This window comes from Sturnus vulgaris, chromosome 5, assembly GCF_052056855.1.
Source record: "Sturnus vulgaris isolate bStuVul1 chromosome 5, bStuVul1.hap1, whole genome shotgun sequence".
Lineage (NCBI taxonomy): Eukaryota > Metazoa > Chordata > Aves > Passeriformes > Sturnidae > Sturnus > Sturnus vulgaris.
The window spans coordinates 43,234,534-43,306,622 of NC_142247.1; the positions used below are offsets into that span (position 1 = coordinate 43,234,534).

The 72,089-nt window shown below is 38.8% G+C and overlaps 2 protein-coding genes across 4 annotated transcripts; one reads left to right on the forward strand and one right to left on the reverse strand.

Annotated features, from left to right (window-relative positions):
• Positions 1-19,579: 19,579 nt before the first annotated feature.
• Positions 19,580-39,290, reverse strand: RPAP3 (RNA polymerase II associated protein 3). Of its 2 annotated transcripts, none has more exons than XM_088165596.1 (17): positions 39,210-39,290; positions 37,208-37,366; positions 36,491-36,631; positions 35,960-36,082; positions 34,665-34,792; positions 33,977-34,098; positions 33,570-33,640; positions 31,769-31,900; positions 30,723-30,850; positions 28,937-29,058; positions 27,463-27,533; positions 27,191-27,307; positions 24,617-24,825; positions 23,298-23,493; positions 22,584-22,681; positions 21,146-21,246; positions 19,580-20,069 (listed from the first exon to the last, which is right to left on the reverse strand). In XM_088165596.1, exons 2-17 carry the CDS (start codon positions 37,361-37,363, stop codon positions 19,978-19,980), a joined length of 2,007 nt encoding a protein of 668 aa, XP_088021722.1. In that variant the 5' UTR covers positions 37,364-37,366; positions 39,210-39,290; the 3' UTR covers positions 19,580-19,977. The 2 variants fall into 2 exon arrangements, with proteins under 2 accessions (XP_088021722.1, XP_014726593.1); XM_014871107.2 differs by having other exon boundaries at positions 39,100-39,215.
• A 6-nt stretch (positions 39,291-39,296) lies between these two features.
• Positions 39,297-47,282, forward strand: ATP23 (ATP23 metallopeptidase and ATP synthase assembly factor homolog). 2 transcript variants are annotated; one of them, XM_014871106.2, is made up of 6 exons: positions 39,297-39,582; positions 41,167-41,212; positions 41,320-41,401; positions 41,689-41,826; positions 44,175-44,258; positions 45,197-47,282. In XM_014871106.2, exons 1-6 carry the CDS (start codon positions 39,396-39,398, stop codon positions 45,398-45,400), a joined length of 741 nt encoding a protein of 246 aa, XP_014726592.1. In that variant the 5' UTR covers positions 39,297-39,395; the 3' UTR covers positions 45,401-47,282. The 2 variants fall into 2 exon arrangements, with proteins under 2 accessions (XP_014726592.1, XP_088021723.1); XM_088165597.1 differs by having other exon boundaries at positions 39,442-39,582; positions 41,114-41,212.
• The last annotated feature ends 24,807 nt before the right edge of the window (positions 47,283-72,089 follow it).

The window sequence follows — 72,089 nt, forward strand, 5'->3', positions numbered from 1 at the left end:
CACATCCAAATATATTTTGTGTTGGCACAGTAATACATTACTTGAGAGCAAAGCTGCTCCCACTGAGACCATTAAAAATTGGGAGTTGTGGGGAAAAACTCAGGAATGACATTCACTCCTTCAATAGTATGCTAAAGAAATTGTAATATGAGGATTGAAAAAATAACTTTCAAAAAGTCAAAGAAATGGCTATGGAATTGCTTAGGTATTTTTGGACAATGTTGCAGATTCTCCATCTAAAAAAATACTGATCTTGCAGATAGTTTAAGGAAATAAGATTTCAGTTTTAACAGCATGATATTTCAGAATAATTTCTGTAAGGTTCCCTTCACAATTTATTTTTGCAAAAATTAATTTTGACTATACAGAGAAGATGTCTCTGATATGTTTTGGGAGTTGTTTATTGCTGCTCATGAAGTGATGTGATGGCATCACATATAACAGAAATGCAAAAACACCTCAAACACATAGTTTATGTTTTGGTGAAGGGTAATAGGTGAAAAACAGATCTGGTGACAAATATGAGCCTACTCTCTTATTTTGTGGTCTGGTTTCTTTTTATACCATTTAATCTGTGTCTGCTCATCCAAATTATGTTATTTTCATTAAGCAGAACTGTTCTGTCAGAAAGCAGAGGGTTCTTAGCCTGTCTCACAATCCTCAGACCTAAAATAACTGAGGATAGCATGAGGACACCGGGATGCTCTTCTAAAAATACCCTTATGAATGACTTTCCTTCAGTGAAATTTTTTAATAATTACTATATTACAGCACTAAGCATGTGGAGATGTCTTAGTGAGAAATTAGCTCTTGTGAAGAAGACTTGAACAATATTCAGTTTCAGGTCTCGTTGAGGTGTAATGAATTATCTGACTGGAGAAGAGCTCCAGCCAGTGAGGGAAGTATGTAAAGATGACCTTATCTTTTTTTTTCTTTTTTTTACTCAATTGTTCTGAAGTGAGGGGAGTCACACATCACAAGAAATCTCTAGACTACTCCCTGTTTCTTCTGAGGAAATTCAGTTTCCATTTCTCATCTGATCACTGAACTACGGAACCATCCTGAGAATCAGGGCAGAGAAGGAGGTTCCTCATCTCTTTTGTTAACTGCATCTCATTTCAAACAGAATATTTGAAGCTTTATTAAATGAAAGGAGGAGAGAACAGTTAGGCAACAAGTAGGATATTGACCTGCAAATTGTGAGAAATTACTTTCAATCCCTAACTTCCAGGCCAGAGGAAAGTTTTTAGTTTCTTCTCTACACTCCACCCATAGAAGATTGTGTGTTTGTCTTAGGCATGCCTGTGGGAAAACTGCTGTAGGCCTCCAAGTCTGAATGAGGCTCATGGCGAGGAAACAAAACCTTCAAATGGAGGAGAAGGGGTGAGAACAGAAAAATTTTCTCGGTCTTCTCTTTGGTTCCTGAGGATCCCTACCAACACTTAGCAAGGCACTGAACAACAAACCCTGATTGAAAAAATACTGTATTTTTTTTTGATGCTAGCAGAGAACCCCATAAAGTACGGTCTTTTTCTGGGTTGGTTCATGGCATTTGCATGTCGTTTAATTGAAACAGAATGTGTGTGTCTTTCCAGTACTATTTTCTAAAAGAGGGATTGAAGACAAAACTTTTTGCTGTACTGCTTGTTTTATGGACAGGCAGTTAGGGTTACCAGATCTGTGCCTGCAGTGTGTCATTTTTGTGCCACACTCAGTTTCCAAAAGATTAAAGAGACCACCAAGAAGGAACAGAGATATGTAAACACACTTTGGCTTTTGCAGTGCCCCCAAGAAAGCTACAGAAAGGAGCCAAACACGTCAAGGGTGGTAATGGATTGCTTGTAACAACTTCCACTTGTCAAGAGCACTCCAAACTATGCTCTTGCCTGAGCATAGCTGCTACTAGGGACCATCTACTGAATCAGGAGCAGCTATTCAGAAACACCCCAACCAGCCCCATCCCAGCTCAACACATCTATGTCCATGTCCACACCCACACCCACACCCACACCCACATTGGTGTGGCACTATGCAGTCAGATAGATTTCATGTGCCCATGCCAGCTGGCTGTTCTTGCCAGTGAAGATGATGGTGTGGGATGCAGAGCCAGTGTTACACATTTTTGATGTTTGCCTGGTCTCTGCTAACACAGGGTCTGCTGTCCTGCCCTGCAGATTTGTGTGGGCAAGGACACCAAGACTTGGTGATGGGAGCTAACCCCATCTGAAGAGACACAGTGATGGCTCTTAGTGTGGAGACAAGCTCAACAGTTTAGACTAAAGGCACACTCTCCCATGATATATGTCAGCTCAAGCATTACAGTGCTGTGCATGGTGTGAACTAAGAAAGGTGTTTAAAAGATAGGCCTTGCACTAGTCCTGATGCTTTTAAGATTGAATGCAATCAAATATGCTTTAAATTTTATACCTTACTTAATTTCTCATCTTATATTCTCATACAATAAACTCAATTATCTCAATGGTAATTTTCAGCCTAAATGATTCTGAAATTCTATGCTCCCTGACAAGTAAATCTGTATGTTAAATATCAAAATATGGTGAAAAAAGTGTTGTATGGAAACACTACAGAATTCTGTGAAGCTCACCAAACTTGCCAAGACACTTTAAAAATCATCAATAAGCACTTTGGGGAGATGGAAATAAGAGACACTTAAGAGTTCATTAACCTAACCTAATCAAAACTAATATCTGGAAATTAAGCTGTATTCCAGCTAGAGCTTAAGTATTGGTACAACTTAGGAACCCATTTCAGTAATGAACTGGAATTTAGAAACCACAACCAAAGAGCAGGTAGTTCTCCCTCTCCTGCACATCACATCCAGATGCTGTCATCTGCTCTGTCTGAATGTAATTATTGGTCTTGATACAGAGACAGGAAAGCAAAATCAAGTTTCCTGTATATGAGATGTCTCATGGGGTGATAGAAAAAACAAGAGCAGTCCTGAGGCACACAGCTGCAGCCTCAGTGACTGAGAGTTACTGGAATAACATGCAGTCGTGGGAGGAAACCATGAGAACCATCTCCAGCCAGGTGTGGTGACGGGCATGGTTATGTAATGGTGCACAGCACAGAGACAGACACTCAAGCCTACAGACAGACTTGCTGAGAGAAATTTGGCAGCTGTCTCTGACTCCCTGGGTCAGAGTGCTGTACTTGCACAGCTTCAGGAGTCAAGGTAGCACTTCTGGAAAGTACTCATGTACCTGGTGACTGGCGTCTCTAAAAATGTCTTCAAATTCCCCTTAAGTGCAAAAAATCAGATAAAATTAATCTTGAACTCATATTGTTTATCAGATGTAAACAGAGATTAGAAAAACAATTTTTGTGGCAGTAAGTGAAAGTCCTTTGCTTATTTTTCATACTCACGTGAAGACTAAATTTCACACACAATCCCATATGCATTTTTAGAGGTGTGACAAGTAATGGTAGGAAAGGGGAGAAAGAGACTGGATGTTTGTGCTACTGGTGCAGTTTAGAACCATTCTCCTCTCTTCACAATGGGTTACAACCAATGGATGCACACATGCATTTTAACTAGGAGGGATGTATTCTTGCCTCAGTATATTTGTATGTGATTTTTTTAAATTGCGAACTGCAGTGTATGCAGTTAATCTTAATCAAGAAGATGAAGTAATTTTAGTATCCATTCTAGAAATGCTACATTAATCACAAATTTTTATTTACATTACAAAAAGAAATTGTCTGAGACCCGACTTCAGGCAGTCAGAATTTTATATATTTGTTGCCAACAGTCTAATAAAAAGAACAAAATTGATTATCTTTTTTTGATGTTGTTCCACACCAGTTTATTTCCTCAAAGCAGTAACTGGTTCATATACTTAATACTTTATATTTAAATGAATATTTTTTGTTCCACTTACATTTGAAATCAAATATTTGAAGACTTGACCTATTATGGGCAAAATGACTGCTTCAGATGTCTCTATTAAAATATTAATGAAAATATAACATCTTCTTATAACTATGACTTTTGTCTGAACTTTTTATTTTAATTAAAAACAGTAAATCTGTCCGAAAAATCTTATTGTATAACTAGAATTGTCATAAAATGGGAATATTTCATACCTCAATATTGTTTTCCAGAAATTCAGCTTTAAAATAGGAAATAATATAGTTTTAAAAGACATAATCATAAAGAATTCGTGTTAGTCCTCTTCTTAAGAGTTCATTAGTAGTAGTTTTGTGTACTAAATCACCCATGGATCTTATTTGAATCATTTTCCATAACGTTTGTTGTTTGGGGTTGAATTGTTCCCTTTTCTTTCTGTGGAATTTTTCCCATTGTTATGCTAAGTATTTGTGGCTACACCTCAGTAGCAATAGTTTTCTCTTGCAGGGGGGTGGGGGAATAGGGGGATACCGGAAAAGGAAAGGTGGGACAGGGGCCTGGGGCGGGCTCTCGCTCGGCTTGTGGACTGAGAGGAGGACGGCCCGTGCTCCGATCCAGCATCTTCCCCGCCATCCCAGCACTGGGAGCCACGCTCCCTGCCTCCGAACACCGCTCTGCTGCTCTCCCGCTTCATCCTACTACCTCCGGGCACTCTGCCGAGCACCACGACCGACACCGTGAGGGGGGAGCGGCTCCTCCATCCCTCTCAGCCCTGGGCCGCTGCCGCCATCACCCAGCCCCTTCAGCTGCGCGGGCCCTGCCCTGCCCACAGCACCGGGAACTGAGCGCAGGGAGAGGGCCTTGGCCAAACGGGACTGGAACTGAGCTATACTGTTCTGTTTTGTTGTCAGTTTTTATAGCTGTTGTTGTTTTTCTGCTATTTTGCTTTGTTAGATATCAGTAAAGAACTGTTATTCCTATCCCCATATCTCCTGCCTGAAAGCCTCTGATTTGAAACTATAATAATTAGAAGGGAGGGGGTTGCACTCTGCATCTCAGGAAAGGGACTCTTGCCTTTCCTTAGCACAATACCTGTCTTTCAAACCAAGACATTTGTCTATCCAAGAGTCCAATGAATTGAGGCAAAGTGGAAAAAGTCCAGTGGGTCCACAGTAGCCATATTCATTGAGGTTTTAGATAATATTTTCAACAAAACTTGAAGTAAACCATTCATTTTAAACAACTTCTACAATGTTTGAGAGGAAAGGTGCTAGGAGGGATTAAACATCATAGTTGCTTCTCCTGCTACCTTATTTTGTTGCTATTGTGTATTGATCATCTCTGACTCTTGAGATTTTTCAAAGCCAGAGCAGTAGATGTGGAGCAATACTTTCCAGAAACTTGATATAGAATTATACAATCATAGAATTATTATTGTTGGAAAAGAACTCCAAGATGATCAAGCCCAACCTTTGACAGACCACCACCCATAGCACTAAGTGCCATGCCCAGTCATACCTTGCATACCTCCAGGGATAGTCACTTCACCACTTCTGTGGGCAGCCTTTTCCAATGAAAAAATTCTTCCTGATGAGTTCAAGCGAGTTATATCTACTTTTGAGGCACATCCCACTTTTGAGGCACATCCATTTATTGCAGCCTTACCATTCATACTACATCTTCTGAGTTTGGCTACAAGGAATTTTGCATTCTCCACATAAGGAAGTCTGGCTTCAAGGAGAGAAATGGAAATTTCATCTTCCCTCCATTAATTTCTTCTGTTTCTTTTTGTCTTTAGTGTAGATCTCTTACTCTAGGTGAGTGTTGTAGCCTTGTAGTCTGATATAAAAGGGACTGGCAACATAGATTTTTACTATAATTTTTGAATGAAAGAGACTGTGATTCTCTGCTGTTGCTGTAAATCCAGGGAGGTTTAAGTACACTTATGATAGTAAAGACATCTGCTCACTGCTATATTTGAGCTATATTGAGGCTCTCCCACGCATTGAACATGGCTTTGATGCTGAGGTATTTTCTCTCTCTGATAATTTATGTCTATGCATAGATTCCTACTGTGCCTCCAAATGCATTGGACAACCCATACTCTCTGTCTCCAGCACGTTTCAGTTTTTCATCAACCCTCTTCTTTCACTTTTGTCGGCAATAGATGGGGAAATCTGCCCCGGGAATGTAGACTTTGTGCCACAGTGTAAGTAAGTAGAGACCTCAGTGATTTCTCTAAGAAAATTATTTAACAGATTTTCCAGCAGAGGACCGCCACATCTAGTAATTTGGGATCTGACCATTCAGATTGGAGGCCTGCCTGGAACCTACTGCATGTTCCTGAATCTGGGCTTTATTTCCACAGTAGGAAGGAGTGAGATGAGAGGCAAAGATTGTGATACACACCCAAGTCAAAAGGCCAATATGCACACCAAAACTGACTGCTACAAGTACAACTAATATTAAGGCAAGTTAATGCTCTGCAGATAACACTATGTTTCATTTTCCTCAGTTTTAGCATGAGACTTTACACAAGGTATATAGCCCACCTGATGGATATTGCTCCTGTAGCAATCAATCCAGTATTTATGCAGTTATAAACTAGTTATGAAACTTGTTCCCAGCAGCTGAAGAGAAATCAAATTTTGTATCTTTGTATTCTACCATATCCTTCCACATTTCTTTCAAAGCAGACAATTATCCAATGATCTAATCAGATCATTCAAAGTTGAATTTTCAGAGGCATTTAGGACCCACTGCCCAGGATATTCTAGGGCACTGGCTTGTGCTGTAAGGATGAGAAAAGTATTCAAACCAGGATTTTTCCCTCTGATATTCATCAACTGTAATCTTAGGGAGTGTAGGGGCATCAAGTTTCCCCTTGAGGTATGGTTGAACTAAAGGATTAAGCCCTTTTGGTAGGGAAGATGTACCCCAAACTGGCTTCAGTGTCTGCTAAGGGTTGTGCAGCTCTGTCCTCTCTGGGCTTTGGTGGTTAGCACTGTGGTGGTTGGTTCCACTGTGAGGAACTTAAGCTGATTGTGAAAATTCAGTAGTGAAATTGATGTGCTGAAGACATTTTACCTCATAGGTTGGAAGAGAAGATCTGCTACAGTAATTTGGGTCCCAAATCCTTTCTGTGCTGTTGAACCTCCAAAAAGCTCTCTTCCCATCATAATTTTACGCAGAGAAGCCAACAAGCCTGAAGACTGTTTATATTTCTACTACTGCTGAGCATATAGATATATCATACCCTTCAACATGCTGCTGGACTTGCTGAATGTAAATTGCAATAATTTCAATAATTAAAACCACAGAATTATTAAAAAACTTCAGAGACTCCAGCAGGAATATTGTAATTTTAATGCCTCAGGATAAAAAGCCCTCTTAAATAAGAACGTGAAATAGCAAGAGTTGTGCTAATTTATGCAAGATGTACAAGTCAAGAGTGTAGAACAGTCTGAAAAGGAAAAAGCTGGAGTTTATTTTTACCTTAATTTGCATTCAAAGTCTGGGCTTTTGGGCACATTGTACTGTGCTCAGCCTGTTTTATTGGTTTTATTGCTTTTTTCACTATGCCAGTTTTTCTGTTGGTGCTTTTTCTTTTTTTTTCTTCTAAGATTAGTTTTTATTTGAAATTTTTATTTATTCTATTTATTTTTTATATATTTCTTGAAAAAGATTTAGAAGAAAGTTACAGACTACCTATGTAATTATGAGGCTGGCAGTCAGGTTGCTCTGACTGGACATTCCTCTCTGTATGTTTATTTTCTACACCAGCTTTAATGTTGGCTTTTCCAGCACAGTGTAACCAAATAGAAATTCATAGTGTACGTGGTGTGATCACACACACTTAATCTTATCTTACTCTCTTAACTTCCTTTTGGTGGAAGCTTTTCTATAAACCTATTCATTGCTTTGCTATTCTTCCATTAATGTTCACACATAAAAGAGCATTATGAGAAAAAATTAGTGTTGCTTTAACCTTGTTTTTCTTTGTGTCATGAACAAGACTGTAGTGTGAAGTCCAAAGAAGCACCAAAGAATCATGAAAGATTCATATTTGTCATGTTTTCACATGCTGTCTTTAACTGAGGGGAATTAATGCTAAAGCCAGAAGGAAAATATGTGTGTTGCATATGTTATTGGAAACTCTCAGCTGGTGAGGGGAATGGGTGACACAGCTCTATGTGAAACCCTGAAAGCAGACTTTTCATTCAATGTTTCACGAAGTTGCCTTTGCACAGGAAGAATTGCTATGACTTCAACAAGTAGCGGGGTGTAGAAAAGGTTAGACACTGGTCTGACAGCCAAAGAGAGGGTCCTGATCCTTTTTTATCCCCCATCATCCCTGCCTTCCATTCTTGCTGCTGCATGGCACAAGAGATGTTCTCTCACAGAAGAGCAAGCACAGCCTGAGAAATGCTGTTTATGGCTTTCTTCCAGGATGTTCCATGGACAATGTGCAAGAAGTGCAGAAATTTAGGAAAGGCATTTTTCAGCCCCATGCAGCTTCATTCATGCAGCTTTCCATCAACCTTTGCCTATTTTACATAACTTCATTCTTTTGGCATGTCTGGTCTAAATGAAGTGCATAATAGCCCAAGCCAGTTGAAGAAAACTCCTTCATGCAATAGAACTGCATTTGCTTCATTTGCCTTGAATGAAAAGCAGGGACTTCTGCAAATCAAACATCCATTGTTTTTGTCTCTGCTACACAATGACTCACAACAATAATTTCATTTGGTATTATATTAAGATTTTAATTTCTCCAAATGGAGGTCCATTTCTATTCTTTCTTTCCCATTACTTTTATGCTAACACTGTAAAGAGTTCAACAAGGAATCTTTCATTGAAAAAGCATAAAAAATAAGGAAATACTGTGATATTTCTTCACAGTGCTCTCTTTTGACTATTATGTTGCAGAACATAAAAGCACCGAAGTGCTATTTTTTTTTTGTATCTGCCTGAAAAAGAAGGGATGGAGGTACAGATGGATCTCATTTTCTGTTATTGCAGAGGCATTAAATCAACCTATTTCTCCCATTTTGGCTTTTCGCAAAAAGGACTGATCCTTCCTCTCCATTTACAGTGCCTTTCCTGTGCAGCTGCATTAACCTCCCGTGCACGTCGAATTACACTAGCTCCACATCTTCATGCTGAGCTGGGTCTTCCCTGAAACATTTTTCCTTTACTCTGTCCTCAGACATTTTCTCTTAAACGTGGTGAATATTTAGGGGAGTTTGGAGGACCATGTCACAAGTCAGAGCAGGCACAGCTTCAGGAGGTCCCCAGGAAGCCCCTCTCCTCCTGGCACATTCTCCTCCGTGTTTCTCCTAGCAAGGTACTCGCCCGTGGCTGCCGTGTCTGAGCACCGCTGCTGTTGCTGCTTCCAGGCTTGATTTTAATTGCACAGCTCCAGCAACTCTCCAAAGGGCTACTCAATGGACCTGCTGTCAACCTGACTGACATGAGGAGATGTGCTGCGTTTGGCTAAGCTGGAAGTGGTTTTTTCCATGTCATTTAAGGCACTTTCACAAGGCTCATGGCTTGTTCATTAGGAGAGCATTATGGCTCATAGGCACAGTTAATTAGTACTTATGAATAAAAGAAAAGTAGGAAGTAAAATTAGAGCAGTAAGAACAACAATAACAAAATTTTAAAAACCCCAATGAAGGTATATTGGAGCAAGGTACTAAAAAATTAATAAAAAACATATTGATGTTGTACATTTTACAGTGATTTTTAATTCCCAGTCTAACATAAAGCAAATACACTTTGGCATGTGGTGCAGCTGAATTGGCACACACACATAAGGGTGTGCATGTCTGTCTGTCAGACAGGTGATTCTCTGATGCCAAACAGCCAGGAAACAAAGGTGTACTTCAATAGAGAGAACAGGGCGACTGTGCACGGCTGTCACTGATGCTATCAAGAAACTTATAAAACCCAGCTAAGGAAGGACCACTAGTTTCATTTTACTTTGCTCCCTGTGGCTGCAACTCAGCTAGGTGTTTTTGAACAACTGTATTATCAAAAGCTTAAAATCATGAATTGTGCTGCAGAGAGGCTGCCCTCTTGATGGCTAAATGCAGGCACCAAAAATCTTCCTGGAAAAAAGCTACTGTTTCAAACAAACCATCCGTGTTTGGAAATTAAATAGATTCCAAGCATGGCTGCTAGAAGGTAAGAAATTTGGTGAAGCATGTAATTAAAAATTATACTATCATATGAAAAATACACAAATGGACTGAATAAAATAATTATCACTTTGGGCATTACTGGCAATTCGAACCTTTTGAGTGCTTTACTTTGCCATTCTACTTCTGTTCTTTTAAGAAGAAGCATTGCTTCCCTATGTTCAAACATCATCAGTAGGCTCAGTACAGAAAACGTATCCTATTTATCCATAAATCAACACACTTTACATTGAGAGAATGAATCAGTGACCAGAAGAAATCTGTATCAGCTAGTGTGGCATCTTGAGGATTCTGGGATAAATCAGGGCAGAAAGAACAAGGAGCTGTGGCAAACTTTGCTCTTTCTGTCAGAGCAGAAAGCTGTGGCTCTCTACTGACTTTTTTATTGCCTTTGAATAGAGCCAGTGAGTCATTTCAGGGAAGAAAACGTTCCCTTGAGCCAACAGTTGGCCACTCCTGTCTCTTTCTATCTGTTTATCCTGGCATTCACACCCTCCCTACACGCCCAACCCTCTTGTGCTACTCTTTAATACCGATAGCTATGTCCCAAGACATGTTACTCCTGGAAGATCAATTTCCAGTTTGTGCCCTACTTATCAGCTTCCCCTGATACTGGATTTTAGGCAATTCTGTGAAGTTTCAAAATTTACTGTCACAATATGTCTTGCTGGTAGGCTGTTGAGCAAGGAGGGGACTCAAGATTTTCATTTTTAGCATTAGATAGAAGAGGAAAAAGCAACCATGATCCTATATGACAAGTCACATGATCCAGGACTGGGTGAGAGGAAACAAACGCCAGGACGGGACTGAAATAATTGAAGAACCAAAGGTTTTCTTTGATGCCAGAAATAATTCAGTGAAGAAGAAGGCCATGTGGCCTCTTTCCCTCATAGCATTTCCTTTCTCCCAAGATGGGTCAGATTCAGAGCTTGTCAAATAAATTACACAAATCAAATATAGTTCATAGCTTTCCCTTCACAAAATTCACTTCATAAATAGTCCATGAATTTTATTGAATCATTCATGCCAGCTATATAATCAGGAAGGAAAACCGGTATTGTATGTAAATTTCATCAAATACAGTCTTCAGTGAGTAGTTCTCAGCTGTAACATGAGCCCAAAAGGTGCTCTAAGGTTTTTCCTTCTAATTCTCAGTTTCCATTTGGCTCCTGCCAGAATCCTCTCCCACTGAGAAGTTCAGTGTACCTCCCTTTGCCCTGAGTCTCCTGCAGACCCAGAGCTGCCTTCTCCATGAGAAGAAAACATTTTTACCTTCTCCTGCCAGTGAGGAGAACCTCATCTCTACAGCTGGGCAACAGTCTCGTAATTGTCTCTGAAAGCCTCAGATGTTCCACCTGAGTTGGTCAGAGCATGATGCTAATAACACCAGGGTCTTGAGCTCAATCCCCGTATTGGCCATCTGCTTAAGAGTTGACTTCATGATCCTTCTGGGTCCCTTCCAACTCAGACTATTCTGATTATATATATATATATATATATATATATATATATATATATATATATATATTTGATAAATTTCACAGGTGACAATCTGCTTCTAATGCAGCAGTGATAGCACACAAGCACAGGTATAGTGACAAAAAATATCCAAATCTTGACCTTACAGGAACTTGCCTGAGACATGAGGCAATGCACAAAAGTGAGAAAATTCTCAACATGAGGCAATTCCCTAAAATCATGGAATATATTGATGGGCGGCTTGGTCTCATCACCCATGTCATTGCCCGGTTTCTCTTCTTTTCCCAAGGATGGATTAGTCCTGTGGCCTGTAATAAAACTATAAAACTGGATGTAGCACTGTTCCTGTAGGCTCCATAATGCATCTGGGTTTTTTCTGAGTTTTAGAGGCACATGGATATTTAATTGTCATGTCTTTGGCAGTGTTGCAACAGATGCTCATCAGTCTGGAAATATCTTGTTAAATTTTGAAATTTGTCAGTGTGCATTACTGTATGTAGGGGAATCTTGTACACAAGGATATTGAATATACTGAGGCACTTGAAAATACACTTTGGTCTATTATTCTGATTTAATTCCACCCATTCAAACCATCCTCCTTGCTCTGACAAACACATATTGTATTCAGTCAGGAACTGGCAATGACAGAGAGCACAGACAGGCTGAAGGATGGCAAATTATCAGCACAGGGAGTTAGCAGGGGAAAGTAATGAAGATTAGAACAAACTGTTTTATGCATGTCTTGGTTTGAAAGACAGGTATCTGCTAAAAGAGACAAGGGCTTCTTTTTTTGAAAAGGAGGGTATAACCCCCCCTTCACTTCACTACGATTTTGAAATTAAAAGGCTCTCAGGCAAAGATATGGGGGTAGGAATAACAGTCCTTTACTGAGATATATATATATAACAAGAGGAAAAAACATAACAATAACTGGGAGATCAACAGCAACAGAGCAGAAAACCCAGTAACAGTTCTGCCGGTTGTGGCCACCTTTCCCCCGTGCTGCAGTCACCGTCCTAGCTGGCAGGCAGCGCTGGCCGGCTCCCGGTGAGCAGGAGGAGATGCCGCGATCCCCCGGGGCTGCAGGGGCGCTGAGGTGATGGCAGCTGTGTCCCAGATGGGAAGGGCGGAGGGGAGAGACGCTGCTCACAAATCCCAGGGCACTGTCAGTCCTTATGCTCCAAAAGGATGTGCTGAAGTCGGTAGGAAATGTGGGAGAACGTCCGAACAGGGAGGTTGCGGGATCCCACAGCCAAGGAAGGCAGCTCCCCCCGCGTCAGGATGGCAGAGCGGAGTTTCTAGTGACCGTCCTTCTCCGACGAGCGAGAGCCCCAGAGAAAAGACCCCTCCCTACCTCTTCTCCCCTCTTCGAGAGAAACTGTTACCTTAGCTATCTGAGCTTCCGGGTGCAGGCCCAAATACTTAGCATAACAATGGGAAAAATTCCACAGAAAGAAAAGGGAAAGATTCAACCCCCAGCAATGCACTAGGCAACTGGGAATGATAAACTTCCTTTATCAACCTCTTTAAACTTCAGATCTGAAGATGAAGAGCCATATATTGTAACCCCAGGTAGCTGAACAGGAACAAACAAGCCCCCTCATCAGCCTCTGAGCACAGCAGCTGATCCCTGTGATATTTTGCATTGGCATTACTGCAGTTGGAGGAAGGAGCCTTTTGAAAGGAGTTGACTGGAGCTCCGGCTGTGTGGTACCATAGCTTCCCAACTCTGCCAGCACAAACCAGGTAGGAATACAAAGTCTGCCTGTTTCATATGCAGCATGTGGGCATTCTTATTGAGCCAAACTTGTGTGTGAAGCAGCAGAGCTGTCTGATAAAGTCCAGTAATGGGAGTACCAACTGCAGGAATCTGTCCTCTGCACAGCTGCCTTCACATAAACCCAGTATGTGACAGGCACAAGCACAAAAGGACAAAGATTAGGACAAAATGTAATTCTGAGAGGAAAGCTAGAAGAAATTACTAAAAAAGGGTTAGTGGAGTTTGTTCTCCTGTTCATAGCTTCTGCTAATCCTGTGATAAAAACAATAAACAATTTTCAGATTTTACTGAAGTAGAGAGAAATGTTGAGACTCAAATTCTGAAAGCTTGAAAAAATATGCTGATCTTTAGTCTTGTAAAAGTGAAATTCACTTCTCCTTCAGCTGCCAGTCTTGGATTACATGGGGCACTCTACATCTACTTCCCAGATGATGTGATGTGTCAAATCATGCACCTGCCTCCTAGAGAGCTTGGAGAGATGTCCATCATCTTACCCTCTCAGCTCAGGGGGTTGTGCTGTACAACATTTTCATCCATCTTAAAAAAAAAAAAACACATACAGTTTCACTTAAATATTGCATTTAATATGATGTAACCCAGTAATAACGTGGCTAATTTTTACAACCACCAGAACCTAATCACAAAAACCAAAGAAATCTGAACACTAAGGACAGAATTGGACTCCTCAAGGCTCACAGTGTTACACACAGGCTCCAGTGTACAGCAGTAGCTAGTTACTTTTTATTTCAAACATCTGAACTTCCGGCTATTTTAGAAAGAACTAGCAGCTTTTTCACTTTCCAACGAAAAGACCTGGAGTACATTTTCTCAAGTCAGCAAGGTGTTGCTGGTTCTTCCATAAGTGATCATAATTCATTACAAACCACTCTCTGTTTCAACACTGTAGATCATCCTCTGGTACAAGGCCCCAGTAATGCGTCTGGTGGCACTTCAGTGGTCTTTGATGGTTTATGACACCTTATAGGACATGACAGCTGCCTCTCGCATCACTGTAATTGAGCCAGCTATGCCCAGTCAGAAGGGAGTTTTATACCTGAGCCAGCTGTGTAAAGGACACTGGCAGGATAAAAAGCATCACCTCACTTCACAGGATCTGTTTCTCATCAGTCTTCTCCCTTACCAGGCTCAAAATCCAGCTTGTTGCTGAACAAAAGTTGGTTTGTCCTCCTCATTCTCTGGAATATGGATAGCACTCTCTCAGTCTGTTGTAGGTCAGAGGTTTTCCCATGACACACAAAACCTTCTCCTCCTCCTCCTGTCCGGTTGGGGGTGCAAAGCACCCGTGCAATTAGCCAATTGTTTGAGCCATTAACCAGTAACATTTCAGTCTCTCTCAGGCATTTTTGTGTTTTGTCTCCTCATTTAGACTGATCTGATGATCAGCTCATTGTGGAAGTCCTGTCTAAATAAGGGGTCACAGAACAGGAGTTAAATAATTTATACAGAGCATTGATCTATCTTATCAGCCATCAGGACAAGGAAGACTTTTGTATGTTCAACTGTTGGTTAATGTAACACTATTCATGCTTCATGGTACATTTCTTAAAAAAACAGGTAGACTCACTTGGGACAAGGAACCAAGTCTATCTTTTATGCTGTCATCTTAAATTTCATTTATGCAACAACTCCCAGAAGAGAGACTGGAAGGTCTGAAGTTTGAAGAAAACACCACTTTCTGCTATTAATAAGAAAGCAAAAGACTTTGAAGTATTCAACCACAACTGAACTCAGGAGTCACTTGAACAGGAAGCAAAAGAAAAAAGGAATTTGCTTGGGTTTCACGCAGTATTTGCTTCAGTTTATAAAGTCAGACTTTAAAGAGGAATATTTCTACAAAATGGAGCCTGAAGAAGCAAGATTATTAGAAGGAGCTTACAGAAACAAAGCTTTGAGCAGAAATATTTAAAAACTAGGAGAGGCCTTCAAACGACACTTTCAGAAGCTGAGTTGCTTGCAACTAACAGGAGAGGGAAGGCAGTGAAGGATACAACGCTTTAAACAGAAAGGGCATAATGGAAACAAAGACATTCAGAGAGGGAATCAGTACATACTGACAGATGTAACAAGAAAGATCTGATACAAATGGTTTGTGTGAAATGGTACAAAGGAGAAGTGACAGATGCGTAAAACGCATAAAATTTTACTATTTCAATCAGTCTGAACTGCATGCTTAAGAGAAGACACAACAGTGAAAAATACACTTCCACCTTTTATCCCAAAAGCTGTACCTTCTCTAAGCCTAACCAGCAAAGAAAATAAAGTCAGATCAATCACTAATGCAATTCCAGGTCATTTGGCAGACTTGCATGAAGACTGGATTCCAGCTTAGAACATGTTCCTTAGAGGTCAGGCTGGTTTCCTGCTCTCTCAAGGATTTTGTAGGGCAATAGTGTCCTCTGAATAACATTACCCTTAGAAATTCACCTTAAAGAAGTTAAAAAAGCATCATGCAAAAATAGCAACGATAGAATGCAATTCAAAACACTAATTGCCCTCTAAGACATGAGAAAGAGTGGCTTGACACCTGCTCCAAAGGAAAAGCTACAGGGTGAATCTTACTTAGGGAGAAGTAAGTCAATAAATGTGCAGCCCTATGCTATTATGGTCTTTTTTGCTATTCCTAGAAAAGTACCGATTCACTGAAAACAAACAAAACCTAGAAGCAGAAGAGACTGGCACAGACTCCTCGCCTCACAGCTACCCCTACATCGGACACAGGTGAAGGAGAGAAAAGAGGATGTATATTTAATGTTCCACACTCTTGGATTCTAATACTGACAGCAGAGCAATCCCAAGCTGCCTAGACACCACAGCACCTAAATACAAATTTCAAAGCTTCATTTCCTTCATCTTCCCTCTACTTCCTCTATTTTAACACTGCTAAGTTTTCATGGGAGGAAAATAAAAGGGCTGAAAAGGGTACACCAGAGTCAGTAGTTACCAAATAATATCAAGATACCAAGCTCAAGTTATGGCAATGGAAAGAACGGCTATCAAGTGTGAAAAGGGACCAACCTGAACAACAAAGAACTCTTCAATAATCTCAAAAGAGAAAAGCAGGTAAGTAACGGAAATGAAGACAGATTGTTTAGTAATTATTAAGTAGCAGTAACAAGAAAATACAGAACCATGAGCAGAAAACATGTAAGTAGTTGACAGGAGTAAGAAGAGACTGCATTTTTAAGTGCACAGCATTGAAACAAAAAAACCCACCCTGAACAATGAAAATGTTAGTCATGCAAGACAGAAGAAAACAACTGACAGCTCAGGACACCAGTAATGAACTGTTCAGTATCTGTTTCCATTTCAGTATTCCCTAGTGATGGCATCTACAAGTAAATGTATTCACATCACTGACAAAGAAAGATCTCTGCCTAGTAAAGGAAAAGAATGAGCTAGAACCTAAGTTTCCTGAAACTGATGTTCACAGGTTCTATGGACCCCAAAGACTTATACTCTAAATATAAAAAAACAGGTGTTAACCTTATACTAATATTAAAGTTATTAAATTATATACAAATTTATATAAATAAAATTATTTTAGAAGTAGTTGTTGATGTGAGAATCGGCAAGCTGAAATGTGTATTTCTAAACAAAATGACAAGGAAGAAGAATAGCAGCAAGAACTTCTTGAGCAGTGTCACAACCATTAATGTTCAATCCTAGAAAGTCTTTTGGAACAAGTACTCAAACTATATTCATTTATACTTTCCACAGTAATTGACACAAGTATTGCCAAGTACAAGTTATGCTAAACCCTTTTTTTTGACAGTGGTATAACAAAAAAGCAGTAAATCAAGTGTCTTTATCTTGATGTGTGATTGTCACCAGACATCCTTATAAGCAAGACAAACACAGCTCAGATTAAGCAACTACTTTATGAATGCAGAGCTATCCAGAATTGCTGGAAAGCAAAAAAAAAAACCCCAAAAACAAAAAACAAACAAACAAAAAACCCCACCAACCCAATTCCCCCCCCCCCCCCAAAAAAAAAAAAAAAGTCAGAGTCTACTGTGAAAAGGGAAAGCTGTAAGGATGTTCTGCGGAAGTCCTAAGATAAGTTCCCTCAATATTTTAACACCGTGGGTTATGGAATCAATAGACAATATGGAGCTCGACTGTCTTGGAGATTTACTGAAGGACAAAAAAATTATCTTGAAAAACACAATTAAATATTGGTAAGTAAAAGAATCATTCAAAACTCAACCTGAATCCATCACAGCAGCAAGCGTGATCTCATATTTTTAACACCTTGAACGCTGTAACATAGCAAAGGGCTATGAATTATTTCACAGTTTAACTGCTTCACACTATTTATGTAACCCTTTTTTTCTCCAACACAATAGTTATAACCACAGTAGAGTGTGTTGGATTTAAAAAAAAAATGCACTTCTCTCTCCAAAAAGGATGTTTTACTTTCTTCACATCTATTAATCTTCTCCATGTTTTATCAAACCCTACAATTCAGAAATTTGGCAGTCTGTAAAAATTTAAAACGGAAAAACACTGCCATCTCCTGGAGCAAGTGGAGCTAGGAGTTCTCAATACCTGCATTCTGCTCTCCATCTTGCACTGTTTTCTATGCACCGAAAAGTAACTTTAGTAACTTCAGATTTTGCAGGTAAATATAAAGGCAAAAGTCTACAGTAGCGTATCATCTGCAAGATTAATCTTGGTGGCCTAGGTTCAGTAGTAACATCAAATCAGGTCTACTCATCCACCTCACCAAGTTCGACATGCTTGAAAAACTTTATCAGACCTCCTCAACATAAATCTCTATAAAAGCAGCAGTTTGGACAAAACCCAACTATAACAGCTTATTTTCATTAAGACAACAGCACAGTGGAATTGTAGATGACTCTTGGAATACAGTTTCAAATCTTTCTGCTATGATCTTGCTTTTACTTTTGAAGGTCCCTATTCCAATCACCTGTTTTCATACAATAGCTTTCAAAAACCAGCCTTTGAGAATGTACCCAATAGTTTATTAGTATAACCTAGTCAAGCAAACACCTTTGCTCTACACCAAACAACTTGTAACAGTCCATAGGAAGGTACACTGTATCCACAAAATCTGTACCTATAAAATCATCAGGTAACTATTCCACCCCCTACCATTTATTAGTTACAGCAGTATCCCGAATACCTTATCTAAAGTGCTTTACAATAAGGGGAATAAACAGCCCACTATCAGTAACTTGGGACACACCTAGTAGTAACAATTCTTACTGTAGGTAGCCTGCAAGCAGTGCTACATAAAGGCTCCTCCATTCCCCCAGTTAGCACAGTCTGCTCTGGTGTTCAGGTCCAGGGCTAATCTGAAGCTACCTTACAGGTCGAGCGCTGATGCCATTTCTGTCAATTGCTACCAGGCCTGAGGATGCAGCTCAGTTAATTTTTTTTTAAACTGGATTATATTGTACTAGGACAAAACATAGCTGCAAATGTTTTAAAATTAGTTTTCTAATACTGACTACATAGAAGACAACATTTACACCTTTTCCTACTAATCCATGTTGGGAGTTTGAAGTATTTTAGAATGCTATAGCTATTTAATCAGTCCTCTGAAAAACAGCACAACTACCAACCCAAAACTTTCGGAGAAGCACCAGTACAACACAAGGGCTGAATCAGGATGAAAGCGAACTGGCAGGATATTAGCATGTGCAGGATGGAAGAGCCAGCAGATAAGCTCACACCACCACCTGGATATTAGAGTATCTTGACAAGTGTTGTTATTTCCTCCTGATCATGTGAGCAGTACAAGTAATTTATCATGCCTCATGCTCACTCTTATCTAAGAATTTCAGTTAATTTCATGCTTTTGCCTTCTTCTACTGTTTAGGTATTTTGCTTAGCCTCCTGAGTCATCTAAAGGGGTTTACTCAGTCAGGAACAACTGATCCACAAGGATTAAGTTTCACCAGATTGTTTTAAAAGTACTCTTGAAAGAAGACAAAGTGTTTTCTTTAAACTTTTAATTCTACAGTATTTGTCTTCCTTCTATACTGCAGTTACAGTTAGAGGTTCACAGAAATAGGTTCAGAGGTTCTCAGCAACCAATGCTAAAACTCCACTTTTAGATAAACTCAAATAAAAATTCTGGAATTTTCTTGCCATTATACTTCAGGCTCACTTTGCACAGTACAAGTTCTGATGTGATGGATCTTTACAGAAGAGTGTTTTAGGCACCTTAATAAAAAAATTCCTTAGAAATATAATATCTTCAATTCCACATTCAGTTTATTTACTAAAATAAAAAACCCATGCATAATTCTAATATACAGTGTTTGATTCATACCAAAGACATGTTTATAAGTATTTTTCTCATTTTAATAAAGATCTCTATCTACAGTCCAGATCCTGAATGCCAATCTGCTCAACTGTGTTTCAGGCAAACAGATTCCACTGAAGAAAATGTAGATCCATATTGTTTCAGATACTGGAAAAGAAGTGTACTGCAGAACTAAATAATGTTCTCTTCAGGCACTTGCCATTTGGCTAACCCAAGTTTAAGAGTTTCATTATTTATAAAAAGCGACAAAATTGCAGTCCTTATAGCCTTCTTAGCTAATTTCTACATGAAAAAAGTGCAAATCCAGACATTTACATCAGCCATCTTGCTAAGAGAAAATGCCGTACTTCTTCTCCAATTCTTCAACAGAAGCATCTTTTAATCCCATGTGGTTCACATGATTGAACAATACCTGTGTAACTGAAAAGCAAATCCCAACATGAACTGTTATTTTTGTGATTCACATTTTTAAGGTAAATTATTCCAATTCTTTTCTCGGAGAGAGTAAGCGGCATATGGATTATACAGCTGAAATACGAATACATTTTTAAACTACTGGGAGGATGAACAAAAGTAGCAAAGCAAAACTTGGACTTTGTTTCAATGTCCAGGAGCTGCCTAACACCACTTTCTTAAACAGGTGTATAATCCAGGCAACAGACAGCTTTTAGTTTCTTTACTATCTTGCCACTATGCCACTACATGCAGAAGACAAACGTTAATGCCAATGGCAGATAAAGGTTACAACAGGTAAAGGCGTGAATGCCATTCATAACAGGCATTGCACTTTGGTAAGTCAAGTTATTTTATTTTAAGGTGATTCACATTTCAAAATTTTTAAGTATAATGGTTATTAGTGAAACTCAGCTGTAGATAGTAAATTTAAATTTACATGGTCCCAGAGAAATGTTTTGCTTTTAAGTGTCTCACTATTACACAGTCTGTCTGGTGAGATAAATAAAGAAAGTTTGAGACAAAACCCATTTTTATAAACAATGAATTCAAGCCAGTGTCAACACAAACTGCAAACTAATGTGAGTGATGCCTCCAGAACAGGACAGACAACCAGACTGAGTGCTTTAGAGTTGTTTGCATTCTTTTGCCAACAGAAAAGTCAGGATTTGTCATAGCTGTAAATTGTGGAAATTGTATAATCTGGATACCTTGGATCTTATCTTTTCATAAAAATTCATAAATTTGCAACATTACCAGCTACAAACTGACAAGCTGGCAAAGCTTATTTTATCAGAATAAAATGCAGTGGTATTACTGATGAAAATAAGAGGATTTAGCTGTAGTTTTCTAGTCTAAGCAATAAAGAGTCAAATGATTAAGAAAAATTACATGACATTCATATTAACTTCTAAAATAATAAAAAGCTAGATGACTAAAGTGATTATTACATGGAATAAACAATAGCACTAAGATTTACATATTTTTTGCAAGATTGTACAGTATCACAAAGAAGTTTACAAAGACAATACCAAATTACTTACTTTTTTTTTCTGAATCTGACATAAACATTACTGCCATATCAAATCTTTTTAATTCAGAGAGCCTCCGGAGGATTTCAAGGATGAGCAACGGGTCCTCTTTCCTGAAGAAGATTATCACAAATATAAAAATAACCCCTGTTGATTAGAAATATTCAGTAGCTGCAAGCGATATTGAAGAATTCGGGAACAAGAACTTAAAGGACCAACAGAATTCCCTTCTCTTTCATATTCACTGTCTTTCCTGTTCATTTGTCCATTCACAAAGCAAAAAGTCAATATCCAGAAACCTTTATGTAGGTATTATTGCTCTACTGAGCAAGAGTGAAGAAATACAAAACCTAGACTGATGCAAACTGACTGCTGGACATGCACAAAATATTTACAACATGATTTAATGCCTACACCTGGCTGTAACACCACTATTCTTATATGTAGCAGGTAGTGTGAAAGGAATCAGCACCTGTGGCCATAGGAAGCTCAACGAAAAGCTGAGCCAATTACAGCTGCCTTCATCCATACAGAAAATTCCTAGATTGTGTTTATTTTACATTTTTCTGGTCAATATTAAACAGGCACTGCCTTTTTTACAAATACTAACAAATAGTATTTTTCTTTCTTACCTTCACATTTTTTTTGGAGGGAGACAGGACTCTTATCTTACAGCAAACAATTTCAGCATCCTAGTCTTTTTATGTTGCATCACCAAATGCAGGACTATCTCTAAGACAGCATTTTTCAACCATGTGATGGATATTTTACTTTTTAAGGAAACCAAGGGAAAGGCAAGCATCAAGTGTGTGCTTCTCAGACAGTGTAATTCAGAAAACCAGTAAACTGCCTCTGACAGGCAAAATTAACTTTAGGACTCAAATGACAGCATGGATAGAAATTTCAAAAATAACTTGTCAGGTCCTGTCTTATCAGAACCTCAGTCTCCATACACATTTGCTACAGGCAATTGTAAAATGCTAGCAGATAATTAAGTCTGAACAGATCACAATAAGCATGGCATAAAACTAAAATCCTCTGAATTTCTCACCTTTAGAAAGCTAAAATAGAGGACAGTGTGCAATTCTATGTGCTCTCAGAATACCCATACAGTAATATGAACAAAAGTTATTTCATACAGACTAATACAAGTTTCTGGTACTCTTTAGCAAAGCACAATTCAACAACACTCAGCAGTATTTTTTCACTTCTTTGCTACCTGATTTTTCATGATGACTTTCACTTCTTAAGAAGCAACTAGTGAGTAATTCCAGTGATTTCATTATGCTCATGTGTGATGGAAACAATTTTGTAAGCCCAAGGTTCGGACTAGAGAGAACATAAAAAACCCTCAAACACAAAATAAAAATACAACCTCCCCCTAGCAAAAACCCCCAAATGCTTCAGAACAGCAATAAGCAATGTAAAACAAAGGAAGAGTTAAACTTACTCAATATAGAAGTCATGTAGAATTTTCAGGATCTGGTTAAACAAGTCGGGATCTAAGGATTTCTGAAACATCTTTGCATAAAGCGAGGGCTCTATTTGCTATGGAAAAATTTAAAAAGTTAATTTTAGACAAAAAATACAACTGAGTCATGAGAATTACATGTCTGTTTTTAGAAGGTCATAGACAGTGCTGAAGTGCATGAAAGCAAAAAAAAACAAATTACACAATTTGACATCAAACAATTTTTGCTTGCTTCTTTGCATTTTTTTGGCAATGGTAATTTCTAACTTCTCTTTAAAAAAATTAAAGTGATTTTTTTTTTCAAAATATATGTAAGTAAAAGTACACATTAAGTAGATTGCTGTGTTTCAAGCATTTGCCCAGTTTAAAAATGTCGCTATGTCTAATTGCCTTAGAAGTACTCATTTGAAAAATTAGAATTTAATAGTTACTAATTTAAGTCTTTAAAGGACAAGGGCCTGTATCTGAAAAAAAATGCTGAGACTGTACTTCAAGCAAATAAAAAGGCATGAAAGAAGAAAAACTCAAATGCACATCAGAATACTTATTGTTATGCGAAGACAGTTAAGAAAAGGGACTATTGTACACCTGAGACACCCTAAACATAGCTATCCCTTCCACCCAAGGCTACTGTTTCTTCAACTGATGATGAAGTAACTGTCCAAACACCGTTGATGCTCTTATGTTTCATACCTTCAGGTACAAGTACATGTTTTCGGGGCAGTCTTTCAACTTCCTGAAGTCAGATTCAAGCTGGAAAGAATTTGCAGGAATGGGAGGAACTGGAGAAGCAGACATAAATGACCTTCTGATTTCTTTTTCCCTCTGTTTGCTTGCAGGAAAAGATGGATGCATTGTTGATGAAATTCCTTTCGCATTTACAGGCAGCCTACAAAGTTATTTTGAAACACATAATCAAATCAACTTTTAAGGAACTCTGCAGTGAGACCTAATTAGAGATCCTTATATTCATTAAAAGCTAAAATACTGAAAACTTTTTTAAAAGGAATGTGTTTTAGTTTAAGCAGATAATTTAAAATTCCTTCAAATTATACAAGCTGTATATGCGATTCACCTTTTCTAAAAAAACACATCTGCAAATACTTAAATTTACCCAGCCTCTCTCTACTTTGTTTCTGGAAATAACTGCATTTTATAGTAGGTTTCTCCCATATATACCTGTCAAAAAAAAAAAAGACATCTTCTGCAATTTCATAATGCAAAGCAGTAATAATGTCAAACGGATAAACTAGTTTCAACACTGACAGCAGTAGATCTATTTTTTGTCCTATCATTTGTCATTTAAGTCAATTGATTTTTTAAAAATTAAGAAATGGCTAAGAATATACTTTTTTCTTCACCACTTCACAGTAAATCCATCTAAGTGAGCTAGGAAAGGTGGGTAGGACCAGTGTTTCTCACAGAAATTCTTTTATAAGGATACTTTATATTAACAGAACGAGGAAGTGTCGATGCAGTGGACAACAAGTTCTAAGACTGAGCAAGGATAAAGCTTCTGTACTTCAAATCTAGTTTCAGCAAGACAGACTTGAGTTTGTCTAACTAGCACAGTGTGACTTCGAAACTGAGCAGATCTGAAGCTACCACCTGCCTCAGCGGAGGAAAGGGTGGTGACACTCATCTGTCACACAACTGGGGTACAAAGAATGCTTGAACTCTGTTCAAAATCTCTTCTAAAAAACTACAAATAGAAGTTGCAAAAACAGCTAGGGAAGATGGAATGCCCAAGCTAGAAAGAGTACAGCATGCAAGAAAATATTAATTCCTTTATATTTGCAATGTAAGACTGAGTTTTCCATCTGACATTCAATAGATCATATTTGTCTCAACCACGTGGTCAAAGAGCGGATGTGCAAGAACTGCAATTTCCCTTTTAATTCAAATTCTCCAAAATATCTTCAATGCCTCACCACATGTAGACATCTGGAAATGAAGATTACATTTCAACCACATTTATCTTTTTAAAAGAGGATCAGAATTTTTATACTTACTGTAATAGTGACGTATCACTGATTTCTTCGATTTTCAAGTGCTTTGCTTTTGGAATATCAACTGTAGTCAACAGATCATCCTGATCTAGAGTTTCTGTTGCTTCAACATTCACTGAACTCCTCCAGTTATTGACTAAAGTAGTGCTGGGCAAGTCATAATGTGATGTATTATCATCAACTTCTTCAATATCTATTCTTCGCAATGGCTTCTAAACAGAGCAGAGACCTCATGTCACACGTGGACTTAATACAAGTTTAAATAGACTCCAGACACAGCTGTGTATAACTTAAAATAATCATGTGATAACCAGTTACCTCCTCTGTACTGGTACACAGAGAAAATACTTTGCACTTTTCTGGCAAAACTATGAAACCATAAAATTCTACATGAAGCCTGATATGATGATTTTATTGCTTCACCCTCATAAACCAGTATAACCTTACCCTAGAGGATCTCCATATGTTGCTCCTTTCCCCAGTAATAATTAAAAATGCATACTTTTTTTCCCCACTAAGGTTGAAGAGGCAAGCTCTATCATATATTTTGTCCCATTATGTGGTCAAGCTTTGTAATTTAGCAAAACAAACGAATATCCAACAATACAGACATTGGCCCACAACTTAAAATTTTGATATAATAAATATCTGTAAGTTAGCCCTGCCGATTGACCAAATTACATACATCCTAATTAATTAGGTAATTAATTCCACCACATGCTAAAATGCTTCAGCTAATTTATCTCCGCATGATCCCCATTATTTTTGACCGTCACCTAGTGCCACTATCACAGGTCTTAGAAAAAATGCTCTTATCACTTCTTACTTTAGAACTTCATATCCTGAACATGAAAATAGTATGTATTTCTAGGGGGTTGAAATGTTCCCTATTATTTCTGTAGAATTTTTCCCATTGTTATGCTAAGTATTTGTGGCTACACCTTAGTAGTAACAATTTCTCTTGCAAGGAGGTGGAGACAAGGGGAACACCGGAAAAAGAAAGGGAGGACAGGGGGGCCTGCTCTCTCCCTCACTCCTGGAGTTGGAAGAGACAGCCGGGGCTCCTACCTAGCATCCTCCCTGCCATCCCAACACCGAGAGCCATGCTCCCTGCCGTTGGACATCGCCCTGCTGCCTTCCCACTTCATCCTCCAGCCTCCGGGCACTCTGCCGAGCACCTCGACCGACACCGTGAGGGGGGAGTGGCTCCTCCATCCCTCTCAGCCCTGGGCCGCTGCCGCCATCACCCAGCGCCTTCAGCTGCGCGGGCCCTGCCCTGCCCACAGCACCGGGAACTGAGCGCAGGGAGAGGGCCTTGGCCAAACGGAACTGGAACTGAGCTACACTGCTCTGTTTTGTTGTCAATTTTTATAGCTGTTGTTGTTTCTGCTGTTTGCCTTGTCAGATATATTAGTAAAGAACTGTTATTCCTACCTCCCATATCTTTGGCCTGAAAGTCCCTGATTTCAAACTATAATAATTAGAAGGGAAAAATTTGCACTCTCCATCTCAAGAAAGGGGTTCTTGCCTTTCCTTAACAAATACCCGTCTTTCAAACCAAAACAGCATTTCTCTAGAAACACACATGATGAAACATACTCAACAGTTTAGACTTCTAGGAAATGGCAATACTAAAAGCACAGATGTTTAAACTATACTTACACTGTCTTAACAGAATAACAAGAGGAATACAACCAACTTAGCATCTTCACTTAATTTAGCATCCAAAGTGAACACTTAATAAATTTAACTGTCTATAATATTTCAGCTACTTCACAATAAATTAATTTAGGTTTAAAGATCAAAATAATAATGTATTTTTTACTAATACTATGCATCTGAATTATATTATTTATGAGGGTAAACACAGGTTTTCAAATAGCAAGAATGCATACACATACAAAGTATGAGCACTCTTTTTATTTACAAAACTCATTCCTGAGTGTATAAACATGAAATGTATTAAAAGAGGAAGCCTAATGCATAGATATCTGGTATTACATTTTTTCATCTACAAGTCATTCATCTGACTATGACCACTGATAATTCATAGTCCAAATAAATTCCTTATCGGAAACCAATATCCAGCTGTCCTACAGTTTACACGGATGAAACTGCACGCTCAAATCTCTCTGGAAAGCAGCCCTACGTGACAGCAGCATATGACACAAGTAGGCAACATGTCTTATAGCCACTATAGCTGCTGTAAAAACTATAAACAGCAGTAGAAATGAAGGAAAGTTTACCCAGAGCTTCTGAACTGTCCTCCATTTACTCTCAACTGCAGTATTACCTATGGGCACAAGACAGGGTGCCTGCCTATTTCACATACACACATAATAAATGTATGCATACACCATGTTAGCTGAGGGCTGAATGCTTACACCATCACTGCTGTGAACTTCACCATTTCCATGCGTGTATATGCTCTTGAAAAATATCTAAAGAGTAAATTTATACATTTTTGGCTTTCCACGGGGAAGGCTATGTAAGGGGTTAGTCTACAATACAGAAAGTAGATTTTAACTCTAAACTCTTTTCCCATCATTTTAGAAAGTAATTCACATAATAACTTACTGTTGATTTAATCTGTAATGGATTATCAATCACTTTCACTATATTTTTAATTTCCGCTTCTTTTATCAATACTGCAGGATATTCTTGCTGAGCCCGCTGCTCTTTCTCAGCTAATTCCTGAAAAAAATGGCAAGTTGTCCAAAAGATCAGGTGTTCCATGAATAAATACAGGTTTGTTAAAAATAATGTAATAATGAATATTCTAGTACTATAGCCTTACAAAAATCTCCCAAACAAACAAAACCCCACTATACCAGAATAAGCATACATACATTCCTTATTTTCATGAGTTCGTTTATTGCTTGCTTATTTCCAGGTTCCAGTTTCAGAACAGCTTCAAAATCTGAGTGAAAAACAACACAAAAAGTGTAGATATTTCAAGTTACAACGTTCACATGGCAGATTTTTAAACCTTCAATTTTCCTTTCATAGCTCTAAAAATAATTAAAGGCAGGTAAATGACAGAATGGGAAAGGCTGGAAGGGATCACCAGCGGGTCATCTGCTCAAGCAGGGTCATCTTGGAGTGCAATGCACAGGTATCCAGTCAGTTCTTGAGTATCTCCAGTGAGGGAGACTCCGCAACCTCTCTGGGCAATCTGCTCCAGTGCTTGATAACCTGCACAGTAACGAAGTTGTTCCTCATATCAGGGGAACTTCCTGTGCCTCAGCTTCTGCCTTTTGCCTCTTGTCCTATTGCTTGGCACCACCAAGCAGAACCTGGCTCCATCCTTTCAACACCCTCCCTTCAGATACTGATAGACATTGGTGAGGTCACCCCTCAGTCATCTCTTGTCAAGACTGAACAGGCACAGCTCTCTCAGCCTTTCCTCATAAGAGATGCTCCATTCTCCTGATCATACTTGTCAGCCTCTGTGGGATCCACTCCAGGAGCTCCATATCTCTCTGGTGCTGAGGAGCCCAGAACTGGACACAGTGCTCCAGATGTGGCCTCACCAGGGCTGAGTGGAGGGGCAGGATCACCTCCCTGGACTTGCTGACAATGCTCTTCCCAATGCACCTCAGGATTCCACTGGCCTTCCTGGCCACAAGGGCACTGCTGGCTCATGGAGAGCTTGCTGTCCACCAGGTTCTTCTCCCATTAGATCAGCCCTGAGCCTGTGCTGGTGCAGGGATTACTCTTCCCCAGGTGCAGGACCCTGAATTTGCCTTTTGGATTTCTGATGTTGCCTCTCTATCCATCTCTCCAATCTGTCAAGGTCCTTCGGGAAGCCTCACAGCCCTCTGGGGGATCAGCCGCTCCTCAAGCTTGTGTCATCTCTTAACTTCCAGAGGAGGCATCTGCCCCTTCATCAAGTCACCAATGAACAAGTTAAACCACAACGGGCCCAGAACTGAGCCTTGAGGGACACCACTAATGAAAGGTCTCCAACTAGACCCTGTGTCACTGATAAAGACCCTCTGGGATCTGTTGTTCAACCAGTCCTCCATCTATCTCACTGTCATCCCAATGCCTATATCATGACCTACTTTTAAAATAAACTTTTCAAACTATTTCTCACTATTTATCATAAACAGCAACAGCTGTAATTTCACACAAAACTGTCTTCCCACTACGTGGGCACCAAAACAAGTGTTTTTATACATATTCAGTGAAATGCAACAGAAACCCCTTAATTCTTAACTTTCGCATTGATAATCTCAGTAAGTCAGAAAAAAAAAAAAGATCATGACGTCCTTAAACTGATCTCATACCCACCACATTTAGGCTAATTCAAAATCATACCTTGAACAGCTTCCTTTAGCTTTCCAAGAGCAACTCTGGCAGCTCCTCTTCTGGCAAAAGCTTTAGAATAGGAAGGATCTAAGAGCAGAGCTTGTGTGCAGTCATCTTCTGCCTCTTTGTACCTCAGCAGAAGCATAGTACAAAATTAATAATCCGTTTCAAGAGGCAGTGTTAACTGAAAAGACAGAGCTGCCCAAACCAATTAAAATATAAAGGCAGATCTTCATTACCTACATACATAAACACATCATTGAGCTAAAATGCGAATTAAAAAACTCCCATAAAATATGGTTTCTCAGCACCTTGAAATTTCAGATATATTTTTTGATATCTCATAATAAAGTGCTGACTCTTTTTAGCATTAAATTCACAAAATAAAATGAATTAAGCACAAAATTCACATCCTCTGTAAAGAAAAAAAACAACACTTCAAGCTCGTCAGAGCAGAGTCCACTTTAAAAATTCAACAAAAGCCTTAAAATCAAAGTTAGTACCATGGCTTTGTACTTCTGAAAGCCAGAAATACTATTACAAACAAAAAACACATACCAGAGAGGAGAAGCAAGTATGCATGAGAATAAGTTTCTATACATTTGGAATTCTGTGACTTGCCCTTAACTACTTCAGAATGAGAATTCAGAATATGCTTGTATTAATGTAATTTGCTTCATTTTAAGATTAGATTTCTTCATCCCATTTATGCTGTTACATTAGATCACGATTCCACTATGTGCTCATTAACGTATTTTCATTTCTCTTCTCATTGTTCAAACTACCATTAAATTTATGCAAATTAATTTTTATTTGCTGTTCTCATCAGTACTAGCAGTTTGTAGGAATACCAATGGACTTTTGTTGCATATTATGTTTGGTCCTCTTTCAAATGTAAAGACCCATGATACAAGATTTATCATAGGGAATCAAGTTTCTTGCTTGGACATTCAATTAAAGCATCACTTCCTCTGAATCTCACAGAACATTATTTGCATTCTGATGTTTTTTAAATTACACGTATTGTATCAGAAATACTATCCATACAACCCATCTTATCCTAATTTGAGATCGATCTACTACTATCTCTACAGATACTCAGCCATGTCACGTTAAAACAAGATAACCAACATAACCCCCTGCTCTCTGCTTCTCATGCTACCAGCATACAAGTTTTAAATCACCACACCATCACAGAGTCAAAAGAAGTTCACATGTAAATATTTGCCATATGGAACTTATCTAATTTTCTGAAAAGTACGAATTTCCGTAGAGTTTCTAGGTTATTTGGATAAAACTTAATTTAAAATAAACAAGCAACACATACATGCCTCTATCAGTGAATCTAAAAAAATAAATTTAAAAGGTAACAATTTCCAGAAAAAGCTTTTATTAATTCCCCCCAAAGTCAGAAGTTATAATCCACTTCTTTTTACAGTGCAACATTCTGTAAGTGACTGGGTTTCATAGTCAAAGACAAAGCTTTGGGCATTCCTTTCAGAAAGGTGAATATCTGAATTTTGCACACATTAAAGAACAAAAATCCAACTTCAGAATTCATTATTTCATACTGGTATTATTTTATTCTGTCACAACTTGCTTCCTACAAATTCCATTTCAAGATCACACATACAAATTTGTTTCCTCCCCTTTATTGCTTTCAATGTGATTTATTCTATACTGAATTCTAGCAAAAATGAGGAAGAGGGACAATAACTCAACTTGAATAACAATCTGCTGGATCATTACTCCTCCTGAAGAATACAAAGAATACAGCATATGCAATTCTACTTACTTCTCAATCTTTAGGTAGGCCATGGCCCTGTTAGCTGGCAGCAGTGCATTGGTGCCATCTGCTGTGATACCACGAGTATAACATTCTATTGCAGCCTCGTACTTTCCTTCTTTGAAATAACCATTACCCTAGAATATTAAGGTTAGAAAAACAGCATTGAGAAAATATAGTGCAATGAACTATTACCTTTTGCTTCTCAGTACTAAAATCTGAAGCTGCACATCTTCTCTACTCCTACGCAGACATGACAAAAAAACAGAAATGCAACAGCTCTGACGACAAGAATCCATGTCGTCAGGAACAAGCATGAAGTGAGTCAGCTCTGCTGCCAATGAAGTATTGCATTAGACTGAAATTTCTCTTCTGAGACCTATTCAAACTCTTGTTCCCTAATGCATACTTTCATTCTTATCTGACTAATTACTTCTTACAACCAGTATAGCAAACCTGAATAATAAAAAGTCATTAGTTACACAGCTAGGCAAATGAACAGAAAAATTTTGGTTTAGTTGGTAATGTTATTTATTTATTGAAAGACTGATGAGAGGGAGAAATCAATAAGCCAACTGTGAGTCAAGACTACGTATTCAGAAAAACATTTTTATTGTCATCATTGCCTGCACCCCCAAGGTTCTTTTTATAACCACTATTCATCATGTAATCATGATTATCTTGTAATCAGAGAAACAGTCCATAATTCCCCTCGGAAAAGCAAGCATCAAGATGTTTATAATAATAGAGAAAAGGGATCTTTGTAAAGTGCAATTTAAGTTCTACTTGTCTTACTATGTATTTGAAATTTTGCATATACAATTTGGGCTGTAAAAGCTACCTTTTATAATTATTTCTCCAGACAAATCCGAACAGAACTCACTGTCCCGTTCACCTTCCTAGAGACCAAAATGCAAAACATTTAAGATATGAAGTTCAAGGCAGTAGCAGGTTTAATTAATACATTTGCATAACTAACAGCAGGATAACTAACAGCACAACACAACTCTTTTCTTTTTGAGGTTTCTCCTGTTCCACCAGAACGAGTCACTTACCAGATCTTTTTCTGCAATTGCCTTCTGCTTGTGCTGCTGGTTTTCAATGCACTGCTTCTCTTCATCTGTTAATCCTGTTCTGACTGCATCTTCAAGCTCTTTCTGTTCTGAATTTTCTTTTGATGACAGAGCCTGTAAAAACATAGTTTCTTCCCTTCGGTAAGTATTTCCCCACAATCTTATTTTCAGGACATAAATTACAATAATTTCCAAACTTTCAAGAAAATCTGCCAAGCTTTTTAACAGAAGTGCCTGTGTTGTAAATTAAATGCAAATTGAAGAGACAATTTTAAAACAATTTGAAATTGTTTCTTGAAAATGTATTTCTATGAAGGACTGCAAGTCAGAATAATGCTTGGTAAATAAAAAGTATGTAAGCTCTGAAGCACAGTGTGAAATGACTCATGAAACCTTTGTATACAGTCTAATTGACATATCATTTATTTCTTAATAAGAAGTCAGGAGTCTCTCTGATTTCTTCAGAAAGAAATCAGAATGCAGGGATTGAGTTGAAACTTTTAGATGTATTGAAGTATATTAGGCCTCTCACTTATAAGGCAGAGGTGAAGATTTAGGTTGTAACATAAGAGAGAGAAAATAAGTAAGTAAACGGAATAAGTTTTAAGTGCTTTTAGTAAGCAAAAGGTCTTAGATGCCTGAGAAGTAGTACATGTTCTAGTGAAGGCTGAAAAACATGCTAGTGTTTTCTTAAAGGCTCCAAGAACCTAGCTTCAGACATAACAGAGTTAAGAATATTGCTTACATTTTTCAGTTAGAACAAGATAGGCCATGAACGCAGTCTATACATAGCCTGGCGTGCTAAGAAACTAGAATTCTAATAGTTTAAGGAGAAGTGGTCTGAGTTTGTGTCTTAGCTAGTTGGAAAGTTTCTATAAAAGAACATGCATCAGGGAGAGCTGGTGCTCTATGCCATGGCTTTATGCCATGTGCATTTTGCCACTGCAGCTTGCCATTGCTTTGCTTTGTTTTTGCTTTTGAGACTGATGTGCGTCTACAATAAATAACTTTACAGCAACTATTAGCCGCTTCCCTTTTTAAACATAAAAGAAGAACTAGCCTGACAGTGTGGGTGCACAGGAGGCACCCGGAGGTCCCCCCAAAACCTCACACAGTTACTGGAGACTTGGTATCTTCATTGTTTAAATAAAATTTTCAAGCACCGTCAAAAATACAGTTGGTGAGGTGTAGGTAAATTCATACAGAGTGACAGGTAACCTTATATTTATGAAGGTCATCATAATTAACATTCTTCTCTCTGTCATGAAAGGGATCTAACTAGCACTGGAGTATTCTGTTGCTCTTGGAACGACCTTCTGGTTTAGTTGATCACAGCAATCAGTGGGACTACAAGCAGGCTAGCAATGCAGTTTTATGGCCAAGAGAGCACAGAGGTTGTCTCATGTACTGTGCTTCCTTATACTAAAATATGAAGCATGACTGAAAAAAGCATTAACACAGGATTTAGAAAATGGGAGAAGATTTAAAAAATAAACCCACCAACTAACCCACCAAAACCAACCAAGCAACAAAAACCAAGCAACAACAACAAAATATCCAAAAAACACCAGATGGTGCACACATGCAGTCTTAGTGTGCAATCCAGTATTACACTGATACCTGCATATATATTCTCCAAAAGAAACTCCATTAAAGATTTTGACCTCTGAACTTCAGATGCCAGAAAAAGCATGTGAGAATTTGCTGAATCAGTTCTTGTTATAAAATTGACACAGATATAAACTGAACAGGGTGTATTAATTTATGTTATTAATCTTATTACCTGATCAATTTTCTTCAGTTCATTTTTTGCTTCTAAGTTGTTTGCGTCCAGCTCCAAAACCTTTTCATAATCTATTAGAAGACCAGAAAACGATGTCTTAGGTAAGAAGCACAGACCAGTAAGCAGAGCATACTTTTGAGATAAACCTTTTTTGTAGTTACCCAAGAACCCTGAGGTATTTCAAGGAATACATCATTCTAGAACAGCTAAAGCGGAATGATTACAGAACTAGTAACACCTACTACTATAATTTGGACTTGCGACTTGAATTTTACCTTACCAGAAGAATATGCAACATGGTATTTAATTTCTTTGTTTAGAGGGAACGAAAATTAACTTCCTACATCAAAGAAGCAGATCATACAAGTTTGTTTGCATTTTAAGAAAAGAATTATAAAAAGACCCACCTTCTTTAGCACCTTTAAGATTTTTCAAAGCAAAGCGAGCAGCTCCTCTTCTTGCATAAGCCTTTATATAATTTTTATCTAAAGCAAGTGCTAAATTGCAGTCAGATTCAGCAACAGAAAACCTATCAAAAAAAACGAATGAGTAGTTTGGACACATCTAGGTAACAAACCCCAAAACTCCTGTAATTTATCTTACTCTGAACCTCTTCAGGTTCTTGACAACATATACATCTTACATGCTTCAGAAGAGACACAACCACATTTCTTGATTCCAAATACATTAAAGCAAGAAAGGAAAACAGTAGTCAAGAATCCTTACTGCTGCAGAAAGCATAATCATCTCCCCTGTATCTGTTCCTCACCCAAAACTAATCAAAGCTTTAGAAATAAATTGCCTTTCAGATTCAGTGAGCTCTAAGTTTCTCTTCCTCTTTTTTCTTCAAGTGTTACACTGTAACATAGAAGATGGTGAACTAGTGGGCAAGCCAAGGAAAATTGATGAGACTACCAGATTGTTTCTCCTGGCAATTCCTATTTTATTTTGAAACTGGAAGGCAGGTTGCAACAACAGCCTTACACAGACTGCATCACAGCATGATGAATAAACCATGAATTAAAACTAGACCAAAAATCTGAAGGTAGCATTTAAAGTATAAAATTATTACAGATTTAACAATGCAAGTCTTACTTTTTCATTCTATAAAAAGCTGATGCTCTGTTTGTGGGCAGCACGGGATTGTATGGATCAGAATGCATCCCCCTAGTATAGCATTTTATAGCTTCATCAAAGTTTCCTTGTTTAAAGTAGTTATTACCCTGTGAATAGAAAAAAAGCATTTTCAGCAAGTTACTGTAGATTTGCAGACACATTGCTAGTTAAAAACTCTAAAAAATCAAAGTATTTCAGAAATGCTTAAATATTTTTGTTCAACATTTCTCATGAAGTGCTGCTTTACCATGAAATATGCTAACTAATATATTCTAAGTGCACCATATTAAATAATTTTCATTATATATTCTATAAAATGGGTCTATAAACTATTCATTTTCAGTATCTCTAGGTTATTTCCAGAAACCTGTAACAAGCACATATATATCTACTTAGATTGCTGAAAGGGTTTCTTCTAAGCTTTTAGTAACCAGGTTTGGCATTTTTGCTTTCCAAATCAACATTCTCATTTCTGCCTCCTCTGGAACACAACTTTTGTCGCATGCACCCCCAATGACCTCAATGCAGCCAATAATGGCCAAAGATACCTCAACTTCTCAGTGTAGACTGCAGATTACATGTCAAGGAATTCCCACAGCAGCAAGAACGCAAATATCATCCATGTAGGCAATTTAAAATAAACAACACACCCCACAAAAACCCAAACCAAAGCTAGAACTACTGCCTGAGAGATGAATTAGGTGACTGCTTACAAACAAAGAAGTTTATCAAAAACACAGACGCTGCTACACAACTGAGCCTCTTTCTCATGGCAATGAAGCCTGAGATAGATCTCTTTCTATATCCTACCTTATTAGGTAAAACTGAACCAGTACGAACTTGCCATAATTAAAGCAAAGAAGTTCACCCATCATGATGTACTGGCCTCACAAAGCGTGTATTTTTAAGTTCTTGTGGAGTTAGTTTAGGACATTCAGATGTTGGGTTCAGGTAAAAAACCAGTTTGCTCTATATAGCAATTCTATACAGCCATTCAACTTCTCAAAGCAAAACATCACCAATACCTCTGTCATCACAAGCATATATTAATTAGAATCTGCCAGGCTGCTGCTAATGACAATGAGAAGGAATAGAACTGCAGCGAGAATTTTCTGTTTTGGACTAATGGGTAGGGAAACAGACAAAGAGTTCCAAAAAGGCAATTCTTTTACTAGATGTGTGGTCTCAATGGATGATCTTTTAAAAGAAAATTGCAAATACTCCTACACCTAAATTGCTACTTTACCAATAATAAACATCTATAATTCTACAACCTTTTCCTTCTCTGCAAGAGCCTTTTCAGCATCTACACGAATTCCATCTTCTTCAGAGTCTGATTCTGGAGATACAGAATCATGAGTACTATCTTCTTTGTCAAGTTCTTCAAGTATTTTATCCTGGAATCAGAAAAAAAACCCACTGTTGTCTTCATTATAATTTAACAGTGCAAAATAATACAAGTGAGATTTCATTAATGTGTCCTTCAATACTGACAACTGTGTTTAGTCTTATATTCTACTATAATTATGACCTTTTAACAGGCCTATTGTTAAAACAGGTTTTTTCCCCCTTAAATTCAATCTGCTGGATGAAAGCACAGTCAATTGAAAACCAAGTATTTATCAATATTCCAAATATTAAACACATAACCTCTTTGGGAGAAAGCTATTCTATGTTCATACAGTACCCAGCACACCAAGATACTGACTAGTGGACTTGAATTCTCAGCACTCTAACAAATTCTTCTTTAACACAGAATCAACTGGGGACAGGACTCAGATAACACAGCAAATCTTAAAACTCACCACATCAAGTTTTCCCCATGCTTCATAATCGTAAGACTTGATTTTGTTCTTCTTGTTTTCCTCAGAGGTTATCTTTGAAGGGACTTTATTCTTGCTTTTCTTCTTTTTCTTAAAAGTCTTGTTTCGAATTGGTGGCAAATTCTGAATAGAATTAAGTAACTTATTATAAAACGTGTGTGAAAATCACTTGCATTGAAGAATCTACAGCACCTGTATCTAGACAGCATATCCATCTAGTGGCTAACTTTATTTTAGAAATCTATCCAGCAAGCTGTTCTCATAAGCTCTACAAAACCACTAACAACAATAAGTATAAATCTTTCAACATATAATAGTAAATATTACATGTATGATATGAAACTGAGTTTTAGAAGACATCTCTCTTCAGAGTATCACTGAATAATCACTTCAATATACTAAATGTCAGCAGTAAATCAGCAATACTGATGCTGCAACCAGAAATATTCTCATAGATCTATGCATAAAAAATTTACTGGCCTCATCACTTCAGAAGCTACTGCCCCACAGCTCTGTTGGAGGAGCAGTTTACAGAGGAATGTTTGGTTTACTTCAGATGAAGAACATGTCATGGGTTAGTTCATGACTTCTATTCAGATGTTCTAAATCAACAATTATAATTTTGCTAATACAAAACATTATTATTGACACTATCACAGTATGAATAGCTAAGTTGACACTGGCCTTGTGTTTTCTTACCTCTTCTGGGACACCATTTTGTTTCCTGAGTTCAGAATCTACTTCTTTAATATCTTTTTCCCAGCTCTCCAATTCTCTCATAAAATCCTGCAGCTCTTCAGCATTTTGTTTCATTTGCAGCTGCAGTTCTATCGCTTTACTTGGTGCACTCATCATAATCTGCCAAAATTCAAGGAAAAAAGCATTCTAAAAACAACTTGGAAGTATGTAGTGAAGGAACCTAGCTACTTCAATATTAAGAAGTCTGACTTACATGCCAGACAGACTTTCCCAATAATATAGTAGGAATATTAAACACTAAGATACTACGAAGAAACACAGTTTAAATGTCTTTGACAAAATGAAGGGAAGCCACACTATTCAGCTAAAACAAAGTATATGATAAAAACCAGCAATTCATATTTTCCTAACTAAATATAATGTAAGGCACCCAACAAGTCAATGGTAATCCTGAAATTGCAAACAAGTCCCTAAAACACTGTTTAATAATTATTAACATGTGATTGTCTTAATAAATTTTGTTGTCTTAAGTAAATGAAGTTTCATTACCACAAAAATATCAAGTCACAATTAAAAAGCAACCTTAAAAAAAAAATCTTACAATTCAGAAAAAAAGGGACTCAATCCCATGTCTGTACAGTTTGTAGCACAAAAATCTGAAAGGATGAAAGAAACATGTTTTGAAAATAATCATGATTAAATAACTCATGATGAGCTAAATACAAACTTAGACAAATAAAGTTATGAATGGTTGCTAACCACAACCTCTTGGTGGGCAAGCTTCAGGATCTGTTACAAGCCTCGCAGAAGTATAAATAAACTATCTGTAGAGATACTACACAAAGTTTTTAAGGAAGAAAAAGGTCTAGGCTATTTAACATGCTTTATTTAACATTATTTTTCACACCCGTGCAATAACCTAGTAGCACAACAATATAAAAATGTATGAGCCAAGCAAAGCTAATGATTTCTGTGGTACAGTGTGCTATCCATAACTACAGACAAGGGTCTCAAAGAGATGGAAAAACACACTGCATGATTACTTCTGAAGTAATGCTACCAAAGCAGAAATGTTTTTATGTGCTCAGGAGTAAGCAGCTGAGTAGATACCCTGCTACAGCCGTTGTATTTCTACCTAGTTCGTACACAGGTGGCAACACGATTATCCTGAGCCGCATATTACATCTTTTTGAAACAAAACAGAAAGAAATTTTCAGTGAATCCAAAAATACATAGCTTTCATCACATTTCCAATTAAGGTGCTTACTATGGTTTTTTCTACCTTCAGCTGTTATCCCACACCGAACTACTATTGTAAGATTCAGTCTGTTAATTTCGCACAACTTGGGCACGGACACATCAAATGCTCCATACAGTCTAGCATTTCTAGGTAGCTAGAATAAGATGCTTAAAAAGATACAAAAAAAAATACCGAAATCAGCCGAACTTTTATTTTTCCTATCTCTGACTAAAACAATATCCTCATGCACGCGAAAATCTAACACGAAATCTGTTTGCCGTTCTCAAGCATCCTGCTCAAGTGTATAAAATCAAACTGCCTCGGTAACCCACTAGCCACATACAACTTAGCAAGGGCCTTAATCTACGCACTGACAGCAGCCTCTGCGGCACAGCTCTTACCCCCTTCAGGGCACTTTTATTAGACTTTCAACGCCGAGCCCTTCCAACACCCACAGGCTGCTGGTTCTAGCGATTCCTTGGAGCGGCCGCACCAAGCTGGCAGCCTGGCCGCCAGCACAGGAGTGGATCCCGCGGCCATGCAGCAGGAGGCCCCGAGGCAGAGCAGCCCTTTTGAGACTCAACACCCGCCCTCTACACCACCCGCAAAGCCCTGACTCCATCAGGGTGTGCTCCCCCTCGCCTCTCCTCACCGCCCCGCACGGCCAAGCAGCTCGTGGACCACAGGGCTGATGATGCGGCTGCGGGACAGCGCCGCCAGCCCATTGCACATTCGGCTCGGCTCGTCCCGTCCCGGCCTCACCTGCACGGCACCACAGCTCCTCCCGCCGCCGCCCGCGCTGCCCAGCCCGTTCCCAGGGTGCAGCGCGGCCCCGGGCGGCAGGAGGCCACAGCGCCTGCGCGCGGCGTCCTCCCACGTGCCGGCAGCGCAGCCGGGGATTGGCGTGGCCGCAGCCCCACAGCCCGGCCTGTCACGGCACGGCCGGACATGGGGGAAGGGGAACCGGATTCGACACCGGCGACAGAGAAGAAAGGGACAGAGGAGGGGGAGAAGGATGATTTCGGCTACCGACTCTTCCCGGACCGGAATAAGAAGCCGCAGAGCTTCCTGGTCCGCAGCCTCTTCACCTTCCACAACAAGTGCCAGCTGATGCTGAGGCTGACCCTGGAAACGAGTAAGCGCTCTCCTGTCCCCCCGCGGGCCCGACCCCGGCGCAGCGGAGGTGCCGAGGCGGAGACCGGTCTGTGACCTTGTGCCGCGCGTCCCGGGGAGAGCCCTGCCCTCTTGCCGTAGCACCCCAGCGGCGGCCGCATCTGGGCCCGAGCAGGCGGCGGGTCAGCTTTAGGAAAGCGCTGATTTTGGTTAAGACAAAATATGATTTTGAAAGTTAGAGGGTTTTGGTTTTTTTTAATACGAAAGAAAAAAAATTCTTCTCCTTTTTTTTTTTTTTCTGAGAAATTAAGATCATTTGTCAATTTCTGTGCATTCGTGCCCTTTTCACTGTTTGATGCGTGTAGCCGCGGGTTAGGGATTTAACCCTTTGGAGTGGTGGAAATAAGACACACAGCTACATGGTCATCTTTCAAGATAGGAAAGAGACAACTTTATTTTAAAACACACTGCTTAGGTAGAGTTCCTCGCAACTCCAAGGACAGAATAAAGTTGATTGGTGCAGAAAAAGTAGCACCTTTTCACAGGCCTAGACACATATTCAACAGGTGTTTTATCTTTGTTATTAATCCTTCTGTTTACATTAGGGGAAAACAGCTAGCTTTGGGAAAAAACTTTGGCTAAGCCTGAGAAAACGGGACTGGAAAAACTCTCAAAATAGATTTTTCTGGGCCTGAACGACCACAGATGTGGACTGCGAGTGTTAACAGCAAACGACGGTCACTATAGGCCGCTCTATTTATGCTTATTAGTAATAAAATAATATCAGGATTGACTGGATTCCTGAACAGCTTTTACTCTGTGTCCTGGGCTACATCAAAAAGACCGTGGCCAATGGATCAAGGGAGGTCATTCTCCCCCTCTATTCTGCTCTCCTGGGAGCCCACCTGTAGTACTGCATCCAGCTCTAGTGCCCCCAGCATAAAAAAACATGGAACTGTGGGAGTGAGTCCAGAGCAGGGCCATCAAGTTGGTAAAGGGGCTGGAGCACCTCTCCTACAAAGACAAGGTGATAAAGTTGGGGCTGCCCAGCCTGGAGAAGAGAAGGCTGCATGGAAACTTCAGAGCAACCTTCCAGTGTCTGAAGGGCCTACATGGAAGCCAGAGAGAGGCTCCTCATTAGGAATTGCAGTGATGGGACAAGGAGTAATGGGGTCAAACTGCAACAGGGCAAATTTAGGCTAGATATACACAAGAAATTTTTTACTGTGAGGGTGGTGAGGCACTGGGACAGTTGCCCAGGGAAGTTGTGGTTGCACCATCCCTGGGAATGTTACAAGGCCCAGTTAGATAGGGCTCTGAGGAACCTGGTCGAGTGGAACATGTCCCTGCCCAAAGTTGGGGATTTGGACTAGATTATCTCTAAGGTCCTTTCCAGCTCAAACTATTCTATGATTCTGTATCACATAGTCTGATTTGTAACAGATGCCAGTTGTGTTGCAATTGGATTAAATATTGCAAAGTATAAATTTCCATGTAACAGAGTTTTTCTTGTTTGTTTTTCTTCCTTGACTGTCTTCATATTTTGTTCATAGATGATTTTCAAAACTTTTGTCTAGAGAAATTGATTGCAGCAATGTTTTTCTAGATCCATATGCTCGACTTCTCCTTGAGGCTCTGAAGCAATCTGGTTGGTATGTAAATGACTTTGTCTTGGCCTATGTAGTAACGTCACTGTGATAAGTAGTGACTGAAATTTTTCAAATTATTTTCTGTAACTTTGTTTGTCTGTGCCTTTCAGCACTGTCTTCAATGACCGACACTTCTCTTGTGAAAACTGTGATGGCTGTGTCAGTGGAGGTTTTGATGCTGCCACATCTCAGGTAGGTGCTGGATATAGTCCCTTTTCAAAAGACTGCAATTTTTTTCGTGTTTTGTTGCTAGGATTAAGTCTACCAATACTGATACCTTAGTTAATAATGAAAACAAGATAAATGAAAAGTGTTCCATGGTATTTTAACTCGTACACTTCAGTATGATAAGGCTATTAATGTTGAAAAACACCAATCTGAAGACCCTGAATGCTGTAAGTGGTGTGTGCTGTGTCTCTGAGAAGTAAGGGAGGTGTTGAAACTTAGTGGAAAGACTACCTATATTTATTCTTCTGCAGATTGTTCTGTGTCAGAACAACATTCGCCAGCAATCCCATATGAACCGGGTGGTCACACATGAATTGATTCATGCATTTGATCACTGCCGTGCACATGTTGACTGGTTTAAAAATGTCAAGCACTTAGCATGTTCAGAGGTAAGTTAAAATGCTTCTAATGTTGTCATTAATTATTGCTGGTTATTTGGGTTGCTTTGTGTTATATGGTCTGTTACACACAGTTAATTTGTTGTAATCCTGTTAATACATTTTGTCTTTTCTGTCAGGTCAACATAAATAATTTTGTTCAGAAAACAAATACTTAGTTTTTACAAATAATAGTAAGTTAATGTCATACTAAATAGAATGTGATCACTGTGAGTGTAAGAAGTGACAAATGAGAGAGCAGCTAGACGTGAAAACACATTCACATGTTAATCGAATGCTTATAGAATTCTTTTCATCCCATGCAAGTCTTGTTATGTTGGGTAGTTATCACAGTCATCTTGCTTTAGTTTAGTTTTTTTTGGATTAACAACAAACTCGTCTTTTCCTGTAACATTCATTTTTTGAGTAATAGTGTTATTGTTGCTAGTATACTGTAGTTACAAATACATCACCATTGGATGGGGTTCTGAGCAACGTGGTCTAGTGGAAGGTGTCCCTGCCCATGGCAGAGAGGTTACAACTAGATGATCTTTAAGGCCCCTTTCAACCCAAACCATTCTATGATTCTGTGGTTTCAGAGGACATTTGAGTATTTAAGGCCTTGATACCTTAGAAGATGAAATTAAGTGGAGCACAGACTGGGAAGGATTCCTCTTGTGTATGTGACACAGGTGTTGTGTGTATGAATCTGCATGCTTTTATTTGATTTCTGATATAATCCAAATCATTTGGTCACAGAAAATCTTATCCTAGGCTCAGCTTCACTCCTTCATTTCTGATTCTTCTAACTCCTTCCCTGCCAAGGGAATGTGAGCTGTGGTCAGTTCATAACACTTAGTCTCTGCTGCTCTTTCATCCTTGCTTTCTTTCCCTGGTCCACCTTGAGGTCCTTCCCACAGGATACAGTCCTTCATGAGCTGCTTAAACATGAGTCTTTCCCTTGAGCTGCTATTCTTCAAGACCTGCTCCAACTTGAGTTTTTTCCACAGCATACAGTCTTTCAGGAATGGACTGCTCCACCATTGGTCCCCCAGGGCCCACAGTTCCTGACAGAAAATCTGCTCCTGCATGGCCTCTCTATGGGCTGCTGCTTTTTTCAGGGCATGTTTGTCTGTTGTGTCATGATGTCTTCCTTGGAGTACAGTATGGATATCTGTGCTACTGTATTCCTTCACAGATTGCAGGGAGACGACCTCTGTCTCCATGGACTTCTCCACAAGTGGCCAGGGAATCTGCTGTGATGCCTGCAGCAACCCCTCCCTATCCTTCCTCACTGTCTTGGTGTCTGTGGGGCTGTTTCCCTCATATTTTCATTACTCCTCCATCTCACAGCTGCCCTGTATTTTTCTTTTTATCATTTCTTGAACCTGTCTTCACAGAGATACAACCAGCTCCAATAATGGTGAGTCTGTTTTAAAACCAGTTTAAAAACAGTCTCTGTCTGACATAGGAACAGCCACTTCTCCAGTCTCACAGAGACTCCACACTGGCAGGCTCCTCACTGCCAGCACTTTGCCATGTAAACTCAATACAATAATTCTGAATTATTAACTATCATCTACTTTGTTTTTCTGTCCAAGCATTTACACAGTGCAGAATAAAGCCTGTAAACCTCAAACATGAGTTGTATATATAAATCAAGATTGTGCATGTTCTTGCTCTTGTCAGGATTATTCGTTCACTTTAGGTTTTTTGATTACTAAATTATATGGTATTTACATTTTTTGTTGACAGCTTTTTAATTCTTTTTCATATTTTCCATACTTTTTTTTTCACTCTGGTACTTAAATATTGGAAATCAGGATTTATTTACATTTCCTAAGACTGTGTAGGGTATAGAATATTTAGCAGACAAAAGAAATTCTAGTGTACAGGACAAGACGGTTAAGCTAAAACATACATGCTCATTTAAATGTGGCTTTTTGCAAAACAAATAGATTACTGCTCTTCTCGTATTGCATCTGTAGTCTGAAAGATATCTGCCTTACTTCCTGACTCTTGTAATAGATTGTGATATAGATTGGGGAGAGTATTATTTTCCATGTTCTTCAAGCAGTTCATGTATTTACATACACACATACATATAATCTATACTGCTCATTTATTTAAACTTTAGGGATATGTGAGATGTAGTTCCTGGAGAAACTTGAAGGTTGTTTTATTTCACTGAGGCTGAGATGGATGTAATAGTAAAAGATACTTATATTAAAGTGGCCTCAGGAATATCCTCTACCAGCAGTCACCAGAAATATACTGAAGAAAAGCATTTGTTACAACTTTTTTGACTTTGTATTTTCATGTGTTTCTCTAATCTTGTGACTTTTTATTTTTCTCAATAGATTCGAGCGGCTAATCTCAGTGGAGACTGTACTTTAATGAATGAAATAGCCAGGTTTAAATTTGGATTGAAAGGGCACCATCAGGTAAAGACTGTGGATGTTAAAATCTAATAATTTGTTATGAGCCATCTTTACTTACTCAGCCTTCTGAGCTTTCATAGCTGAAAACTTGAGAAAAAGAAATAGATGCCATGATTTTCTGTTTCCTCTTAACTAACCCTTAATGGCGGTTGCTAGGTTTTTTTCCCCACCTTGTTATTTTTATTGAAGTGAAATCCCTGAATATTTAGTCATATTTTAAAGCATTACCACTGACAATAGATGGCTAATAAAACCAAACAAAAAGCAAGGCTTGCAGGAAATGCAGTGGAAATATCCCCTATAAGTGGGTGACACTCTTTTAAAAAGTCTTTGAAAACTGAAGGTAGCAAAATTAGAAGATTTCGAAATAATCATGTGCTCTTGTAGGAATTAATTTGTAAATAGTAATGAAGTCTACAGATTGAGATCCGAGTGATTGCTCATGTTAGAGTGGCAGTTTGCTTCTAGATGATGTTTATGCATTTTTTGGTCTTTTGGTAAACAAACTGTGTAAGAAAATGTTACCATATAGAGAGGAATCAAAATGAAGGGCAGTAGAGAAGTCTTCCCTTTGTTTTACAGCATTTCAGTTTTTAAAGAACCTAACTGGTATTTGTGTCTGTTTCTTTCTGGCGTTTTTTTTGTGTCCAGTTCAACTTTTACAAATACTTAACACCTACAACAAATGTCAATTTGTATTTTACTTCCTGTTCTAAAGGAATGCCTTTTAATTGTTTCATGGTTTATGTGTGTGTGGAAAACTAAAGCACATAGTTTGCACAGGATGGAACTGAAATGTACTTTAATGCTTACTACAGGCACTGTTTGACTCTTCTTTCATACAAATTATTGCCTACAAAATGGAAGCCAATACTTAACAAAATCTGGCAAAAAACTACACTAATAATGACAGATTTTACTTTTTTTTCCCCCCACTTTAGACTTGTGTACGAGACAGAGCAATCCGTTCCATTCTGGCTGTTAGAAAAGTTAGCAAAGAAACAGCAGAAAAAGCTGTGGATGAAGTTTTTGATGCCTGCTTCAATGATCTGGAACCTTTTGGAAGAATTCCACACAGCAAAGCAGATGCGAAACGTGCTTACAGAGACTTTCAGAACAGAGATCGCTATACTGCTAATTTGTAAGGGGGGGGAACCACATGGGAAATTACATTAATATCTGATTTTTCAGTAACATCTGGAGTTATAGTGTATGCCCACAGTGCTGATGGAGAGGGCAGATCTATCAAACGTATGAATTAGGTTTTTAGACATTTTTCATGAGCCAACTCCCATGGAAGTAAATGGGGTAAATGAACAAGACTAAAAGCAGTGTTTCCTCACCTGTTATTCCAGAAAGGTTGTCTAGTATGCCAAATGACTTGTCAAATACAATTCAATACAATTTTTTCACTCTGATTGACTAAGACTTGGTTTCTGAAAATTTTGTTGTCACTGAATAAATCTTTTCATAAAATCTTCACATTTTCATTATCTTCAATACACAGTCATGAACTTGGTAATCTTCATCACTCTGTTTTAAAAGATGGGCAACTGAACTACAGCTCTATGCTCTAGATTTAATAACTATGGCTAAACCCAAAATTTAATAACTGCCACATTTGCTTTTGAGCACCTGAAATTCTTGGGTGGTCTTGTATTTCCAGTGGTGGGAAAGCTTTTGTGACTTGAATCCTTTATGCCCCGTTTTGTTGCTCATGTCCTGATTGTCTCTGGTAGTGAAGGACTGGGTATGATGATCAGTGTTGCCTTCTGTTTTGTGGCCCAATATGTTTTGTGACAACAGGACTATCAGTGTATGAAGCTTTTTCAGGCAATACATAATTGAAATTTGGCTATGGTGGGGCAGCAGACTCTGGTGAGACTTGAACTGGGGTGAGGCACTGAACTGCTCAGGTAGAGAAGTGTCAGTCCATGCACCAGTTGTGAGTGCCTGACATGCTACAGCTGAAAGGGGGAGGTACTCCCAAGTACCTCCAGAATCTGGCAGCTTTTGAGAGAGCCCTCATTTGCAGACTTGGGCTCCTGCAATCCACCTATTTATTTTACATGCCTACAACTTTTTCAATCTGATCATCATTCTGTAATTTTCTCCTTGGAAGTATTCAGTCATGTGATAAGTCTCCAGCCCAATGGTCTTGCTTCTAAGGTGTCACCCAGGAACAAGATGCCTGAAGATGACAACTGTGTTGCCTTTTCTAGATCAGCAGCAGCAAACACTGAGAAGATTCAAACCTAAGCACAGTCCTCACAAGGACAAAACCAAACACACACGAAGTACCTGAGAGAGCTGATCAACCTGAATTGCCTGAGTTCTGTTTGTGTTGGACTATGTGTGGATTGCATTTATTTCCAGGTGTAGCATAATTCATACCTACAGGAACCATTACTTCTGGGGCTAAGCATTAATGTAAATCCCTCAGAAAGTCATCCCTACTTTACTGGAGGAAGATTCTTCAAAATATGCTTTCAGTAGTTTTACATAATTTCAAATGGAGATTTCATAATCTTACTTTCCTGGGGTAATTCATCAGTGACTGACCTAATCTCTTGGCTGAATATCTGAAGAGAAAAAAATGGGTATAATAACCTAGATACCTATGGAGAAAATTACACATTGAATTCTAGGCTTCCCCTATTCCATACAGACTGTATGGACCTCAGTTGCCAAAATCCCGAGGATCAGAGATGCCTTAAATTCAGCATAATAGTATGTGTTAATGTTCCCTTAACCTTTACTGCTCTTCAAGTCACTATTTCAGTCAGAATGATGTATGATGCTGGGTTTTTTGTACTTCAGACATATTCTGGCAAATAATCCCTTCCCTTCATTATACCTTATTAACCAAAGTTCTGCTTTAATGAATGTGTGTGTATTTCCATTTATATTGTATTTTGACCAATACATAGTTTGAATATATACATTTGTCTTCTGTCTGGGATAAGCTTTATCAAGTCTTCTTAGAAATGAAAAACATAGCAATAAAACCTAGAAAATGCAAGCACATACAAGCTGCTTCTTTTTTTTTTCTTTAACATTTTTAATAGGTGAACATGATGAAAATCTTGGAAAGAAAGTATTCCAAAGATATCTGCAAGAAATACTGCTAATAAAGAGGACATGAGTTATATAAAGACATAATTATTAACACGTATAAAGGACAATTAGTAACTTACATGTGCATATCACTATGAAACAGTTGGAGACCATGTTGGGCACTGTAGTCACAAAACGTTTGATTTTGCAATTCTTGAAATAAGGAGGGGACTCAGCAGAACTGGTACCTTGGACCAGAAGGCAGACTTTGGCTTGTTTTGGAACTTGGTTGGTAGGGTACCTTGAGAGGCAGTCCTGAAAAGCAAAGGAGTCCAAGGCTGGACATTCTTCAGAAAGGAAATTGTTAAGGGTCTGGAGCAGGCCAGCCTGACTGATCAAAGAGCTTTGGCTGGAACTCAGGGAAAAGAGGATAGTTGGAAGAAGGGTCAGGCAGCTCAGAAGGACTACAAGGATGTCATGAGGTTTTGCAGCAAACAAATTAAAAGGGCCAAAGCCCAGCTAGAACTTAATCTGGCTATTGCATAAAAGACAATAAAAGTGTTCAATAAATACCTTTGTGACAAAAGGAGGGCTAAGAAGACTCTGGATCCTTTATTGGATGGAAGGGGAAACACAGTAACAAAGGATGAGGAAAAGGCTGAGGTAATCAATGCCTACTTTGCCTCAGTCTTAAGTAGTTCCAGTTTTTCTCTGAGTACCCAGCCCCCTGAGGTGGGAGACAGGAGCAGGGAGCAGAATGAAACCCTCATAATCCAAGGGGAAATGGTCAGTGACCTGCTACACCACTTAGACACAAGTCCCTGGGGCTGTATGGAATCCAACAATGGATATTGAGGGAGCAGGCAGAAGTGCTCACTGAACTATCTTCCATCATTTATCAGCGGTCATGGTCTAATGGGAAGGTCATAGTTGACTGGAGGTTAGCAAATGCGATGCCCAGTTACAAGAAGGGTCAAGAGGATCCAGGGAGCTAGAGGCCTGTCAGCCTGGCTTTTGGGGTGGGGAAGGTCATGAAGCAGATCATCTTGAGTGCCATCATATACAGGACAACCAGGGGATCAGGCCCAGAGAGCATGGTTTATGGAAGGCAGGTCCCTTTTGACCAATCTGATCTCTTTCTGTGACAAGGTGACCTAGTGGATGCAGTCTATATGGGCTTTCGTAAAGCCTTTGACACTGTCTCTCACAACATTCTCCTGGAGAAACTGTCTGCTCTTGGCTTGGATAGGTGCACTTTTCAGTGGGTTAAAAACTGGCTGGGTGGCTGAACCCAGTGGTTGTGAATGGTGATACATCTAGCTGGCTGTGAGTCATTCGTGATATTCCCCAAGGTTCAGTATTGAGGCCATTCCTGAGTAATACCTTTATTGGTGATCTGGATGAGGGGATCAAGTGCACCCTCAGCAAGTTTGCAGGTGACACCCCGCTGGGTGGGAGTTTTGATCTACTGGAGGATCAGAAGGCTCTGCAGAGAGATCTGGTCAGGCTGGATCGATGGGTTGAGGTCAACAGTATGAGGTTCATTAAGGCGAAGAGCCAGGTCCTGCTTGTGAATCACAACAATCCTATGCAGCACTACAGGCTGGGGGGAGAGTGTCTAGAAAGGGTTGACAGCTGTCTGAACATGACCCAGTGTGTGCCCAGGTAGCCAAGAAGGCCAGTGGCATCCTGGCATGTATCAGAGATAGTGTGGCCAGCAGGACAAGGGCAATGATGGTCCCTTTGTACTCAGCACTGGTGAGGCCACAGCTCAAATCCTGTATTCAGTTTTGAGCCCCTCACTTCAAGTGCTGGAGCACTTTCAGAAAAGGGAAATAAGGCTGGTGAAGCATCTAGAGCACAAGTCATATAAAAAGCAGTTTAAGAAATTGGGGTTCTTTATCTTGAAGAAAAGGGGGCCTGGGGGAGACTTTATCTCTCTCTACAACTATCTGAAAGCAGGTTGTAGCCAGGTGGGGCTTGTTTCTCTTTTTCCAAACAAGTTACAGGACAAGAGGAAACAACCTCGAGTTGTGCCAGGAGAGGTTTAGATTGGATATTAGGAAATACTTCTTCATGGAAAGGTTTGTCAAGCATTGGAACAGGCTACCCAGGGCAATGGTTGAGCCACCATCCCTGAAAGTATTTAGAAGACACATGGAAACCTAGGTGTAGGTTTAGTGGCGGACTTGGTTAGGTTAACAGCTGGACTCAATGATCTTTCCAACCAAATGATTCTTTGATTCTATGTAATAATGTCTGTGAAATAAAGTTGCACATCCAGAAGAAATCAGTTTAAGCAACAGATACTGTTCAATTATACCAAGCCAAATTATAATGGCAGAATATATGCACAGCAAGTCACCAGAAAGCAATCTGGACAGTTTGATGGGCTTCTCATTCCCTGAGAAAAGAAAGGACAATAATTACATGGAACTTTGCACACACTCTTCATCAATTTGAGCAATCATTTTATTGCTTCAGGTGCAATTTTAATCTTCATCTTTTTTTTGTCATCAAAACAGAGGTTTAAAAAACCGAGTAAAAACTCTACGCAAATATGAAAAATTTGCGACTTCATTAAGCAGCAGAGGGAGCTGAAGGACTGTGGAACAGCATGCTGCAGTGGAAAATCAGCGGCAGACTATACACAGCTGTTCTTCAGTGAGCAGTTCACTCTTGGTTTAAATTTCTGTTTTAATCAAACTTGTATATCTTTAATATTAAAATAGGTTAAAAATAAATAATATAAATAAAAAATAAATAATATAAATAATATTTCAATCCCTTTTTTTTTTCCTGTTTCTGAAGAATATTTGCTTCCTTTAGAAGACCACTTCAAAACATGTGTGGAAATACTTTTGCCATCTGTGCTGTTTTGGAGTGTGATTGTGTTCACAGGGACACTTAGATAAATGCTGGGATGCATGTGGCAGACCAAAACATTAAGCTGTAAAGACCCATCGTTGGTAATCACAATCATGCAAATTACATTAACTTAATTCCTTATTCCTCATGCCTGGATTTTCACAAGATTACAATATTTTCTCTTAAATCTGAAAGATTTCCAAGTTTTGACCAAAAGAAAAGAGCATCATTGTCCAAATAGTAAATAGATATAATTTTACATGGAAGAGTAATTTAATAAAGAGCCTTCAGGTATTTTATTTCTGCTAGAGAGGAAGTGCTAGCTGTCACATACCTCACTGAATAGCTCCTTGGCAGAATTCTTTTAAAGTTTGTAGCACCTAGTTCTCAGTTGCATGGATGTATGACAGTTATCACAGGAGCCTTCACATATTGATTGTAGCTTTTAAAAACTGTTTTAGAGTTTGTAGCAATTCTAAGTGAAAAAACAAAAAAAATCATCAGTAAACAGAAAAATCCAACTCTGAAATATGGAAAAGTACAGAAGTTTTCAGGCCATGATCAAGGAATCTTATCTATTGCTATATGTGAAGAATTGAGCACTAAGAGGTTATTATACACTGGAAATCCATTCAGATTACCTAACAAACATTCATCCTTTAGTCTGTCTGTATGCCTGATTAAAAAGAAAACTAGAAAACAAAGATTTATTTGGATGTTTTCTGTTTGGTTAGCTTGTGTGGAGTTATTTGTAGTTTTTTGGGTTTTTTGAGGTTTTTTTGCTGCTGTTGTCATATTTGTAGCTCTTTAATGGGTCACAAGAAAATAATTCAGCACTTAGGAGAGAATTAAACCATTACTCTCACTTTCTTTGAGAAAAAGATGAAAGTAGGAAAAAGGAGAAGATTAAAGTAGGGAAAAGGAGAAGGGCATACACAAATAACTCTGTGCTGAGTTCCTGAGTAAGGAACCAATACATGAAGAGAGATCTTGGCTTGAGCCCTTGTTCTAAGCAAAAAGTTCTGAAGTGGTTGCTGGTTTTACATCCATGTTCTCCACTCACAGACATCTACTGGGGAAACAGCTGTAAACAAGGCAGGCTGTGTAACAGCTGGCCAGCATGATGGCTGCAGGGGCAACAGGAAGCCTCTGCTATCCAGGCACTGGTCAATTCCCCTCATTCCTTCCAAGTGCAAAGTGGAACCCTTAGGGGCACGTTTCCCAGTCCTAGAGTGTTTCACAGTTGAATGATTTTCTTTCATCTCCATTTTTTGCCCTGCTGTTTTCTCCTTATTTGAGGGAATTACTTCTCCATGAACACATTATACCTGTTCCTCTTTCCTACTCAAATTCTTCCTATCATGAAAGAGTGTTTTAAAATTGCTTAAAGAATTGCCAGCAAAGGCATCAGTAAGAACAGGTTTAATATAAAAGTGACAGCATGACAAAATTTGTTGGCAAGGTTTACTCTACTACTTACTAGATAGTTAAGGCACGCTGAGGAAAAGCAACAAAAAAATCCAGAGCAAATCAATCCAAACCCTAAGGGCCCAACAGCACTTAACATCATTTAAATTTGTTAGTACTTAAACTTAGCATTTCACTTAACTTACATCATAATTTATACAGTTTGGCAAAGAATTTATATAGAATTTACTATATTACAACAGTAGTTTACTTACAGGCCTAACTTACAAATCTAAAGTACTTAAAAATCAAGGAGAGCAGCATTTCTCCCACATTTGATATACATGCTTGCATGCACACAGACATAGAGTCTGTACAAGGTACCTACGAAAAACTGCCCTTGAAACTAGAGGAACACTGACTTCAGATGCCTTTTCATCCTGTCAGTGAATGAAGGGTTGAGCCTCAGTGAGTGAGGGTGTCAAATCTATTGTCATTTGTCAATCCTTCGAGTACAGCAAACCTGAGAGTTTGCTGGCTCTGAGAGGTGTTCTGCTTGGAGGGAAGTTGTTGGTCACAGCCTGCTGTGGTCCAGGACAGCTCAAAGGGTGTCATTTTAGACCACTGTTTATAGGGCCACAAGACAGTCAGCTTTAGTTATAGCAATGTTTCATCTTGGCTGCACTTCAGATCAGAAACTTTCTTTGAAAGTATGAGAACAAAAATATAATTCCACTTGTGTTATTTTTCAGGCAAAAGAAGTTTCCAAGGTTGTTGAAAAACAAGGGGAGGAGCTCATTAGGCAGCACAAGTTCCTGAGAACAGATGGTATTTCTGATGAATTTAACAGCTGCTCAACTCAGGTGCTGTTGGTCAGGGCCAAGGCTTGACAAGCATTTCTCAGAACATATTGAGACCTGGAGATGGGAAGATGCACCACCAGATTGCATGTGCAACTAAAGGATAGCCTTTCTTCTTTTCCTTTCATTACTAGTTACCTCCTTCTTCTCCCATTGTGCATCTCCAACATACACAAGGGAGAGGATAAATGAAATTTTATCTGGGGAATGAAACTGCTGTCGCATGTGTTAGAACAAGGGGTATTTCTTCCAAGTGTCCTCTTTTAATTTCTACCTCCTAATGCCACAGCATTGGATTTTAATCTGATAGCTTCAATCTGGTCTAGTGAGAGCCAGCTGGGAGTTCCCAGGATTAGACTGTGAATGAATAGTTGAATCTCCTTCCCCAGGTCCTATTTTACAGAGTTTCCTTCTCACCTCTGGTCACATGCCCATGAATAAATCTAGATACCTGTAGGCATCTTGACTGTGTCTCTCCCATTCCTCCTGTGCCCCAGCTCCTGCTACTGTCCTCCTCTGCTCCTCAGCTGCCCTCACACTCCCTGCATCCATGCCAAACTGTTGTTGGTGCCAGCTGGTGTCTCACCACGTTTTAGTCTCTTGATTTGACGCTTTACTGGAAAGCACTTGGGAAACCATAGGGGAATATGTTCCTTTACCATAGGAACCATGGCAGGGGATGGGATTACCTGTCAGACCTCATGCTGATACTGAATTGAATTTCTGTCAGGGCTGAATATTCATTCATGGGAACTGGAGCATTCCTTGGTATCACAGAATATATATTACCCTCAGGTTTCACGCCTTCTGCCTTAGCCCTTCTGGTACGAAGAGTAGGAGACTAATTACGTGTAGGACTGGGAATACAAGAGAAGAAGGTCACAGGTACGTTATTTCCATCTTGATGCATTTTTCTGACTGCTGAGTAAAAGCAGACTTAAAGGGACAGCTTTAATATAACAGTCCTTTCCTGCTCTTTGGATGCCTCCAATAAAGTGAATTTTTCTGCCAGCCACTAACTGAAGTGGACTGGATATGATGTCAACTCTTTCTGGTTCCTATATACTTCTACTGACTCCATGCAAAGATACCAAGCGTGTCCCCTTCCTTCTCTTTACAATACCAATACTCTGGCATAAAATTCGTCAAGATGTGAGAAATCTAGGTTCAAACCTTTAAGACTTCTGCTCAGAAAGAAAGAGATGCTCTGTGTTTCAGAGACATGGGCTCAGGAAGTCTTCCTGGGTTCAGTCAATGAACCTTGGATAGCTGAGTTTTTTATGCAGTTAGACTTTTAGAAGTCATACTGTTCACAGGCCTTTTTAAATGCCTATCTCACATAGAAAATGCACTTTTCTGAAGATATTTTCTAGAAATCTGCTAACCCTGTTCAGTTCAGGCTGAGCATGTAACTTCTACACTACATATATCATCATGAAGTAAGGCATCTACTGTACGTGCACTGCTACATTCTCAACATGGGGGGAAAAAAGTAAATTTTAACACTTTCTTTAACATTTCTTTTAGATTGCACCTCAGGCAGCATTAGTATTATGTTTAGGAAGCATTAGTATTAGTTTAGTTGCTTTTGTCTCGGCACATTGGCCTTTGTAGATGCTTTTTGAAACACATAATGTCACCATTCATGACATGTTTAATGTAAGCAATCTAACTCCAATCCAAATGCTGACATAAAAGGCAACAGATCTGGTTCCAAAGGTCAGGTATCTGAGAAGATGGTCTCATGTTGTCCGAGGGTGACTGAAGAACCTGTGGATGAACTTTAGGAAAATACTAGGATAACAGATTTTCCTATTCAAAATCACCCTACCCTGTGGTGACCCTCTTTTTTGCTCCTTCAAGACTCTTGGACATGCTCCTTATCTCCTGAGAGTCTCATCAAACTGTTGTCCACTCTCTCCATTCCTTTCAGCAGCAGTGGCTGTGGCAGCTATCCATCTTCAGGCACAATTGCCTCCACCTGAGAAATTATTAAAGTAGTGCTTAGAGTAAACCTCCCTCTTGTGCAAACTTCTTTGCAGCACTGGAGATGTCTATGGAAACCAGTATCTCTAGAGTTCTATTAACAGCTGAGTAGAAGTCTTAGAGATCTAGGTTTTGTCTACATTTCTTTTCTTTTCTTTTCTTTTCTTTTCTTTTCTTTTCTTTTCTTTTCTTTTCTTTTCTTTTCTTTTCTTTTCTTTTCTTTTCTTTTCTTTTCTTTTCTTTTCTTTTCTTTTCTTTTCTTTTCTTTTCTTTTCTTTTCTTATTTGTTCTGTTTTATTTTTATTTTTTTGTTTGGTTTTGGTTGTTTTGTTTTGTTTTGTTTAAACAGAACTCTTCTCTTCAGCTGTAGTCTCATAAAGGAAACTCTAAAGGAATGGGTGAGAGAAGGGGTTTGGGGACAAATTACTTATTTCTTGCTTTATAAACTGTGCCAGTGAAAAAACCCCAACCTCTTCACTGCCTCTATTTCTCTTCTTCAGGAATCTTACTTTAAAGATGTGAATGTCAGACTCTCAGGGACACAGACTCTTTTATACAGCTCTGGAAGTTCTGATCAGTAAAGCACTTAAGAACTGACTTATGTTTAATCATGTCATTTTTACAGACTTACCATTCGTTGTTTTGTGAACCATAGTACTCAGTATCTTGGAGAACAGTGCTCTAAGTGCATCAAGTGCACTTGAACTTTCTCAGTGAGCTATTGCATGTATGGTCCTCTCAAAACACAAAAGGAAGGTCATTAAATCGATGTGACACACTTCCTAAGTAGCATGTTAACTTCAGTGGTCTCTTTGAATTTCCATTTAAAGTATTATTATCTGTCTGCTGAGACTCTTCCTGCTTTATAGCAGTCATATCTTGTACTAAAGTGAACTTTACAATGTATTGTTAAAAACCTTTCACAACAAAGGTTGCTGCTATTCAGTGGTGAATGGTAAGATTCATGTGTGTAATTAGTCAAGTTTTGAAGCATTTGTGCATTCTTTGGCATAAAAACCACTCTACAAATGTAAAATCTTTATGACTGTGACTTGTCTCCTTGGAGAGAGAAAAACGTGACTAGTCTAAAAAATCCTAGCAACATTCTATTAAGGTCTTAGGTTTGGTTCATTCAAGTCACAAATTTCTCAACAGAGGTGGAAATAACAGGATACTGATAGCAAATTGGTTTTTTCCACATCATGACTATAAATAAGTTACCTAAGCCAACTTTTCTAATCCAATTTCTGTATGAAAGTTAGCACCTAAGTTCAATGGAAGAATGACGCAGAGTAAGAGTGACTATTGTTCCTTATTACTGTTCTTTGATAAATACTTAGATCCCATAACATAAAATAACAAACATTTCACACAGATTCAGAGCTAAAAAGAAGGTAGATACATAATTTTAAATTGTAAAACCTACATCAAGGGCAGAAGGGAGATCACTAGTAGGGCAAGAGCCATGCTCATAGTAAGGCAATATATTTGCAGAAATGCTTTTGTCTTCTAATAACAAAGGTTTTGCTTCTGATGTATTCATACTCCTCCTTTTATCCTCCTTTTTTGCTTTATTTTTCCCTATAAATTTAATATTTACAAGGCTGTATTTGTGAAGAAGGAATTTTATGAAGCAAGAGAGATTTTAGAGAGTTGTGTAAAATTAGGTGAGCTACTCAGAGAACTGAATTAATAAAAGGTGATTTAGGTGACTAGACACATTGAATCCCAGAAGCCAAAGTTCATTTGCACAAAGCATTTATTGAAGAATTTCAAACAGAAAACTACTTTCTGCTTAACAAAGTACATATTTTATCACTTGTGAGTATAGAACACTGTCATGGGTTAGGGCAAATTTGGGAGATAACTTCCAAAGGGCCCCCCCCAGGAAGCAAACCTGAGCGGCCCCTCCCCCAAACGGTTCGGGAAGAAAATTTCCTCAGAGAGAAGTGGAAAAAACCTGCTTATTCAACAGGCACAGCACTACCCAGCACAAAAAAAAAAAAAACCCAAGACCAAACAACAAAACCTCTCACTGCTCTGAAGAGATGACAAATTCAGAAAGGCTCTCTCCTGTGGGTGGTGGCTCAGCTCAGTCTGTTCTCAGTCTCTCTGTCACTAGAAAATGCCGCTGCCCAGGCCAGGCCCTGGTGGCCACAGGTGCAAACTCCTGGTGCTCCCCCGGGTCCCCAGTCCAGAGCAGATTCAAATAATTCCAGGAAAAAAGGAAAAAACTTTCCGGGGAACTTCTCTGCTTCGGTTAGTCAAAAACTAACAAAAAGCAAAGGAGAGCTCTCTCTGCTGTCCACCACGGTGACACAGTGCAGGAGACCAGACCATGGAACTCCTGTCTCTGTGTTTTGAAAACAACCGCCTCAGACATTCCACTGCTTCTCCTTCCCCCTCCTTCACTCTCAAATCCAGCCTTAAAGGTACAAAACTTATTTCTGGGCTAAACAGACAAATGGGGATACAATTCAACATGACAAAGTCACCCCAGGACATTCACTTACGTGCAAGTATTGGTGGCGTGCTGTATTCTCTGATCTTGCAATGAAATACTCAGAGTAAATATGAGTATGGGTTATTGCCATAGACCAAGGACAGGGTGGAACTTAGGAAGTACTCACCACATTTGTGGTCAATTTGGTCCTCTCCCCATTATTTCACATTTCTTCAGTAAAGGCAAAAATGAGCCACAGAGATTTGATTCTTCACATGAATATTTTCCTATTTTTAACTGTTTTGTGAGATTGAGGTAAATAGGTAAGTTGGGGATTTGGCCTAAAATATGACAAAGCATGTGTAGCTACTATTGGAATTCCCTTCTAAAAAGGACATTACAGATTTGTTGTTATGTAGTAGAGTTTATAACAGAGATAAACATTGCCTGGAAATCTATTTTCCTTCTCTTTTAAGACAAATGCATGTTTGTAAGGCATAATTTTTCCTTTTTCCTTACTAATCCTGTATCTGAATGGTTAAAAATTCACAGTTTTAAATTTCTCCCAACTCCTACACATTAGTAAGTTCAAAGCAATAGCATGATGAAAAACAAATTGAGAACCAAAAAACTTCATATACTAATGAAAAATTTAACTTATGTTTGTCTGTTTTCTAAAATCAGAATTATACATCCATGGTATGTCTAATTAAATGTCACAATATCAGTAATTGTGCTGTCTATGAAAGAAATTTGTTCCAAAGTCAAAGTGTCACCTTGCTGTCAAATAATCCCATAGATTACCATAAAGAGAGCTAGCGAAATTGTGCTGTGACTGAGAAGATATGTGATGTGAATCCCAGTCATTACCAAAGACATGACTTCCATTGTAATTATCTGCCTACCACAACAGCTTCCTTCTGTCAGCTCTTGCTTACCTGCTGCCACACAAACTCATTAACATTTCCGTTGATGCAACACCATTTGTAAAGTTAACCTTTCTGCAAAGTGGGGGCATTTCTTCATTATGATGGATTCTATATCACAGCAACTTGCATTGAGGATTATATTTTATTTTTCTTCATTTATGGTTAAATTAGAAATTAGTCTAACAGCTGGGTTCCATTATACTGAGCTACCTTGTCATCTGTGGAAAATGCAATTTGGTTTACAGGTAGCTTCAGTGTTCTCCATCTAAGAAGGGATTACTGTTGTTGCTCAAAGTGACTTTTAAAGGCAGATAAATTCTTGCACATTTCAACGAGTTTTTGATGGAAAACAAGAAGTATTTTTCAAAGTAAATTAAGTAATTATTTCATTTTTAGATATTAGACTTTAGAAACTACGAACCTCTTTCTATATCTAGATTTTTTAACAAAAATGTTGCAATCAATTTCCTAGATGATTTTAGGTTAAAGATTGACTTTATTTCAATATATCAAATTCATAGTAACAATCTTAAATTTTTTTCTTCTTTTTCCTGGTCTGCAGGCATAACCTCTTTTTGCATCTGTTGGACCATAAAGGTTTTTTTCAACACCTATAGAACACTTTTCATAAGCTGTTACTTGATCTGTGTAAATTTAGATCCAAATTTAAATTGTCTGACTGTTTTAAGATTGAAAGTAAATACATTTTTTAAATTAACCAGTGCTGAGAAATATAAAGAGAAGAAATGTATCACTTTTCAGGTCTTGGGTGGATCTGAAGAGCTTTTTGCATTTATTTTAGGTGATATAGCTTACATTTCATATAGCAATTTCATGAAGATTATTACTCATCTGGTATTTGAATTGTCTCTGTGCTTCTCACAGTGATGTGGTTCATGAAGATGCAGGTGAACATGCTGCTAATTTTACATTTGTGAGTTCTCTGCCTCACATGTAACAGACACTGAGCTTTCTTGCTGATCATGTCTCTTTCCCTCCTGAGAGCTCAGACTCTTTGACGCCTCCTGCTCTTCCCACTATCCCATTCCTAAAACCTGCTTAATCCCATTTTATGTCCTATTTCTACCTCACATCAGTTGCTTTTTAATTCTTTCCTAAGGTTGCCTGGATTATCTGTCTTTCCTTTACTGTGCAAATTTCTAGTCTCAGTTGATGCAGCAGCAGGGAGGCAGGTCTCTCACAGACTGCATATTGGAGACAGCAGAGGACTCCAGGCAGCAACTGGGTGTGTTAGGTCAGAATGTGTTCTGCACACTGATCAGAAGAGCTCTGTAAAAGCCCAGACTCTTAAAATTTGCCAGGCAATAATTCAGTAGAGGAATTTGATATAATGCAGAGTGATTTGAAGCAACTACCACCTCACAAAATGAAAATAAGTTCTGGGGGGTTCTCATGAGATATGGCGTAGTTACAAAACCTACACGTAAGCCTGTGACTTTGTAGACCTGCAATTCAGTACTGGCATTGTTTGTATCTGGCTACAGACTTTGAAATGAGTTTGAGAGGCCCAGAGCAGAGGTGCATCAGGCTTGCCCTCTCTGAACTGTTATTGTTTTACTTGGGTTGGCTTTAAAACCTTTTAATTTTTCTATCGACTAGATGGTTGTCACTAATTCATTCTACTTTCCTTTAACTGTGTAAATTATTAAATCATAGTTTTATTGAGATAGCAATAATAAGCAGAACGATACATTTTGTGGCTACCACAAATATGTAGTATACAGAAATACCAGCCTGGTAAGATAGGAAAACCATCAAGAAATGGAAGTGCAGAATGCGGAACAGAAGAGGGTAGATGTGATGATAAATGGGTACAAGCTGACACTGGGGCTTTTTATGACACAAGGCTGTAAACAACTCACCAGTGGTCAAGTAAAGGAAGCAACATCTGGAACTGCTTTTAGGGGTATCCCCATTTTTTAGGGAAAACAGAGAAGAGATAAATAGTACATTATACAGGTAAAAGGCACTGTATATAGTTAATTGAGTTGTAATGTGGATCTTCAGATCACTGGAGAAAAAAAGCAAGGGTAAAAACATAAAAATGTTTTCATGTATATCACTTATTGAGGAAGAAGACACCATGACATGAACATCATATTCCTACTGGTGAAATACTCCACATACTGACACTAATCATGTTACCCATTACTGCTGCCAGGCTGCAACCACTGACTGCAGAATCTGCACGAGTGAGGAGAGGGTGTGTATAACACCAGGAAAAGGTGTAGAAACCAAGCATATGACAAGATTATTATTATTATTTATTAATCCTGTTACTATCATTACAAAAGAGGCTTTTCCCCATAAAACAGTAATAATTAGATCTAAATGGAAACATTTTTATTGGGTTATACTGTTGTAGTTTTAAGCAAATTCCTGAGTCATACAAGATGTATTTTCCCTTTGCTTGTTGACAAAGTCTGGAACATAGCAACAGTAATTGCTGGAAATGGAAAAAGACCACAGGCAGAATCCAAGGAAGTAAAGAGGTTTTGTCCCTTTATTCCTGTAGCTTGCTAAACTGTCAGAAGCCAGAACCACAGACCAGCTTCAAGTGGAGGGATAGATTTGTTTTTTTTTTTCCATAGGCTGGTCACTGGAACAGATTGCCTGAAGATGTCGTGTCCCATCCCTGGAAGTGTTGAATGAGAGGTTGGATAGGACTTTGAGCAACCTGGTCTAATGCAAGGTGTCCCTGCTTATGCCAGAGGGCTGGAACTAGGTGATCTCTAAGGTCTCTTCCAACCCAAACCATTCCACGATTCTATGATTTGCTGTGGAACACTACACTATCATTAACTTATACTCTGTCAATCAACCATAACTTCACTGAGGCCATGTATCTTCCTTCAAAACCATATTCATGTGAACACCTGAAATGGAAGGAAATTGCCCAACTTTAGGTTTCTTAAAATCAGGCCTATAATATTATCTCAGGTTATTTGCCTAGAAAAGGAGCATTTTGTCTTTTGTATAACAAGGTAAATGTCTCAAGTGTGTGGTTACTCTCTGCTAGAAAATGACTACAGACTAACACAACTGCAGGTAATTCTTCAATATGGGCCTTAGGACATCTTTGAAACACTGTAAAAGGGATACATTCACTTTAGAATTTTCAAATAAATGAGACAGAAACAGAAAAAGGAATATTTTGTCTGTTATATTTATATGAAAACAAGAAATGTGTCTTATTTCTTGTGTAATAAGATTCCTAATGTGGAAGGCTTTCAAAATCTTCCAGAGCATTTGCAACTAGAGAGGGAATTAGACATTCATTGCCTGAAAAATTCACCTTTAGGAGTACAGTAGAATCATTTCCCAGTGAAAAGAAACAAAAAAGACTCAGAGGTGAAAAAGAATCTTAATTGATTCTGATTATGCAAAAAAGTAAAGTAGATTAATCAAGAGGAAGACATAGAAGCCTTTTATTGCACTGAGAGTTTGAAACTCTTTATGGGTGCAAGGGTTAAACCAGATGGCATACATTTTAAATAGGTGCTACAGCAACATGTCAAATATGTCCATATTTGCATAAACTTTATGTTAAAAACATGCCAGCACTGTCTTATATATTCAGAGCTTAGCAAGTGGAAGTCAAAGAGGTCACCTGTGCAGCTGGTGCAGGTAATGGAATTCCCATCAGGCAGATTTAGAAGCTCTAAAGAAATGTGCTAAACACAACGCTCCATCTGTTTCTAAACTATTGAGAAAAGCATACCACTTGCATGCTTTAGAAAATAGGTATTATAATAGTGGGTTTTTTTGTGTGTGTTGTAATACACTTCAATATGTGTCACTTGTTTGGAGAGCATACTAACATGCACATGAAAACCTAAACCACGTATACCATTGTTTTGGAGTTTGCGATACCAGTTCTGCTCCTGATTAAAAAAAAACGAAGCATCATAATAATTTTAATGCTTAACCTAACAAAGCAAATGCTGACAAATATTTTACGGCCATACTGTGCCAGGTGGTTGCTACTAAGACCAGTCTAAGAGTGAATACAAAATAAAATGATAAAATCAATCTGAAAAGGCGAGATAATAAGCATAATAAGATATCATAAGACAAATACTTGTGAAAAATCTAATAGGTCAGATTCCTCTCTTAGACAGACATGAAGACCTTTAGCTGGATGCTGTATTGTAATTTGCCACAGAACAGAATTGATAGCAATGATTCTAGTATCTACTTTTTCTCTAAAGCAAGAGTGCTGGTAGTTTGAGATAATGACTGGACACAGGACTTTGTACTGTACAGTAATTATACTGCATTGTAATTTTATAGTGCCCTGCCTGTAACTTCACAATGATCCTATCCAGGTTGCCTCAGAAGCAGATGAGGGAATACACACCTGCTAATGGTGCTGCTTGTGACAGTAGCTGACTGCTTTTATGTCTCACCTCCTAGTCTACTATCAGCATTAACCCTTTTAGTGGGGATTTCTGAGTGCCCTCAAACAGAAACAGGACAAATGACAGCTGTCTCTGTCCATGTCATCTATACTGTGCATGCCTGATTAGTCCAACTGACTGCCCTTGGGTAGGCACTTGCTTTCTGAACGTGTAGCCCACTGTGTAGGTGTTGCAGAGACCGTCTGCTCACACACTGTGGAGATGCTAAAACTGTCCCTAACTAGATTTGTTAGACACACACTGACTAGCTGCACAGAGCACCCACACAGCTCTCAGCATGTCCCTGCTTATTCAAGCTTTAAGTTGTGTAACAAATTGGAGAGAAATTGGGAAAATTCATGCCATAATGATATGATGCAGTTCCATCCCTTTTTCTACTTCAGTCTTTTTCCTGGTTAATGTGTTGAATAACAGGGTATTGCAGTTAACACCTGATTTTATTGTGACATGCTTATTTGAAATATATTTGTGGGTCTACATAGGCAAGAAAAGGGTTGCCTCATCAGGTCTGCAAGACGCACACACCAAACTTTGAACTCGGAGTTTTCAGGAGTGGCTCAACTGGGAACCTGGGGATGTTAAGGAGGCTGGTGGAGGAACTGGATCTGAGTGAACTCTCAGGTACGGCTGTTAACCTCTGTTCTGTGGTAGTGGATGCCTGTAAAATATTGAGTGGGAAGCCCCATCCAAGCTGGTTCACTAAGGAAATATGGTTTATGGGTCCATCATGTCAATGGGACTGTCTATGGATCCATCCTATCCATTTCCCATGCTCCCCAAATGTGTAGGGGGAGAGAACTAAAAACACCAGAAGTGGCTAAGTTTTGTTGGATGACTGGTATTGGACTGAAGTTCTGAGGGTGCTGTAGTGGTGCTGAAGGTAGAAGATGAAGAAGCTGAGCATTGTGATGAAGGGAGAAGAGAGGTTCAAGGAAAATTTGGAGAGATCTGTTTTTGTATATTCTAAATGACATGACAAAATCTGAGAAAACAAGTCTGCAAACACTGTGTGTATTACATTCATTACCTTCTTTACAGACCTTTAAGCTTCATTGTTTATGCATACAGTGTTTTAATTAAAGAAAAGCTTAATAAACTGACAAGGACTTAGTCCCTGTCAGTAGTATCTACTAATCATATTTTATTTAATAAATGGATGAGCAAATTTCCTGTCCCCAATAGTTATATACTCACACCATTTTTTATTTCTTCAAGGCATCAAGAAAGTGATAAATTAAAATAAATAAATAAATACTCTAAGGGCCAAATATGTATTTGCTCAAGCATATTATAATCTTTTCTTTCAAGAGTATTGTCTTCGTTTTGAGTTGCCAATTTAAATAAACTTATTTTTCCTGTTGTGAGACAGAACCAAGAGCAAAAGAGCAAGGCAGGCCTAAAACTTGAGAGAGTATAAAAGAAAATTTATTAACTACACAAACAAAGAGAAAGGAAAAGAAAAAAAAAATCAGAATGAGATTTTCAGATCACTCCTTCCCTCCCTTTCCTAATTTTCATAACAACAAAACAAACATATAACAAATACTTCGGTTAGTTCCCAATTTAGTCTTTCTCAGTTCACTTCTGGAGAGAGAAGCCTCTTCTTGTTGGAGTTGTAGGGATTTTTCCCACAAGAAGGAAAAAGACAGTCTCTTGTGGTTTTATTTTTCACGATTTGCATCTGCCCGGGAACCTGCAACCGTGACACTGCTCCCAACTCCACAGCCTTCCCAAAGCTGTAGATGTGGGCCATGTCTGTCTCAGGGGGTATTACTTTTAAGAATGAAATGTTCAACAACAAAGATTCTTTCTGTCTTTTTTCTCTCTGCTCAGGCTTTATCTTCAGAAAACCAAAATCCCCTTCTTTTCTCAGGGCAGAAATTCTCAACACAGGTGCTCTTTAGTCAAATCATCTATTAAATGGAACATTTCCATCCCCCCATGTCTCTTTCCATGGTTTATAGGAATATTCAGTACATCAGTTCATCCCTACAATTTTGCAAAAAGATTTTCAGCCATTTCAACATCTTCTCATTCTCCTTCCATCTTAAAAACTTAGCTTTTACATCACTGACTTCAGAAATCTTCTTATTCCCTTTCATATTCAAAGGAAAGACTGGAGGCTTTGCAAATCTTATCTGAGCACTAAAGAGTTAAAGTTTAACACAACTACAAGAGTTGGGCCAGGCTCAGGCCGCGCTGGGGGTGCAGCTGAGGTGTCAATCAGCCTTTCTGGGGCTGGGCTGCAGCCCCACACTGCTCATGGCTACCTGGGCAGGCCCGGCCCGGCCGACAGCAGCAAGAATCGGCCTCCCCAGGTCGATGCCAGAGCCGCAGGCTCGTGGAGGAGGAAGCTGTGAAGGTCTTATCACAGAACTCTTTCTCCCCCGGGCCATCGGGTCCCCTTGTTGGCAAACGGGGCCCAAGCGGCCTCCGGAGCCTCCCCCCCACCCCATGGGGCAGGGGAAGCTCGGGTTGGTGTTACCTGCTCAGCCGCCGGAAAAACAAAAAGACTCAGTTCTGGATTACCTCCTTTAAAATGTGTGTGCACAGAGCGAACTAACTTTCTCTAATTGGCTGTTGCAGGTATCCCAACCCCCACAGATGAAATTCCCTTAGGAAGAACCTCTTTCTGAGTTTCTTCTTCCTAAGTCAACCTATCATAATTATCTTTTCAAGATTATCTGAAAGACTTTCCAGTAATTTACTATTGAGATAACTAGCATAAACGAAGAACATTTTTAATAATGTACTATTGTCTGCCTTGTACAGAGGTTTAGACACATTAAGGTAGAGTATGAGTAATTTAGTTTGAGCCATGTTACTTGATCCTGTTATGAATGATTTTCTATTTTTCTCAATTTATCAAGCAACAAGATTAAATTTAATAGTAAGTTTTTAATAGTAACAAAATGAATACAATCAAAGTATTGGAGATGACAATTAAAGTATTGGAGATGAAACAATCAAAGTGCATATATTTAAGAATATACAAAATTTGGCAGTAAGTAATTTAGTATAATTGAGGTTCGTATAAAGCATAAGCAAAACCGACCGGGGAGGGGCCCCCCTCCGACCGGGGATACGGGGAGTGGCTCGCCATTCCTCACGTATCAAAGCATCCAGGCTAACAATCCCACTTATATACTGTAGGCTACAGAAGTTTCTAGAAAGCTCCTCCTAGTTTCTATTCCTAAGATCTACGTAACTATACTGCACGGCGCATGCTCTACTAATGGGTTGGGGGTCTCTTATCCTTTTAAGGGTCTTATTTCCGGTGAAGGCTCATCATCATCATCAGTGACCGAGGTGTGACCTGCAGGTAGCGCAGGCGCCCTGTGTGACTGAGCAGATGTTTTCCATAACATGACTTTAATTAAGTCCCATGCTTGTGATCATTCCATTTTTGACAGCTTCAAGGTTGAAGCTGTATTTCTAGATGCCGCTTATCAGACCTTCGTCCTTCGACTATTCTTATCTGACTTTCTTCCAACCTCCTTCTTCGACTCCCAACATCTGTAAGATGTCTTTTATCCTGTCTCACCCATCTCCCCCTTCTCACTCTGTAACAATTGTCTTCTATTGATCTAAATACAATTTTGTTAATATAGTTACAACTTAATTAGCACGAATCACATTTATCACAATTCCCCCATTTCTCTTTTTGATTATATTGATTCGTGCTCTAAAAAGTTGCTACTTGGTATCGTCTATGTTTCTTTATACTAGCTTCTAATTTTTCTAACATTTTTCATGTGGCATTCAGCTTTTCACACTTTTTCTCAAATTTGGTTAACATTTCTCATGCCAGGGTATTCTTTTTGCATTCAGTCACTATTTTCTCGATTTTTCTCCTTCGAGTGCAAGTGGATTGTGCTTTCAGTACCATCAAGGAATTTAATTTTTTTTTTTTTTTTTCCTGTTGATTTTAGATCCATGGGCATGGCTGTAAGTTGCATTCCTTGAATTACTGAGTGGATTAGTTTGATTAGATAGGATATCATGCAAGGCAGAAACAATAGACTTAAAACAGAACACAATAGCATGAATCCTAATTTTTTCCACCACACACCCTCAAAAAGATTATTCCACCAGTCAGCTTTCAGGATAGAATTCCATTTTTAAACTGGTACATGTGCCACTTTTTCGCCAGCAAGTTTGGTGATGGTTTCCCCGTGGTCATCCATTTCCACACAGCACTCAGATTCATTATACCTCCTACAAACTTCTCTTTTTTCTGCCAACAGATAGTCTAGGGCAATTCTGTTTTGATATACAAATGCTCGCATTTGTGAATGCTGTTTGGCCAACAACTTTAAGGCGTCTGCTGTGTGGTTTGAGACGACTTCCACTACGGCCTGGAGCCTTATCAACCGGTTTAATAGGTAAATTGGAGTTCTATATCCCCAAGACCCATCCTGAGCCCACGTAGCAGGTTCATAGTATGCTATAATTCTTTCTGCAGGCCATTCTTCATCTTTCCATTTTTGGTTTCCTCCCGCCATCAGAAAGTCGAGATTTAATTCTCTTTTTTTTTTTTCTTTCTAAGGTTTCATAAAGTGGTGTTCCTAGTACATCGCCCTTAGACCTTGGTATGACAAAGAAGGAGGGTCGTATAATCCCTAAGGTACAAGTTCCCTCCCATTTTCAGGGTAGTTCACTATGCTCGTTGCCCACAAATCCAATATATTCCATCAGGGGCTTTCCATCTTTCTTTTGTATTTTCTGGTTGTTCCCAATAAGATTTCAAGTCTTTTATGGATTGGTAGGGGTTAGCTCCAGAACTGTTATGCCAGCACAAATTAGTTTGATTATTCCACTCGCAATTCATTTCTTTTGCTATTCCCCAATATCCAGTAGGACTCTTGGGTCGCCAGGTCTTTGTGTTATTGTCTGAATTTACTACTAAAGTAGATAGGCAAGGAGTATATCCTACCACTTCAGTGTATTTTCTCCCTTCCCGAGTTATACAAACTGTTCCAATGACTTGATGACTCAGGACCCAGCCTTCAGGCCGTCTTAGGGTCTTAGAAATTTGTGTATGATTCCATTTTAAAAATTGTTCTGGAGCCAAACCCTCACCTCTCCATGGCCATCTTTCAGCCATCCTAAGTCCTCCACAAACAAAACATTTAGATAACCCTAATTCGGTGGCAATTTCTTGCATCAGATCTACAAACAAATTTTTGTTTGAAGTTGGCAAATCCCAGTCGCTATAGTGCTGTTTTAATTGTTTATACAGCCCATTCAGTTCTTCTAACTCTTTCTTTTTTATTATTTCCCTATCCTTCATTGTTTCTTTTTGTTTTCCAATTAGTTTTTTCTTTGACCCTTTTCCTTTTTCATCCTTTTCAAAACACAAAAAATGTTCGTATCTAGGACCGAGTTGATTATCATTAGGGTAAGGAGCTCGGCCCCTGAATCCCAAATTTTTTCTTACCCAATACAATTTTGAACTTTTTACACAAATTTCTAAGAAGCTCTTATGATCATAACAAGCTGCACTAATATATGGGTGTGCCACAAATACTGATTCCATCTTATTCTTGACCCACATGGATTGATTGCATTTGTCACAGGGATCAGGAAGGGTTCGTGTCTTTATTTCTGCTTCTTGAGTGGTTTGTCGTCTTGTAATTTGTTCCTGCATGGCCTGTTCTTTTCCATTCCATGCAGTCTTACGGTTCTGGCCAGCTGCTAGGGGTATTATTGTAAGCACCATGAGAAGAATCCTCAGGAATTTTAACTTTCTACCTGTCTCAAGGCCCCTTGGGTTGCAGCCAAGGGCCGAGATGTCCATCTTCTCGGTAGCAAAGTTTTCATCCTGGGATTTCTTTTTCTTTGGTACCCTTGGCCTCATAAGGTTCGCACGATCTATTTTAACTTTTTCTGTTCCAAAGATGGCACAAAATATTTATAGTTCTGCAGCACTGCCTTATCTCTTTCCCTAGATTGATTAGCTAATAATTTTTTTTTTTTTTTCCAATTTAGTAAAGCTCCGGAGATATGCCAACCACAACAAAATTACACTATTTCAATTAAATAATTCTTCTTTTTGGTTTTCTAAACCTTATTTTCCACCAATAGATATACTCGCGATGCCAATTTGCTGGTGAGACGTATTTACTACGTGGCACATAGACTTCTTCTCCACAGCAATTGCCAGTTATGATACTCTGATTTATAATATTTTGGATTGCTTGTTCTTTAGCCTGCACAAAAGTTAATATGGCAAGGAGTAGTTGGTCCTGATTCTCTATTAGTTGTATTGCGGCATAAAAGGTCCCGTTTTCATGTCTTAATGGTTTCCCATAGAAGTCACTAAAAAATCTTTCTGTTGTTAGCTGATCATGCATACGCCCTGAACAACTGAAACAAAGCAATTGTCTCTCTTTTTCTTTTGCCCTAGTTACTCTCCACCATGAATTAAAAACAGCAAGTGCAAAGAATACAAATCCATGGGCGGCATTCTAAGCCATGAGTACGACATTGCCAATGTTCTAATTGTTTTTGGGCCTCCTCAATAATAGGTGTTACCAGTCTCTTTCTCTTGAGTGGTAGTTCTTCAAATAAATCAGTTAATGTTGACTGTTGGAGGCTTTTGGAGAAATTTTTCAATCCTCCTGGGCTGTTTTCATTGATCAACTAGGTGTCTGATTCTTTCTCATCAGCGCTGTTCTGCCTTCAGGTTCAATGAGGTTGCAGCAGGCAGTTAATTCAGGATGTCCAGACTTTGATAATGCACCTTTTAAAACAACTTTAAACTGGTATTTCAAACAGCAGTAAAATAATATTTTTTTCACTGCACATACAAAAATCACATTCTCCCTTGGTCCCAAAGTACAGTGGTTCTATGCTAACTCTATATGGACTGTAGTTTTTGGCACCCAGTACTCTCCTTAGTTTCATTTGATTTATTACATTTTTTTTTTGAGTAATTTGTTTTTTAATAAAATTTTACAAAATGGTCACAAAGTGCTCTCGTGCCCCAGTGAATCCCCCCATGTGAGCTGTCTGAGATCTGCTGGGCCAAAAGTCCTGGCACCGCTCTTTTACTATTGGGCAGAAGAATTTATCCTTTTTTTCAGGGTTACCCCCAGCTTCTTCACAGCTTCCACTTCTGCCAAGGAAAAGCATGTTGCCCCACCCTGTGCTTTTGCTTCCTGAAAAGCCACACTCACACTGCCGTTTTTTCCTAGGGCTCCCCCCTGCTTTATTATCAGCCAAATTGTTTCTTTTTATTTTATGATGCTTGTATCTTTAAATAGTCTGTTCAGTTGGTGTTGAATATTGAATTCTGCAGCTTTAAGACTGATTCCAGGAGTGAAAGAGGAGAGAAAAAGTGCAGAATTAGTTATCAGAAACTACACTGACTCCCCCGCATTCCTGCTCACAGACCTAGTTGTCTGCAGTGGACAGCGGGAGAGAACTCTCTTTTGCTTTTTGGTTAGGTTTTTTTTTTTTTTTTTTTCTTAACCAATTAAAGTAAAAAATTCCCTGGAGTGTGTTTTTCTTCTTTTTTTTTTCTTGAATTATTTAATTTTGCTCTGGACTGAAAACCCAAGAAAGCACTGGAAGCTCACACCGTAGCCCACCTAGCCTGGCCTGGGCCAAGGCATTTCCCAGTACTGAAGGAACTGATACCAGACTAAGTAAGTTAAGCTGCAACTTACAAAAAAACCTTCTTTTGAATCTGTCATCTTTTTGAAACAATAAGAAGTTTTGTTGTTTAATATTGTTCATTTTTATACTGAAAAGTGTTTTGCCTGTTAAATAAATAGTTATTTTTTCCACTTCTCTCTGAGGAAATATTTTTTTTTTCTTTAACTAATTAAAAAAAGATTGCTTAAATTTGTTTCTCAGAAAAATTCTATTCAAAAGTTTCTTTCTAAATTTACCTTAAACTAAAACAAAGTCCTTGCGTCTACTAAAAATATGATTTCTTCATTTTGAGAATCTACTTTCAGCTTTATCAAGGGGTCTTCTGGTATTTTGGTTCATATTAAATAAATGAGCCCCTGACCCCTCCTTAGTTTTCTTGAATTAATATTTTTTTTTTTTTAATGACAATAGAAACAAATGTGTCCTGTACCCCTAGAAACAGGAAAAAAAATTTTGTAAATGTTCTTTTTTGTGACAAGAAAAGCACATAGGTCTTGTGTCCTCAGAAGCAGGACCTGATTTTTCTTTCTTCTTTTTATTCTTTTCTGATAAATTCTTTGTGTTTGTGGCTGCTTGTATTTCTTGGATTGCTGTCATTAGAATCCTGGCTTTAATTTTCTTTTCCTCATCTCTCCGAACATACGCTTATTGTGCTTTCTTTAACAACTCCTGAAGCTCCTATCCTGCTAATTTTTCAATTTTTCTAACTTTTTCCTGATGTCCCCCCACTAAGACTTAGCTACAAATTGTGTTTTCAAAAGGACCTGCCCTGCTGGTGTATCGGGGTCTATGCTTGAGTATAACTGCAAATCCTTTTCTTTTTAGTCTCTTTAACCATTCTGCCAGGCATTCATCTTTCTCTTGGTGCTCACTCAGAGATTTCCCTATATTTTGTCCTCTGGGCATTGCTTCCTGAATACCTTGGATAATCATTTACCTGAAATCTCTCATATTTTGCCTATGTTCTACCTCCTGATTATTACAATTTGGATCTGCCATAGGCCATTTCTGATCTCTTTGGTTTGGCTTCTAATGATCTCTATTCTAAGCCTGTATTCCTGACTATCTAATCATTTCTCTCTTCCACTGTAAACAAGATTTCTAAAATAGACTGCAATTCAACTCAGGTGTAAATATTCAGTCCTAATAACTGATCTAGTTTCTTTGCTACCTCAATATGATCTTCTGGCATCCTGCCCATCTCTTTCTTAAATTTCTTAAAGTTCCTAGTATTCAGGGGAACACTCATGTAACCAATAGGTCCCTGTCCTGGGGCCAGATTTGCCATTGGAACCTCTCTAAGAGGGTATAATCTATCTTCCCTTCCTGCTTCCTCACTCTCTTTGTCACTTTCTTCCTCTTGTTCCCTTTTGCCTCTAGTTCTGTGTGCTACTGGCTCGACTTGAATAAGGGGTGCATTGGGGACCAAGGGCTGAACAGGCTGGACAGGCTGTCTGTATGGGGGTGGGAGGTGATTTAACGAGTCCCATGGCTTTAGCCAGTCCCTTCTTGCTGCCCGTCCTTTAGTTTGCAAAGGGTATAACGAATAACCTTCTTTTTCTTGCCTTTGAACTATAAATTTACCCCCCACACACTTTTTGGAAGCCACAAAGCAGCATATTCACTTTTTTTCTTAATTAAAACGTTGTTTTGAACTCATATATAGATTTAAAACCTGACAAATCTAATCTTCAAATGATTTAAACTCTGGCCAGTACAAATTATTTGCACAAATCTTTTCTTTTCTCCACTCAAACATACAGTACTGTATAATTTTCTGCTTACTTTTTCTCTTTGGGATTCCCTTGTACTTTAGTATTGTAACACTATCCTCAGGGGGCTGTCCTGAGGAATCTCGCTCCCCTTCTGGGAAACCCCCTCTCGGTTCCCAGGCACACCGGGTTCTCGTGAACTATTCTCATAATTCACAACCCCTGGGTCAGAGATTTTACTTTTCCTCTGACCCATCTCTGGCAGCAACATTTCCCTCGATCTCTCTCATTCGTTCTGCAGTTCAACTCCTTCGCTTAATATACCAATCTCACTTCTTTTGCCAAACACTTGTTTCCTACCTAATTCCTTCTTTTCCTTTTATTCTCTCCCCAACCTCACTTTCTGGCCATTCTCCACAATCCTTTCTTAATCACATACGGAAACTTCCATCTATTATCCTCCCAACA

Coding starts and splice junctions, on each gene's coding strand:
- RPAP3 (XM_088165596.1), bottom strand. CDS start 37,363: ATGATGAGTGCACCAAGTAAAGCGATAGAACTGCAGCTGCAAATGAAA. Junction 23,494..24,616: donor AGTGATACGTCACTATTACA/GTAAGTATAAAA, acceptor ATAACTTTGTAG/GCTGCCTGTAAATGCGAAAG. Junction 21,247..22,583: donor CTACATGACTTCTATATTGA/GTAAGTTTAACT, acceptor AATCTTCTTCAG/GAAAGAGGACCCGTTGCTCA.
- ATP23 (XM_014871106.2), top strand. CDS start 39,396: ATGGGGGAAGGGGAACCGGATTCGACACCGGCGACAGAGAAGAAAGGG. Junction 41,213..41,319: donor GCTCTGAAGCAATCTGGTTG/GTATGTAAATGA, acceptor TGTGCCTTTCAG/CACTGTCTTCAATGACCGAC. Junction 41,402..41,688: donor TTGATGCTGCCACATCTCAG/GTAGGTGCTGGA, acceptor ATTCTTCTGCAG/ATTGTTCTGTGTCAGAACAA.